We start from the raw sequence: 72,089 nt of genomic DNA on the forward strand, positions 1-72,089 counted from the left end.
ACTTTGATGCTGTTGTTCACATGTAGCAAACTTGAGTTTAAGCCCAGGACAGCTTAAGGGTTTCCAGGAAAGAAAGTGGCTTAACAACAGAGTAATAAAAAGGTAAGGAAGTCCACATCATGTGCTGAGTTCTGAATGTCTGCTCGAGGAGTGAGCTAATGTGCAATGTGACGAAGTAGAAAGCTGCTAATGACAGATGAGCTCCAAACTGGATTGTTCCTGGAGATTCCCAGGTGCCTATCAGATGAAAAAATAATTGCAGCAAGGAAAATACAAGAAAACGTAAAAAAAAAAAAAAAAAAAAAAAAAAGTATTCTTGTGGTCCCTTGGTTGTGTAACAGTCTCCATAGCCTCATCTTGAGTAATTTTTCCAAAGCTTTGTCAAGTCAATTGTAAATACATCTCCTAGAGAAACAGAATTGTATTGGCAGGGAGAAAGATGTGCTGATCCAAAGGGTCTTTTCTATCTCTAATTACAATGACCTCAGCTGGACATGCCCAAAAACTTTTAGAAAGGAATGTGTGTTAACACTTCCATGAGGACATGGGCCCCAGGGGAGGTGAATGTGTAACTGCTCTAGAAAAGAAACATCATCTAACTAGTCAGGAATGAAAAGTTATTGTACACTGAGCCAGTCGTAATGCAGTTGAGCAATTTCTTGTCTTTTTTTTTTTTTTTTTTTTTTCTTTATCATCAACAGTCTCCCAGTGTGATCCATTTCAACTAGGCTTTCTATCCCACTTAGCAAAGAATCTCTCAGATTTCAAATATTTTTAAACTTCAGATGAACAGTTTAATTCAATGGTATTTTATAATTAAAAAATTTAAAAATTGTATTATTATCAGGTAGGCAAAATTTTATTTTGGGAAGAAATTGCAGCATATTTCAGATAGTGTCTTCATTGAGTATGCTTCCCCTCTAAAAATCACTGACTGTAGTAATAACTAGAAATTATTGTACTGCTATTGTTAACACTACTTGAATAAAAAAAACTTTTCAGGAAACTTCATAAATATTTCTATGCTGGAAAATTTTTAGTTATAAAACCACTCAGGTTTTAGAAAAAAATATTTCTGTTTTTGTTTAGTTTATAAATAACTAAGGTTTTCTTTAAAATTGTCACAAAATTTTTCAGCAACATTATATGTAAGCTTTTTATTTACATCTTTCTGTTCAACAGGTACATTAAAGTGTCATAAGAGATTTAAAAAGAGAACAGCACTCTTCAGTCATATCTATCTATTTCCTAAGAGGGAAAATCAATTACTGATATTTTATTCTTGTTTTATTTTAATAAGAAGCACAGCTGGTCTGTTTTGATAGCAAGTCCTGAGAAATTGTCAGAACAAATATTACTAGTGACTAAAGTGGTGATAGTTGACTGTAATTAGATTCAGCATTCCCAGAAGAGCTCATTGCATAATCAGTGTGAACCTACGTGGTTAAACCAAATCAAAGGATTAACATAAAAATCAGCACAGGAGCTCATAACCATGACACACCTAGGTACACTTCATCCCTGGCTTTCAGGGTCTGAGGCGAAGACCTGGGAATAACATTGAGAGTGGAACTGTTGAGAAAGTTTGGGAGGCCTCAGCTTCATATGGAGCAGCAGTAGGGCGCCCTCTAAATCTGAAATCAGGGAAAGATCTTGTGGTTTTAGGGTCTTTCCCACCTCGAAACTTGCCTACCACAACCAATGGACTGTAGCACTAGCTTAAAACTTGCTGGGACTGAGAGGACTGGAAAAGCACATACCTGTGGAGATATGCCTCTGGCTTTTGATATCAGTTTTGTCAGTGCTGAAGATAAATATTCAAAGAAAAAAAATTACATTTTTTTATTTTTCATTGTTAAACAATAAGGGAAAAAAAACTCCTGCTTCTTGCTCCACAGTGATGTAACTTTGCTTGGTCACTAATAGCTTTCAAATTGCCGTAAGTGCTATGATGGGAAAAGGCTACATTTAAAAGAAAGGTTTGAAAAAGGCATGAACCGAATCTCTGAGGGAAGTGGAGATCTTTTTATCATCATCATCATCATCATTATTACTTTGTTATTGGCTTGAGATTAGCCTTAAAAACAAGAGCTATTTTTGAAAAATGCTTGGGTACTGAGCCAAGGTTTCCTAGGGCACTGTTCCTTAGCTGGGTTTTTAAACAATGTAGAAAACACTTCAAAAAGTTTATTGTTTTAAACTTTTTTTTTTTTTTTTCTTCCAGTAATATACACAGTACAATGCTCCTTGCTAAGTCTAAACCAGACATGGATATGCTAGATTGCAGCTGAAGGCAGGCAGGGCACCCCCTGCTCCAGCACTGGGAGCTGCTCACCTTTAGGACATTCAGGGAAGACACAGCCATGCTAGAGGCACCAGTTTCTGTGCTCAGAAATCCCTTTTGTCCTCCAGGTGGGTGAAAGAGCTCCAGTCCGAAACTTACCCAACCGTGCTCTTTTAGGGTCACTACTTAGCAGGGCCTCTAACCCAGATGTGGAGCCCAGCTAGGACTACAAAAGATGGAAAAAACCTGCTCTTTTCCTCCCTACAGGCTGGCTTTCCATGAGAGCAGTGTTCTTCTAAAATGTAGCTTGGCTGTGTTTGTTAAAAATGTCAAACTGAACGAGTGGCCATGACAGATACATATCAGCAAGGAACTTGAGCGTGTGCCCCACCTTTAACTCATTGCAAACAACCTGCGTCCAGCTGAATATGCATTTACCCATCTTACTAGACTGGAAAGGGTGAGGGACTGCTACAATATATATCAGGCACATATTGTTCCATTTTCTCAATTAGGAATGCACTGTTAAAATTTGGAATGACAGTTTAATGAATGTAAGATTAAAGAAATGTTTTTTGGTATTGTTATAAAAATTTTCATTGATTAAAAAGAAATATATTACAATTGACATTTTTTTCTGAGGTGGTTCAGGAAAGAAGAGCCTTTCCTGTGATTTTTAGAAGGTCATTACTTGGTGGAGAGGAGATAGTGAGCACCTGTTTCCAAAAATGTGACAGCTTCACTGTGTCCTCAACTAAGATAATTGATTAAGTGCCTATTGGATTAAAAATGGTGTTCTAGGGGAATCCTGCCAACTGTACAAACACCTTAATGTCTACAATATTACCATGTGAGAGCTGCAAGATGGTTTGGCAAGGAATTCCTAAAAAGGGATTATTGTTTTCCTCTCAAAACTGAGTTCTTAAAAAGAAAAAAAAGGCAGAATCAAAGAGGACCTGGCATCTTTCCAGCTGTATGTTGGTAATAACGTATGAATTAGCACATTGTAAAGCACAAACTCAGCCTCTGTTTTGGAAGGGTTTTCTGCGTTTCCCTTTGTTTGTCACTGGGCTGCTCGGCACCTGTTTCATACTGTACATATTTGGAATTTTTCTGCATTCTTCATCATTTCAAAGACAGGAACATAAACAGCTCAGCTTTTCCTGAGATGACTCTGTCTGTGTGTGTGTGTGTGTGTGTGTGTGTGTGTGTGTATATGCATCACTGAAACTTCCTAGACTCAGATGCTGTTTTCTCTTGCCAGACTCGCCTGTGGGTCTTCCTGAACAGCAGGCACTTTTTCAATAGCAACTTGGAGATACTGAGGGAGAATAGAAGGTCATTTTCTAAGACAGGATGCCAAGAGGACAGGAATTGAATGGTGCTGGCTGGCCACTAGACGCCATGCAAATCAAGAATGCAGCGTGGTCCCCAGGGAAATAGTTCATGAGCCTGGAGAATATGATAAACCTGCAACTAAAGCCTTCTTAGGCAAGTGCGATAACAATGTGTCACATTCCAGAGGAGTCAAAAACAAAGGTTGCAAAAGTCCTTGCAAAGCAGCACTCCCTCAAGACAACTGTGCTTTCAAGGAAAAGGAGGGATTTGGCATGTTCTGTCACTTCTGGCTATTTTCTGAAAACAACTCCTAATGCTTTAGGGTCAGTCTGTCTAGAAGCTTCTATGTAAGCGACAGCAGAAAAGAGCTGTGAGAATCTCTAACCTTTAACAGGTTAAAAAATTAATAGGCATATGCAGTTACAAACTGGAAATAAAGTAAATGCCACAATAAGGAGATGGTAAACAGATATTTCCATTGTACATTACAAATAATTACCTGTTTTAATGTAGTGTTAGCCACCAGCTAGACTAAGCTGTCTCTTTAATTGCTTTCTTACCTTTTTCATTTGCATATTGCACTACTTTCATAAATAAGTAGTCACTTCATTGCTGCTCATAAATTGAGAGTAAACAGTTCAAGATACCTACTCCTTCTGTTTGCCATTGTTCAGGGACCAGTCTGTGCAAACAGATCATGCAAGAACTGCACTGAGGAGATGTTATTTACTATTAATTACTGATGTTGGCTGACTGGCCAAGTCCCATGGTCTGCAGGAGAGGGGGAGAAGGAATGGGAGACCAAATAAATCACCCTTGCTAAGATGACAGACAAAATCCGGACATGTGTGTATGAAGCACAAAATTCCATGGCTAGAGCATAACTTCTGTTGTCCTGAGAATCAAGGAAGGAAAGATCAAGCGTTCCCAAGAATTTAGAAAGTAACTACACTGTTCTTTTTGTGAATCAGATCAAGCTTACTGCCTCACCCTGCTTTCAACTTTGAGGTTTTCTGCTTCTCTTTCAGATCTGAGGGATATTTGGCTCATATGCTCCTTTGTTCCAAATATTCCTGCCAATAGCAGTACAAACAACACAGATCTTTGTGGTGTTGCTTCGTAAAAATTCTTTGATATCATCAAAGATCCCTTCTGCCTAGCAGAGTATCACAGTGCACCTCACAGCACACCACTTCTGCAGTGGGATAAAGGCCTCTGTGCCAAGCTGTAGAGCCAGAGATGATTAGCTGAATTGCAAAGAAAAAAAAGGTAAAAAAGCTGGAAGAAAAAAAAAATAAAATAGCAAAACTGAAGGCTGGAAAGACTGCCAAGATCACAGCTGAGCTGTCTGAAGCAAGGCCTGTTTTTCACATGGATCCCCAAGAGCTGTTAAGTCAGGCTAAAGTAGGCACTGACTCCTTATTCTCAAAGGCACCCAGGATTTATGCATAGGTGAATATGAAACACACATCCACATCAGAAAACAGCTACAAAGAGAGCCCCTAGAATAGGATCTGCTGTACAAGAGTGTAACACCACACAACCAGGAAACTAACAGTGTTCAAAAACAGGTAGATGTCCTGTATAATAACTTCCATTTCTGGCATTGTTTCTTAAGGCATATTTCCACCTGCTGTGTTGTTTATGTAGTGCTCTATTTCTGACTACAATAACATGACAACCTCTCACAGCCCCCAGAAGGAACTAGGAACTCTTTGGACCACCACATTTTAAAAAATTAAGTGAAGCATAGCAAGTTACCAGTCATTCTCATCTTGCAAGAACCAAAAATTATTCTCAAGCACTCCAGCAACTTCTAACTAAGAATGGAAGAAGGGTCAATTGGATCACAGAAAGTGCTAATAAGCTCTTTAACAAGTGCAGTTTGCCTCCATAACTGTCTCCTGAAGAAAAATCCAAAGGTTGCCATTAATTTTCCTTTCCCTTCTCGGAAGTGCATTTAAGACAATCAGCCCTTTGCTTCACTGGTATACCACATAGTGAAAAAGCTTTCCCTTTCTCCTCTGCCCCCATCTGTGCTTCTGAGGTAACACAGAGCCTTAGCAATAAAGGGAAGTTACAATATCAGTCATTCACTTTCACAGCCTTTCCCTCTTCCTCCCAAATGATGTCTGCTGGCAGTAGTCTGCCCACTCTGGATAGACAGAAAAAGTTATCCATCAACTGGTCAGAGCATTACAGGGGCTTGGGAAGCCAGGATATTTTGTTGTTTCTTCAGTTAGAGAAAATGCAGTCTGTGTGAGTACCTGAGCTGTGCAGGAGTCACAGGTCTCCTTTCCTCCATCCAATCCCTATCCTGGGCAGTCATCCAATTTTCCAATAAAGTTCAAATCTCCAAGTGATTTTATCTCTCAGAGCCCCACACATACCAGAGATTAATATGAATCTTGGGTTGGGATTTGCAGCCTGAATTTTCCACATCACTTTAAATTGCTCATATTTAATCTTTCAGTTTAGACTTACCTGCAGGTATTAATACATTTGGGAAAAACAAGAATGGCAAATTAGAACAGTGATTCAAAGCCTGCCAACTTAAAATAGATCAGTTTTCTATGCAGATGTCACTTATAGCTGAGCATATGTATTCATCACATATCTATAGAAGTCCTAGCTCTTATTTTCTGTTTCCTCATACTTAAAAACCTCCTACACAATTATTTCCTATATGATTCTTTCCTTCCTACCCACCCGAGCCACTGCCCTTTCTGGTAGTGCGCCAGTTCTGTTATTGTTCAAAGGTGAAAAACAAGACCTATCCCAGGAACTCACCCTGGCAAAGCTTAAGCCAAAATGATTAATTTAAGAAGAGGGAAACAGCACAGGGCAGGGGCCTCTGGGCAGGGCTGGTAGCACTGGTACAGCACAGAGAACCACGGATCACTCTGCTTTCCACTCACTCCACAGAGACAGAGGAGACAGCCCTGCAAGGACTCAAAGCTGATCACACTCAAGGAGGCCAAAAGTTACATTTAGGATAAACTTCCCAGCAAAGTAATAATGAGGTTGCCATGAGGATGCTCTGGGGTTTGAGTGAAATGGGGGGTGAGCCATTAAGTTGTGAAGAGAAGCGGTGCTTCCCTCCCACATAGCCTCAACACACAGCTAACAATTTTATCCATTTATACCATTTGTGGAATAATTTGACTTGGCATCTGGGCTGCCCAGGGGCAACCTACAGCTTCTGCAAAATCACCTTCAAAATGAAGCTGAATAATGAAATTCTGAATATTCATACTAAATAGAGACCTGGTCCCTCAGAGGATTACTGGCATTCTGTAAAATTTCACTGTTGAAATTTCACACTTCTCTTTCCAGTTTACACGATCAACTCCCTGGTACTTGGTTTTATTATATTCTTTTTTTCCTGAGAAAATAAGCAGACATTATATAGAAGTGAATTTGCCTTCATCCAAAACATGTTTTGCAAAAGGTTTGATTTCATTTGGTGCCAACCAGAAGACAGACAGTGATCTTATTTATGAGGTCTGGATCTTTTGTCCAGGTGTAATTAGCTGATTATTACACTTCCCATTTCTGTTATTGTAGATCCTTAATTCTTTTTGTAACATGATGTTCTTTAAAAGATGTTTTTCAGAGCAAGCAGAAGACATTTCTATTTGTCCTAATTGTTCAGGAAATTAAAACTGCCAATATTTTTTCAGGTAATTAGCTTGAAATACTTTGTTTGCTACTGCCAGAACTGACCTGTAACATCTTTGTTGCTCTTTCTCTAAATCATGAACCACACATTTGCTTCCTTTCTCCATCCTACATCACTCAGCAACTTTTTCCGAAGGACATTTCCTCTCATCGGTGGTTCATTTGCCTATAACAAAACATATCCTAATGGGCACGTTGAGCTTTTTTTCTCTCTAGATATGACATAGCACAGTGCTGTTGACAGCAGAAGTCACTTCTGCAGGAACACAGGCTGCTGCTTCACGTAGCAGAGGAGGAGTAGGAGTGTGCAACAGGCCACTGCACTGCAGGCATGGGTGGGCAGGATGCTGAACTACTGCTTCACGTTCACTCTATTCTTTAAATATTGTGATTGTGGGGGAACAAGGAAAAGGGGGAAAGTTTCGGGGCATTGCCATTGCTGCTTTAGCCAGTAATTAGTGAGATCACTTTTTGTAAGTCATAAGGGTCTTTAGATATCTCTGTCAGCACCATATAGGACCCATCAATTAAGTATTTCACATGACACATGAGTTTTAGAGGTCTGTTTTAGCAGCATTTGTCTACACTTGATCTAGGCTAACCACTCCCATGTAACTTTCTGTAGATCTTCTTACTCCAGAATTACTCTTCCACCTTAACTTCATGTTATGGAAGTCATCCATAGGAAGCCAGGCCCTACAAATCTTACCTTGCAAGCCCCTGTGGTTTTTGAAGTGTTTGCGATTGTGCCTGTCCAGAGGCAATTTGTTTCTGTAGCCATTGCACCTAGTACACCTCATCCTTCTTGAGATCCCAAACTGCTGTCACAGGGCTAAGGATTTAAAACTAATTTGACCCCTTCTTTTGACATTGGATCGATGCCCCTGCAAAGTGTGCTGCAATGAGGAATCATGAGTGAAATGCATTTCCTAATGTGTGGTTTGCGTTTACTGCTGCTTCAGTGAAACATGGAGTGCTTACTTACAAAGGTCAGTGGCATGAAACATCTATCAAAAGTTTTTCTCTGAAAATAAATCAGAGCATGCTTAAAATAACAGTAATTCTCCTGAAGAGCTGACAAATACTACTTGGTAGTGAGACAAGGAACACTCTCTCTATCCATAAATCAAGATGCCACAGAAAAAAGCAACAGGGCTTCTTCATATTCTCCTTTCCTGCACCTTCACCCCTTTTCTTGTGATATCATTGCCCCAGGAAAATGATGAACATTTACAGGAAGAAAATTGTTCTACTGCCAAGCGTGTTCAATACACGTCATCCTTCAGATTGTACTAATAGCTTGTTCTGGTGGCATTTGCAATATGAACAGCCATCTGCAGAGCCTGAAGTCATCGATATACTCCTAAATATATCCTGAATAATTGAAAAGTTTTGAAATGGCCATGTCTGGGTTTGGGGGGCTTGTTTCTTTTTTTTTGTTTTTCTTTAGTTTGGTTTGGTTTAAGTGTCCTTTGGCTTAGGAAAAACATACCAGAGATTTTAAGATATGCCTATTGGCAAAAGTAAATTTAAAACTGTACATGAGCTAACTAAAGCTGTGGTAGTGCTCATCTCGCTAAGGAATACTGTTCAGTTAAGCTATTATCCTAGAATGGCTATTTTCTAAAATAACCCTGGGCCTCAGAATAAAAGATGGGACTACACCAGATCTTTCACACTTTCTCCACTCCAGTTGCAACACAGTCCTTATGGCAGCAAATGAACAACAATATCCTGTAAGATAGGCACATTTGCAAGAATATTGCACATCTTCAGCTTGAAATTCCTTACTGCTCCCTGGCAGATTGCCTTTCCTAGAGCACCATGGAACTAGGAGAGGAGATTTTACTGTTGTACACCCGTATGTTTCCCCTCACTCCTAAAATCCAAGAGGCACATTCTCTCTACTGGCATCCTTTTGTCTGGCATAAGTCAGTTATTTCTTTTCTCTTATATAAGAAAAATGAATCATAAATGCATAGAGTCAAACAGGTACTGCATGGCCTTAAAGCACTTGGAAAAAGATACCCAGGGGTAAGGAGAAAAGAGTGTTTTTTCTTGCCCATAATAGAATGGTGGGGGTTTTTCTTTTAATTAAATTTTTAATTGATTTAAAAAAGATTATAGGCTGCATAATTTCTGTCTCAGGCTGCATGAACATAACTCTTTTCCATAACTCATTTAAGAAATCCACCCAAAAGTAAACATAGGAGAAAAGGAACAGTACTTATGCATCGCATCATATTTGTAGTATCAATTATCCTAGGCAGTTCAAGACAAATAATTTTGGATATCTTGCGGCAAGCTTTATTGGAACTGAGGATGGAGGGGAGATTAATGCAGGGGCATGAAAAAGCAGCTGTAATTTCACATCAGAACATAGATAAAAACATTAAAAAATGCGTAATCTTAAATAAAAAGCAGGAAATCTGAGACAAATCTCTAGGAAGTATTAGAAGCACTTTGAAAGATAATTATTCTCACTGAATAAGAGGCATATAGTCAGCATGGGTGCCAGCAAACATACAACATGTATATGACCAAGCACACTACTGAAACTTAAAAATCCTTTAAGTGCTCTGTTAAGAGCAACCAAATATCATTTAGTGTGATGCAGGACTGATACACACTGAGAATTACTCCTTCACCCAGCTTGTGTTACTCTAATAAATATATGTACATATGAGACAGGGCATAGCTAGAAGATTATTGCTTTGTATCAAAGCATCTCAGTTGACTATGGAAATGAAAAAATGCATCCCATATTTTTACTTGATCTCATGCTCACTGTAAGAAAGAGCTACTGGAGGCCAGGGGGTTCAGTAGAGAGCAGGAACCAGGGCAGGCAGATGGCAGCCTTTTTAGAAGAGTCCTGCTTCAAAAACCACATCAAGAACCTGTGAAAGAGAAGGCAACAGAGTAGCAGTTATTACTGAGTAGGAACTATTGAGAAAGAAGCTAGCCTTAAAGATATCCACGCCTGGAACTTAGGTCAGTCTACTACTGACCAGTGCCTACACACCACTCCCTGTGCTATTTACACAAAAGCAGAGACTGTGCAGGCGGTGGGAAATTTCACAGAATATTCACTCCCACAGAAAGGGGCACCCAAAGTTTACACCATATTTGGTTTTTGTAGGGCTCTTTTTCACTACAGACTAACAATAAATGCTATGACGCTCCACCCTGTCCCACCAAACTTGTGCATGTTCTTGTGTTGAGCTCTCAGCCTGTATTTTTATATAACCATAGGAGCCAAGCAATTCAGCCATGCCCCTGTTAAATTACATGTTTGTGAAACTCAGCCTGGAAAGGGAAATTTCCTGGCAAGTACAGAAGAGAAGCTGAAAAGATCAATTGATATAACCTGTTTGCAACCCATCTGTTATTCATAGGAAGCAATTGGGCAGACAGTGTTGCAATCATTAATACTTTCACACAGGTGCAGCACCATCTGCTTCTGCTCTTTCTGGCATGGAGCTATTAGATGTTCAGTCTTAACTCCCTGATTTAGGTATGGGATGAAATTGGTAGGTTGAACCTTCACAAACCAAGGGAGACCGGCATCAAACACCTGAAGGAAGACAGAGCAGAGAACACTTTAAAAGTCTGAGACCAGGCTGTACCTTGCAGACCTGTGGTATAACATCTGTATAAGACATTTTATCAGAGAGCAGATACACTTCTAAAAGCCTCAGATACACTTTTTTACATGTGAGTAGGGTTAATTCTTTAGCTAACACTGAGGCTACATTAAAGGAGGTTTCTCTCATACGGTGAGGAAAGTCAGGGAAACAAGCTCTTGACCAGCTGTAGCTGCACATGTTCACACTGACTGCTCTGCTGAGGAGCACTGGGTGTTCAGAGAGTTAGCCTGGACTGTTAGCTCTCAGAACATGGATATCCATGCTCGTTCCTCCCACGCTTCCTGAACTAAGTCTGACCTTGAGTATGGACTTGTTTTGCACTGGGTCAGATTATTTAGCCTTTTGTTTGTTTTGTTTTTAAATTAAGATGTGATGTCTTCAAAACTCATAGCTCTACAAGTTTCAGGTTCAAAACTGGAACTGTGTGAACTTACTCAATGGCTCTTCTGCCAGTTATAAGTTTGTGTTTTGACATGGAACAATGATCCCTCATGCAATCTCTGGCATTAAATACCTGCTTGCTTTACTTTTTCTGTTTAATTACTGGAGTAATAAATCTCTCCTTTACAGTTTATTTAAAGTACCTTCCAAGCACATGATCCACACACTACATTGTTTATGCTTAGAGGCACCTCAGCAAAAGCAAGAGCATTCAACAATTGAATTGTAAACTTAACTAGAAAACTCACTCTTCAGACTTATGGTAAAAGGCAGAATATTGCTGTTATTGGCATTGTTGAAAGTTTACAACAGGGACTTAGCATTTATTTTTTCAACTGGAAGTTTCCATGGGATATCTAAAAGATGTTTATAGCCTGGATTTAACAGGTTTCACCATGTTGAAATAATCAGTTAGATGACTTCAGTTAGAAGAAGCACTCCAAAGACTGTTTAACCTTCTTGAAAAAGAAAAAGAGGGGAAATAACCCAAATAAACAATCGCCCACAGCTTTTAAAGTTAGAGATTTGAAGTCTTCTTTGTCTTATTAACCTACTTGAAATCTGTACTCAGAACCTGACAAAGTTAAATATGAAGGGCTGACTATCTTACTGATCCAAAAAGGAGTTTATTTGAAATTAAAAGGATTGTCATAGGCTGAAGTTCTTATTCTCCCCCTGGTTTGTTCCAGGATAATACACTAGTATAAAATAAATAAAAATTGTCATAAGTTTTCATTATGAAAATGGGGGGCTAAGCTTTGGGCATATGAAATCACTGTCATTGTAGGACTGTTTAGGCAGAAAAGTGGAAGTATGGGGGATTTAATACTTTTATGAGGAATTTCAGGCACTTTCCCTCTCTGCTGTAAAGCTATTGAAGTTCTCTACAGAGCTGTTTGGAATCTTTCCCATGGGACATGAAATTCTGTGAAATAGATGTGCTTCAGGTGGGAACTTGTAAGTTTCTCTTGCTGAGATTTTAATGTGACTTCGATGATCTGGCTGTTTCCAGGCTGATCTTCCTTAGACATACCAGTCAAGGCATTAGTTGACCAAGATCCTCTCTGTCTGCAAAGTAATTACTCTGACTGCCAGACCCTTGGGAAGTGCTTTGCAAAGATTGAAATGCAAGACCCTGTCTTGGCACTGAAGTGCTTCTTCCTGAAGTATCTCATATCCCAGTCTGACCAATTAGAAAGCCAAGGAGGACTTCACTTTCCAAAACACACAGTGAAATGAGAGCCCTTAATGCAGTGGCTGTGCCCTGAGAGAAGCAAGCCTAAAGCTGGCCTGTGGGATTCTGAGTCCCAGTGTGCATGAGTGAACACAGATGGCAAAAGTGTCACATTCAGTTCCTGAAAAGCTCCCAATTTTACAGGCCCACTTGGTCAGCCTGCAAAAGGCATGGAGTTAGAGCTGCACTGCATGGGAAGAAAGGAAGTGTTCCAAAGAAAGCACCTGCTGTGGCCAGTCAAATAGAAGTATAGCCTCAAGAAGAGAATACCTTCTCTCCCAGTTTGTTGCACACTCCCTCTCCTACTGTTTCCTTACTACTTCTCACTAGCAAAATCTTGTGCCCTGTATTCCCAACCCAACACACTACTGCTCTGTTCCTTTTTTTGAAAAACACACACTATCACCACCAAAACCACATTTCGTTTCTGAGTCAGGTAAAGAGTGATTTAATATTTAAGGTTTCAAGATCTAGATTTTCTCCTCTGCTCCTGTAGTTCTTAGTTTGAATTTTAGAAATATTGGTGTCATATAGCACGTTGAACATGTGGCCAGGAATAAATAATATCTTAAATACCAGACATCATAAACAAAGATAAAGTCAAGAGGAAAAACGTGAAAATGAATTGTTTCAGTCTATCCTAAGCTTTTAAGACTATTTACCTTTGTAGACATAATATTCAGAAGCAGCATTAAAACAGGATTGTTGCTTTGGTCATTATCTAGAAGTGCAGTGTAGGAGGAAAGAGGAAAGGAGGAGGAAGAGAAATCATGGACAGGCAAAGATTACCACCTAGTGACAGAACCTCTGCTTTGCAAGGCGTTTGCATAAATATCAGACAAACTCCTGGTGATGGAGAAACAAACCTTCAACCCTTAGACAACAACAGTCCTCTAAAAGAAGGATTGTATATTGCTTCAGGATTACGAGAAAAATCCATAGCATATGATCTGCCACAGTGAAGTACATAGTACTTCATTAGTTCTTTTTGTTTGCTTGTTTTAAAAACCATCAAGAAAAATATTTTCTTGTATTTGTGTACAACCAATGTGGCAAAGTGCTTGTTCTAATATTCCCCAAAGTAACAATTCAGATTAAAATAACTTACATATTATTTGAACCTGAACAGGTTTTTAATTAATTATTTTGTCATTAGTTAATAGAGGTGTGAGTTTTCTAAACTGATAGGATCCCAAAAAAACACAGAATAAGTACTGCATGAAAGAGGAAGTGTTCCTTCTGCATGAGGAAAACAGCCCTGACTGTGCACCTTTGTCCAGCACCTGATTCTGAAGTAAAGCTAGTTGAAGTATGAAGATTGTCTGGAACCTGTCTTTAATACTTTCAGCACAATACATTAATCTTTTCTTTCATATTTCACTGTTTGCTTTCCCTTTCTGTACTGCCATAATTAAATATGCTAAACTTGAGGCATGATCTTCGATGTGGATGTCTACCTTTTTATGTTCATAATAATAAAGTCTCCTAGCCTTCCAGATGAAGCTCATGCTGCATCCCTTCTTGTTATTTCAGCACTTTTTCCCCCATTCTAAGAAATACACCTCTCCTTGTTCCCTTTCACACTTTACAAAGGCCCTCACCATAATTCAGTGCGTCCTAGTCTTTCCCACCCCATCTCTTGCTCTGCTTCCCCATCCTAGCTAAGTTCCATGCTTTTCTTTCAAGGTGTTCCAAAGTATGTGCCACTCAAGCCATCTGATGCACTATCAGGGCATTTTCACCCATATCCAATGAGCCTGTCATGTCACTGTCTGGCACAGACAGGCTTCTCAAGCACTGTGTGCTTTATCCCTAACCACTCAAGTTACTAAGCTATGTGATAACAGCCTCAATTTTGACTTTTTAAGAAACAATTTTCTAAACCCTATCATTTTAGCACATTGAACAATGCTATTGCCTCGTACTTCTCATACTGCCTTTAGATGTCTGTTTTCTACAGTCTTACACGTAGTTACAGCCTCTTTAGGGTAGGTCCTGTGCATGCACACCAGCACAAGAGGGGAACAGTCAGGGATTAAGGCTCTAGGCTGTCCATTGCTAGCAGCAGGGCTGCACACCTCTCCCAGGGTAGTTAGGGAACAACAAATAACCTCTGATGATGGAAGTTACTTGGAATTGTCTTAAAAGCAGAAGCGGTGCCCTGCAAGGTTTGGGTATGGAAAGGCATCCATTAGCTGTAACTGCTCCAACACTAAAGAGAGAAGAAATAGTGCTAGCATTAGAAACATTCTTTTTTAAGTCACCATTTTTTAAATTATTCTTTTGGATAGCACCAGGGACAATTTAGGCAGCTCTAAAGTAAAATGCAACTACAGAACAAAGGTGCTGCTCAGCTGATAGTCAGGCGCTGTGCAAAGGGACAGCTTTGTCTGGTTCTGGAACAGTTTTGTTGGGACAAATTCCATGTTAAATAGGAAGCTATATGCTCAGACTACTGATTACTCTGGCTCCCTTTCCCCTGATAATATTTGAAGCTGTTATTCTACAATAATATTTTCAGTCAGCTTTTAACAATTTTAAAACCCCCTGATAGTGCCAGTATCTATCCTGCCTGGAATGTCAGTAATCACTGTTGTTCCATTATCCATCAACAGAGTTGGGCTGACACATACCATAATTTATTTGGACAAAAGGAACATACTTGAAATAAAAATCGTGTACATGTGGACCCTGAATAATTTAAACTTGTATCCTATTTTACAGTTGAACAAGCTTCACCTGCACTGTAGTTCTGTGCCCAAGCTTACTAGGAATACTTGAAAAATAACAAATACTTCTAAAAGAAAAGGTAAACCCCACCACTATTTACAAAGTATAGCCAGGAATAGAGGCTCAAGTAAGTACGGATGTATATATTTACATATCTGTATTTACATTCATGTTATATATAATATGTAGAACATTTTAACGCAGTTTTATTCTGGTAGCACTCAACCCACCAGACTAATTTCCTTTGGTATGCTAAAGTTGACATATTATTTCTCTTGTGGAAGAGTGAAACTGATTTAAAAACCTTTCTGTGAAGCAAGGTAAGATGCAATGCTTAACACCATTGCCTGAAACTAAGCTTCTCAGAAAAAAAAAAAAATCTGTTTTTTGAGAGAATATGTGTCTTAAGAATAAGCACATCTTATTTTTCAAGGAGAAAAAAAAATCAGTTTTGAAGGAGCCATTGTGGGGTACTGGAAATAACATTTGGACACTGCTCTTCCCAGAGTGAGGGCTCCAGTTTGGGCACAGAGATGACTTACCTTGGAGCAGCTCTCGTGCTCTCAGCTCCTGCTGGCCCCTGGCTCCCGCTGAGGACACAGCTCAGGTTTCACAGATGTTCCCGCAGAGGTCCAGGGCAGGCAGCCAGGGAGCAGAGTGGCAGTGGAACATCCCTGCTGCATTCAGAGGCAGATCCAGAGGGTACCCAGCTGCTCTGCAGAGGCAGATACCTCATTGAAAGCTGATACTTTTGCACAGCATTGCATTGTGCCTTACACAAGTTCCTCCAGAATTTATAATCAGAAGATTCAGGTATTTTGAATCCTTTCCTCTAGATTGATTTCCCTTTTTGTGCCTGCATCACTCAGATTAAAAGCTCATCTTGAAAGCAACTTTAACTTACAAATTAAAAAAAAATCCAAACTCAAAACTTCAAATGCACACACACACACACAAAGGACCAAAACAAACCAAAAAACCACACAACCCATCACTACATCAAGACAAAGCAATCTGGTTTTATACTCCCTGAAGCCCCTTAAGCACTTCATAAATCAGTTCCTATGATGCCATCTCTAAAAGCAGTACTTTCAGTCTCCACACAGATTTACTAGTGAATGTTCTCAGACAGATAATTCAAGAAAATATGAAGAAAATCAAACTCTTTTTTCCTTTAAAGCAAGCAATACAAAGGCTACCCTACAGTCTGTCAAAAAGGCATCTCCAAGAAATAATGACTAATCATTGTGAATTAGACTTCCTTAAAAATTAAGTACATGGGACAAAAGCAGGAATAACTAGCAGCTATATACCTCAGCAGGACTAAAAAAAAACCCTATAAAAACATTCACATCACATTGACTAAGCATATTTTTCCCGAAGAGCTTTCCATTTTGAGTTGGCTTAACCTGATGAACTATATCAATCTGGTTCTCATTTCTGCAACCAATTTGTTTTCTAAACTGCATACACCTGCTTGCATAAATAAATCCTTACTATAACCACAGAAGCAGCTGTCTCAGTTTCTGCTATAACTCGACATTTACAGATGTTTCATTTGCTCAGGCATTTTTTCCTCCACATGCTAAAGTTTAACTATAAGAAACAGAGGCCATAGGTTATAAGGCTGTGTGTGGAAACAATGGAGAAATGAAGGTATCACCCACAACCCACTTCAGTCCTGTCTTAACACAGGTACCAGTGTTAAGGAGGAATCTTTTCTATCTATAAATCACAATTAAGACAATTACAGGAACATTCCACTGTGGTCTAGAAGAAGGTACATAATTTAATTATTAATTTTAGCTTTATTTTATGTGTACATCTGTACATTTCAGCCAGATTCACAAAATGTAAAACTTGTGTTATCAGAATATTTCATACAGAGGTTGACACACAGCTTCATGATCACTTAGAAGAACATGCAGTAAATTACAGAAAGTTTATGAAAATATTTTAAAAGAAAATTTTAGTTAAATAAATGAGCATGAGAAATCATGTTTAACTTGCAAAATCTGTTTATAAGCTACTATGAGAAATTTCTTACCACCAAAAAGAAAAGAAAGGAAATATAAATAACTACTTAAAGATTCTTTAAACCTTACAATTGGACAACTATTTCCACTGTGTCTGCATTCTAAAGAATAGAAGTGGAAATTGTGAAGAAGCATGTTTAAGTAATTGTCCAACTGTTATTGCTGTTTTTCAAAGAACCTGAAAGCATGCAATGAAAACTTCAAACTAAACAGACAGCTGAATGCACATATTTAGGTTGTTAACACAGTTAAAATGCAAAAGATAACTACAAAAGTTTCTAAAAATGTTGTGGTTGGTTTGTTTTAGATTTTTTTTAATATGTACATAGAGAACTGTACACAAACAGGGAAATAAAAAAGTTGCTTAAAAAATGAAATATAGTAGTATACAGTATTTACAGTTTAAATGCCATCCTTTTTTTAACTAGAGCTAAACTATTACATGAGCATGCAGTACATCCACAACTCAGGTACCTTTTGCACACTATAATAAAGTCCTGTACAAATCATAAATCAACTAAATGTTAAATCACTCTTCTCCACCACAGTTGTTGCTATCTTTGAGCTTTGTAAAAATGCCTAGGTCACAACACTTTAGCTTAGGTAGCTCCATAAAGTGAAGACGTGAAAATCTATTTCTAATACAAGTTTGAAGAGTGCATTCTATCAACAAGTCAAATTTATGGTGAGATACCAACAATGTTCTATTGTTTAAGTCATGCTTGATGAAAAGCTGTACTAAGCCACACAAATCTGTCAGTGGACTAATGGATATTATCTTTGTAATTTTTAAATATTTTCAAATTCCCATTTTTGTTTCCTTCTACTTGTTCAGCCAAATCCAAATGGTTATAATACTTATATTTGTAAAGCTTATAGTACAATTGTTAAAGTTATCAGTGCAGATGCTAAATACTTTTTCTAACTGTAAAATAGGTATTTGTTCTTAGTGGTTTCTGTAAGCACTTCTGAAGAGTTGTGTGCTATTCTATATATAGTCACAGTCAAAAGTTTACTTCTATAGACACCTGATTATCCTCTAAAACAGTCAAAATATTAAGAACCTTCAGAACTTCGTTATCTGTATAAAATTTAGGCACATTTCAAACAAGTAAAACCTCTAGTTAAGCAATTTTAGAAAGCTTTAGCTCCCATATACCTTATATTGATGGATAATCCAGAATGGATTTTACAGTGTTGATACTGAATATCTCAAGTAAACCTAGAGAGTTAGGTCTCAAATCAAAAGGAATGTCATTTGTATCAATCAATTATTGTTTATTTTACTGAAAATGTCTCTTCAGTATTTACTTTGCCTTATAATTGGTGTTTTCCAGTCCACAGAAGAAGCATAAAAGGACATACTATCCATTCCCTTCAACAGCTGTCAAATCCTGCTAGGATTCATGCAGTAGCTTCCTAAATTCTTTAGTAACTACAAGATGAACAATTAGAAGTGACAAAATGTGTGTTCCTGAAATAAAATATTGTTTTTTAGAGTGTGATTGTTTTTATACCTGTTACACTGGGAGCATACCCCAAGCAGTACTACATCATCACAGGCTTTGAGATGCCCTTATGATTATATTTAGAATTAATGCACAACCTGAATTTCATGTGTAACTTCAGGCACAATTGTAGGAAACAGCTGAAACAGCATGCTTCAGGACATAATCTATCACATTTTTAGAATATCAAACATATGGACTCAGGTTGAATTCCACTTTTTATGGTAAGTTCATATTCCCAAAATTACGTGCAGTTACATACACAAATTAATGAACCCAGAAGAAGATTTCACTGCTGTAACAGAGTACAGAGCGCTTTTCCCACTGACCTTAAAGGCTGTGATGGTGGTGACCAACGTGCAACCAAGTATCTGACCTTTAGCCCAAAACAAATATTCAGCTCTGTTAAATTCATCTCTACTCAAAGAACATTAATTCCTTCTGAAGCAACAGCTGAGGATTTGAACAGTCTTTTCACCTTGGGCTGCTCTCAATCTAGAGACTAAAAGAAAGTTAAAATTTGAATGGTATCCCATCAATATGCTGATGCAATCGTATGTTAAATTTTGGTAACTCTGAAAAAAAGTTATGCTTTAGCATTTTTGTGTGTGTAATATTCCATCATAATTTATGAACAACATTTGGAATTCAATTTTGTCTCAAATTGCTTGGAATTAAGTTGGTTATTAGGATGACAACTGTGACCTATCTCCGTGCTTTTCCCCTTAACTGAAATACACATATGATGAAAAAATCTATTTCTAGAAACAGAAGAGCAACTGAAAAAATTCTCAGGTTCACAATTGCATTTCTCGGCCTTATTAGAGTCACACACTTTTTGGGGAGCAGGACTAAGTGATTATTCTACAATTCATTACACCAATACTCTTGTGTCTATTTATCAGGAATTATACACATGTGATGATGGATGGCTGTCTACAAAAACATGCTGTTTAATATGCTCATGATATAAATACTTAGATTTAATGCAGGCATGGCATTATATATGTGCCCCCTACAACAGAACTCAAATTCAAACTGTAAGCAAAATAAACATCAATGTACAATATGTTGAGAGGGAAAGACTATTTTCTTTATCAAAATCACAACAGTGTACTTCAAAAATAGGAAGCTACTTTAGACAAAATCAAATCTATGTTGAATGTTCAAAATGAAATTACATTACTGAATTTGATAATTAAATTATTAAATTACTGGTTTCTTAAAAAAAAAGGCAAGAGCAAGTCATGGCTAGCCACAGCACACAGTTTAATTTCATAAACTCAAATTTACTCAGAAAATTAAAGACAATAATTATTTGGAAGCTTTTTTTTTCCCGAAACATAGCTGCAGGTTTTGAATCAAAACAAAATTTTTTGATCTGGGGAGTAAGTCAGGCCAACCAGAGCAGTCCCAAACATTCCTTAGCTGCTTCCCAAGATGAGAACCAAAAGAGCAACCACCTCCAGTATATGCATACCAATGCACAGAGATTGTGGGAGCTCTACTGAATGCCTGAGTCAAGGTCAAAGAGGTCATGTCCAAGGGGAATCTCCAAATAGGCATCTGCTATTGACCTCCAAACCAAGGAAATAACATAAATTAAACAAGATTTGGGTCACTCAAGAAAGCTTTGGGTCAACAGAACCTGGTTCTGTGGGTGATTTTGGCTGCCTAGATACTTGTCAGAAGAACAATACAGCAGCCCACATGTTATCCATCAGGTTCCTGGAGCATGTAGAGGACATATTTGGAATACAGATTATTAGATGTGCTGATCAAGGGTGAGACACTGCTGAACTTGCTACTCACAAGCCAAGGAAACCTGCTTGGAAAATCCCAGCTGGTGATAGCCTTGGCTGCCATGATGGCAGTAGTGGGATCCTGCTGAGCATGTTGAAGGTCAGTGTTAAAACAAACATTTTAGATTTAGAAGAGCAAACATCACTGTGCTCAGAGCCCATGGGAAGGGATGCCTTGGAGGATAAAGAAGCTAGTGAGTGCTGGGAGTTTTTCACCACAATCTCCTGGAAACACTAAACCAGTTCACCACCTTTAAGGTCAGGAAAGAGGCAGAGCAAGAGACGTCCTTGGCTTAACTGTGAACCTCTGAATCTGCTCAAAGCCAGAATTGTACCAGAGATGGAAAAGCAGAAAAATACACATTGAGAACTAAAAGGACATTGATAGGAGGTACAGAGAGCCTTAAAAAGTTCAACAAGAACAAGTGAAAGATCTTGCACTTGGCAAAACATAATCCAGGAGTGCAGCACAGGCGGGGATGGACCTGTGTGAGGAGTAGCTCTGTGGAAAGGGATCTGGGGGTCCTGGTGAACAAGGAGCTCCCTGTGAGTGAGCAGCATGCTGTTATGGCAAAGAAAGCCAACAAGACCATTGACATAATGGACTGAATCAAAAAGGGCATCACCAGCAGAGATAAAATCACCATTATCTCAGCACTTATCAGGCCACACCTGCAATACTGGGTCCTCTGTGTTCAGCTTTGGCCCCTGATATGCAAAAAAACCAAAAAAAATCACAGGCAAGCTGGGAAGGGTCCAGCAAAAGGCCACAGGGATAATCAAAAGTCTGGGAAGCCTGACATACAAGGAAAAGCAGAGAACTGGCTTTATTCAGCCTTGAAGAAAGAAGGCTTAAGGGAGTTTTTATCACCATATTCCAATTTTCAAAGGGTGGCTACAAAGAAGAGACTCCCTTCTTACAAGCAGTCACATGGGAAAGATGAGGGATCATGCGTACAAATTACTTTGTGATATTCCAACTGGACACTGAAATAATGCCATTGCACCAAATTCCATAGGGAAGTGTTGGACTCCCTAACATCGGACATATTAAATTAAAGACTTGACTGGTTAATGTGCTGGGCTACCTTGCCTAGACCATGCTATTGACAGGAAAGACTATAGAAATACCTCAAACCTGGTATTCTATAATTCTATGCCCATACTGACAAATTGAAAGTGTGTAGAATGTATAAATCCTTGATAGCAGCAGCTTCTAAGAGAACAGTAGCTTTTCCAAATTAAATAATATATTCACTACTCCCCCTTCTTCTAAATACTAAACTGTGTCGATGCATTATTTGTTCTGTACAATGCAGAATGTGCCCAGTGATACAATGCAGAGACAGGCAGAGCTGATTGAAGATAGTGCTAAAATATCCTGTGTGGACAACACTTGCATTGTCCAAGGGGAGCCAGGGTACCATCAGTGCCATTCACACACAAGATATCTTTGTAGCTTCATTAAGAGGGGCAGGGGGAGGGGAACCTATCTAAAGTCATTTTATTTTTCGGAAAAGCTATTTCAGTTGTTAACATGTGTCAGCTATAAAACACACTCCACAAAGCCACGCTTCATTCATATGTATATATATATATATATATATATATGTACACACACACACACATTGACTAAAGCACTTTATGCTTAACAATGCTGTTTCTAGGGAAATGGAATGAAAGTTCCAAGTTTTGCAGACATAAGGCCACTTACGTTCATGCTGTGATCAAAGAATATTTCACAGAGAATTTTTTTTTCATTATAAACTCCTCACAAGAAACAGCTGAAAACAAACTTTTGTCAAATAAAGCCTTGTCCCTGTTAAGCCACTTAAGCATTATATTATCTGCCTGTCCCTTGTTGCCAGGCAATAATGTCATATAATGCAAAAACAACTAAGCACATGACAACATTTCAGAAGTGAATACAATGACCTATGCAATGAAAATTATTTGGAGAAAGGTAGCTTAAAACCTGCAAAGATGCCTCATCCAAGGGGGAAAGCTACAATGGCAATAATTTCCTTGGCAGAGTAATTAAAATGAAGTTCATCAATACAAGCATATATATCTCATCAGTTAGCAGCAGCCTGCTGTAGTAGAACTTAGTGAAAGACAGCAAGCCAGTGACAGCATAATAGCCTCCTACAAAAAACAAGAATTAAGATGTTCAGGGAAATCTGGAACCTGTGAATAAGTTTCAGTGTGAAATAAAGGCAATCTAAATTACCGAACACAGTCCTTCATTATATGGTTGGTTTTGATCCAGACAAGCATTTCTAAATAAAATGCTTTAAAGTTTGTTGAACAAGACACTGCATCAAGTAACCAAATTATTTAGAAATAATAGAACAAGAATGAAGAAGTGACAAATCCTCTTCCTTAAACATATATGAAACAAGGCACATTAGCAGAAATATCTTCAATTACTTTATTATTCAATTTGACTTAAATACCTGAAACCAGTTTTCTCACAATTTAAGACAATGGGGAGAAGTTTCAATTGCTTGTTACAGATGTCATAATTTCATTGTCTACTAAAGTGCAATGGTTGTGTGACAAAAAGTATAAGCAGAAAGTAAAAGACAAAAGACGAAAAAACAAATCACAAAAAAGTTTTTGAAGACATTCAAAAACAGTGAGAGCATATATACTCAGCCACATTTTTTAAACAGTTAAAAGTAAAAATAACACTGAAAATGTTTATAAACCTATATTTTAGCTTGTTCCCTGCAAAGCCCATAACTTTGGATGCTTTCCAAACAAGACTTTGATGCTTTTAAAGAAAACAAATAATACTAGCATTCCTAGAACTTCACAAAAGTGTATGTGGAGTAAGATAAAGGCAGACAAGTTAATTAATTTTATTTTGAAGTACTAAGCAATGACTGGATTGAAAGTTTTATTTTAGACATATTCTTTTAAGTGTGCAGTAGGTGCCAGTGTTTGTGACAGTCATTAAAGTCTTTTTGACATCGTAACAGCAGAACCTTTGAGTGATTTACTCCCCGTCATCAAGGGGCTACCGCTGAAAAGCATTTAGTGGAGAAAAGTTGTAAAAGATTCCTTATCCTTCACAGAACTTTATGCCCCTTAAATTCTGTATTTCATAAATAATTAGTCATTATACTTAAAATTTCTCTTTACTCCAAACATTCACATTTATGACATTTCACATGCACAACACCACTCAGTCCCTTTTAAACTAGAAAAGCACAAACTACTGAAAGCTAAATATTTGAAAGTTCCAGGTATCGTAATCTTTCCAAAGATACAAAGTGTTCAGAAACAAGGTAGTAAATACATTAGTGCTGCCCCACTTAACAAATTTTTGGAGTAAGGTAACTATTTTATTACACTTGATATTTTTGTTTCTTAGAAAACCAACATATCATATTGTTACGCCTCTCCATTTTAGTCATAGGTGCATCCTCTGGGAGTTTTTTATATTTGTGTGTTCCTTACAGAATCCATGTAGGGGTAAGGGTCCTACCAGTGCTTAATTAAATATAGGGAGTTTATTTGCAATGAATACCCTTTTTCTGAGGTTTGCAGAAGGGCTGCTAACCATCTGTATGTTTAAGACAAAGGAATTTTGAGGAAAACATCAGTTTAAGATTTGTTTGTGTATACACAACAGATTGTACTTAGTAACCTTCATACAGTCTCCTTAAACTCCTGATTTCTGACAGGCTAAAATCACAAAGAAATGTGCCAAAGAAGAAAACTGCCACGAGCCATTCTTCACATCGTGCTAATTATACCAGGGTTGTTAGAGCTGTGGTTCTTAAACCTCATCAAAATTAATCTACATTTTGAAAAAGATCCAACAATTGTTTGGAAAGCTGAACATGAATATTCAGCATTCAGAGAGATTCTTCTAATACACAGAGGTCAGTTATCTTGCTATTTCACCTGAATTCAAGGAGAATTGTGCACATTCACCGAATTCTACATTCCAGAGCTTACCCAGCCACCTGCTCAGTACTAAACCCCAAGTTTGGCACACGGAGCAGCTTCTCAGGACAGCCCCTCTCTGTTTCACTCCCAAGTGTCAAGGACAGCGATCCCATCACCAAGCATGGCCCTGCCTGGCAGCTGCTGGAGGTGCTCCGTGTCTGCTGGGCACACAGGGATCTATCTCCCTGGTCCGTGTCAGAGGCACGTTAAGGCGCAGTGCAGGAGTGCAGCAGTTCCAACGCTAGAGGACAGCCTGCTCATTTGACTGAGCCTCGAGATTTGTAGTGCACTTTCCACATAGCTTCCTTCCTTTTGCGCTAGAATTCGAGTTCATAAGCTGACGAATCCACTTTCAGGAAGCTTCTCTTCCAGGTTAAAGATGTTTCTCTCCCCTCATTCTATGGAAGTTTCAAAGTGTTGCAAGAATTCTTGAAAATGAGATGATTAATGTCAGAACTGTCTGTCCAACGCCAAAGACAAGAGCTTCCAGGGGAGCCATATTCTTTCCTGCTACTCTGTAAATTCCAGCTACTGCAGCACCTAAGAATCAAAAGGAAAACAATGATCAAACCACAAAAAAAGTCAAGGTTGAAATATGTGATAAATTATCTACTCTCTCTAAGCACTGGCTATTTATAGAACATTACCAAACACTGTATTACTTCATGGCATTACACAATTACCAGCCTTGCTTGCATTTTTATAGTTATATATAACCTTCAGGAATGATTTTTCCCATTGAAACAGATCAACTTTTCCATCATCAGCCTGACTTAAGAAAATTGAATCATGTTGTCTCCCTGAATGCACCTTCAATTTTTATTTTTTTTTAACATTTTTTGCCTTGTGCCAGTTTCAAAAGGTAGCAAGACAGTCCTCTAAAAATTGACCAAATCTGAAGAGTGGTTTAATACTGTTTGTATAGGCAGGGAGAAGACAAGAACAATAAAGCTAGTGTCAACAAAACAATTGCAAACAAACATTTGCCAGCTTCATTTAATATTTCAGCTGAATAAACTGGTCACACTACATGAGTTTATTTTTACTTAAACTACTGAATTGTTAACAATTGTTTAGCAAATCCAGCAAAACATGAAAGAGGTCAAAGTATTGCAGTGTTTTCCATAAATGCGTATGAGAGGAAATTTCTAACCAATACAATTAGGTTTTGGGCTATAGCACATTAAAAAAACCAAACAAACTCAACAGATCATTTTTCTTTTACATTGTGTGCCAATTCACATTTGAAATATAATATCAAGAGGCCAGGATCAACCAAAACCAAACCCAAAACTTAATTGTACATCTTCAGTATGCATTGTCTCAGATGCTATCTAGTCATAATTAAATGCCTTCAGAGATCACAGAGGCTTTTTCAGGCTCAAACAGAACTGAAAAGTCATCACAAATTTTTTAAATGATAGGCAAAAGTTTAAAAAAAATGGGATTTTTTTTTTTTTTTTTTAGTTTTGAACAGTAACTAACAGGAATAGTCTGCTGGAGTGATCAAAAGCCCGTTAGTGACACAGAAATACATTGAGTCCCAACAGATTTTCTGAAAGTACAATCAGCTTCTGAATCATCTGACACCTTCAAAAGGTAACACTCAGTTTTACAATAGCTTTAGGAAGAGTAGAATTTACTAATGATTGTGGACATAACAGTACTTATAAACACTATTAATCATGCTGTTAGGTAATTTTTGGGTTAATTTATTTTTATTGTTGTTTTGGTTGGGGGGTTTTTGGGGGTTTAATTTTTTTTTTTTAAGAAAACAACATATTCTGTAAGTGTATTTTGTCTGAAATATTCAAGGCAAAATAACTCACCAGAAGGCTAGCCTTATGGTATTTCATTCTGCTACCTTTCATAAGCTTTTCCATTTGTTCCTTGACTAGCTGCTGTCAAAACTGAAAGATCCTTTAGACTGAGCCCACTACCGACATTAAAATTACTTTTCAGATTGAACTCTCAAAGCTAATTCAAATTGGCCAAAAATGTGTACCGGAATTGTCACTACTAGATCAATAACAGAAATTCTGGGCTTTGAGGAAACACTGAGATACTCTGGGAAGTATCCAGAATAAAACAACAAAAATTCGGTAGTTTGCTAATTATGCATTATTACATGAATAGCAGTGTGCAGTACAACCTGTAATGCATAACCCAGAAGAGCTGGTATCGAGCCAAACGTATGTACAATAGGCTGCCAATGAGGGAAATGAGAATATGTCACCAAAAAGGATCGTGCTGTGGAAGGGGAGGAAGGACAGACCCTTCTGGATCAAATACAACTCAAGTCCTTGCCTTAAGATGCCTGGTATTTATATATTCTTGTTTGGCTTGGTGGTCATTTTTTTTCGGTTGTTGTTTTGTGAGTTTGTTTGTTTATTTTGTTGGGTTTTTGTTTTAGTTTTTTTGGTTGCTGAGTTTTTCTTTTTTACTGTATCCCCCGCTGTTAGTAATTTTTCAACACCTTTTCTAATAACCCTTAATCTCCATGATTTTTTCAAAGCTTAGAAAGGAAGGAGTCTCCTACTTTTTCCATATTCTGGTAAAAAGGTCCCAGATCATCAGAAAGTTTGAAAGACCTCCCTGAGCAAAATCAAACTTACATTGTGCAATAGTCTATACTACCTCCATTCTCCCATACAAACAGTACAGAAGACTGGAAATACAAAGTGGAGACTGAAGTCAGTTTGCTTTTTCAATTTCTTAAGCACTGGACCAGGCATATTCAAGTAGCTGATATTTCAACTTGCATCTCCCAGTTTGCAACACAATAGCTATGAAAAATCCTCTTTAATATTTGATCACCATAATTTGCCTTCAAAAGCTCCCCACAGAATTTCTTTCAGTATGAAACAACTGAGTTCTGGCCAGAAACAAAAAAAAACTTCAAGATAAAAGTACTTGCCTAAGCAAGTTGCAATGCTCTGTGCAAAACCTTTGGGAACAACATAACAAGTCTGCAGTCTAAGCTTAGAGAAGTTCTCAGATGAATATGCACACAAACAGGACTGCTTATGTGCTAAATGTTTTGACCTGAAAAACTGGATGCCAAAAATACAACTGTGGTGCTCCTCTTCTTATGCAAAGATAAAAGACACAAAGTAATTTCATTTGAGAGACACTGACCCTGAAACCTCCCCACCCACAGAAAGCTGTGAAAGTGCTCTGCTTGGATCTTTCAACACCATATTTCTTAACTTCAGTTCTTCAGAAATGCTCATGCATGGCTGACCTTGTAACAGGCCACTATCATTCTAATCCTAAGACAAAAATCAGCATAACATCTAACATAAGGCACTCAACTAGTTCCAACTTATCTTAGCAAAAAAAAAAAAAAAAAAAAAAAAAAAAGACCAACCTTCTCTTTCAAAAACCCAACAAAAATAGTTGCACTGATCTATATTGTGTTAAATGGTGGAAATTCTAAGCTGAGGAATCTGTAGCAATTAAAACAATGTTGTGAGGAAAGTCTTAGTGAAACTTCTCATGACATTTACATTTTTATTTAACTTTGAAAAACAATAGTCAGGAAGGTCTTTCAGCAGCAATAAGAAATAATCTGTCACAAATCCTCTAAGAATGTGTCCAAAGCTGAGAGTAATACCACTATTCTGATAACCTGGGCAGAACACAGGAAAACCAAAATGAAAGGTGGGAAGTTTTGCCTTCAGACTATATGATGGCTGTGAGATTTATAGTTCCTTACCCTCAGAGACCTTTCAAGTTGGGCAATCTTTTCTGCAACACTGAAGATTTGGGGACAGAAACTCCTGCTCAGTTAACATAGGCATCATTCCACACATGGATTTTAATGCTGAGAACTCCTTACCAGCACTGTTCCAGACAAGCAAAAAAAATAGCATCGGAAAAATTTCTCAAAAAACTAACATTCACTATTTTTCCCTCCACAAAAGAAAACTCAGCATGCTCTTACTCACTTGGGAAAGCTACTGTAGTCTATTTATAACTTTGATAAACAGAGCTGGGTATGATAAAACCAAAGAATGAATAAAGTGTCCTACAGGTTTTATGGCCCATTTTTCAGTGCTGACACAGATAATGGAATTTCTTGGGAAAGATGGATAAGCAGCATCCAATACCAGTAACTCTAGATGAAGAGAGATGAGCAACATTTCCTCAAAACATTCTTGGCAACACCACTTGGGTCATATTTGGTCAGGTGTAACCCTTCCACACTTTACTACATAACACACTCCTACTTTCTGCAATGTTTTAAACACGAGTGTGGTTTTTAAAGACAGCTCTGTGAACCTTTCAGCTTTAACAGAAAAAATGGTCGCATCTATCTGAGGATACCACGTCAAGAAATAAAAAATGTATCCTGAGTGGTAGCCATTCTGTTAATACCGTAAGAAACTCTGTAACAGATGCCCTTGCCAAACAGTATTTCACCTAGAACATCAGCAAACCCTAATTTTTTTTTTTTTGGAGGAGGGGGGGTCACTCCAAAAGTATTGCAAAATCCTTAATAAATAATTAACAATTAACTAAGAAAAGCAGTTGGTTTTTGGTTTATTTTTAAAGTTAGATGTAAAATAAGACATTAAAAAAATCCAAAATAACAAAAAAAACCCCACCCAAACAAGAACAAAAGGCAGACTTACTGGTTATCATTGCTCCAGTTATAGAACCCAGAAATCCAATGCTGACCACAATGACAGAGATCAGCCTCCCCTGCCTATGCCTCTGCAGCATCACAAACATTAACACTCCCACAGCACCATGGACAAACAGAGAGGAGAAGAGCGCCCAGAGGAAAACCCAGTACCACATCTCTGAAAGAAAACAGTCAAATAAAGGGTTAATATTTTTTAGACAAGAACTTCATGAGTAAGAAACTTTTAAGCATTGCAAACAATCAACAGTAAGAGAAAAGGAAAACTGATTTCCATCTTGGAAGTGATACATGTGACACCATCAGCACATGCTCAAGACTCTTGCCTCATTTCAGCAATCTCTCCTAATCCTAATAAAGGATTAACTGTATTATGTTAAAAATTATTATAAAGTTTCTGGCAAAAATCTTAATTCAGATGTACTTTTACAAGTAGCCATAATTCCTTTAATGGCTTCTTTAAATAGTGTTGATTTCAATTTCTTAGTAGGCATTGTAACTGCTTCAGCAGAATGAAATATTCTCTGACACAAACACTGAAGGAGGAAGAAGTGAAGAACTGGTTTGGGGTTTGTTTGGGTTGTAAGTTTTTATTTTGGGGTGGGTGAGGATCTTTTGTTGTTTCCCAACTCCTCACCCCCACAAATAAGAGACAGCATCAGGTAACATCAGACGGGAAAACTGAGATTAAAGACTTTAGCTTATCTACACTCAAGGGCTGTAACAGGGTGTTCCATCAAATTAGCTTCAAAGGTGCAAATAAAAACTATAATTTTAACACGTCTAACTCCTTGCTTCTAATAGCTTAGTACAGAACTTCAGAGAGAGGTAGTGACTATTATTTAAATTACTAAAAAGGGCATCAGATCATGAGACTGTTGGGAGCACAAACATTTCTTTGAAGAATGACAGACATGATGAGCACCTTCAAAGAAAAGAGCTGGAACCCATCAGTGGAGATGAGTTACACAATAACTCAAGAACCTTTCTTACTTTCTAAAAGCATTCTATAAATCAAATGGGTGAGTAAATAAAAGAAAAATAATGTTTAAAGTCAACTACAGTAGGTATGTATCATTACAGAATTTAGCAAATTCGGGTACATTTTCCATAATCCCATGACACTGTCATTAATTCAGTTTTTGCTGCAGTTCCCTCTCAAAAATAGAACAAAACAAAAAAGTCCAGCCTCCTTACAAAAGCAAGATACTTGCTGCTTATGAGGCAAGCCTGTATTAATGTAGCTTGATGCATATCAACTATCTGAGAAAAAAAATACAAGCCCAATCAGCTACCTTAAAAAATACTGAGCCGCACAAAACATACTGTGAAAAGATGCTGAGAAAAAGAAGTTGCTACACAATAACCACAGCCCTGGGAGTCCACTGTCAACAGGATATGTATAGAGATAGCACAGATACAGAGTTTAAGGTTTTGTTAATTTAGCAGTACTTTGGGAGTAGCTCAAGCCTTCCCCTTTCACACAGGCATAAATGACAACACTGTGTCTCCCCAAGGATGTCCAACTCCCCTAAATCCTGATAGCCAAAAGGTTTTTTTAAGAGAGCGGCAAGGAAAGTGGCCAGAAAAATCTACATCCAATTAATACTTCAACTGTAGTTCAAGGTGCAACTTTTCCTTCTGAGTGCCTGGATGAATGCGCCCACATCCTGAGGGTGGCTTGAACAGCTCTCCTGAGATCCTCCATCCCTTCACCCTGGCCCCTAAATGGGTCTCAAAAATCTTGGCAAACAGATAACGAGCGTGGTACTGTTCCACAAACTGAATGTCTCATCGTTTCCAGAAGCTACTGTGACAGAACAGTGGAAGGAGTGTCAAGTAGTCACTCCACACACCCCCTCACTGAAATTAAGAAAGAATGACTGACTGATCTGTGGGAGTGGAAGCTCTCCTGCTGTCCTAACAGGCCTTGTCCATTGCTAGCACAGCCTGGGTGCTTCCATTGTGTTATTCAAGTGGAAGCACATAAACAAGAGGATTAACCAAAGATCTACCAATATAGAACACGACAGCCCTGCCAGACCTACAGTTTGACAACAGGGAAACAAACCTTAGGATTTATTAACCAATCTGCACCAAGAAAGTCTGTGGGCATCTGACATTGTCATATCCCATAATTTCTACAGGATTTGTTAGGCACAGCATCACCTTTGAGGAAATTGGTGTTTGTAGGCATTGTCAACCTCTATCAGGTAGAAAAGATAAATAGCTTCCAGTCTTAGGGAAACTCACTAGGATGACTGTATTTTTAGAAGAAAATGAAAGCTTATGGGAAGGCTTACTACTCCCCTGTAACTAAGAAACCAAAAATATTTACAAACTCTAACACAACAAAATAGCTCCACAGTGAGCAACTATCTTCGGTCTTGTTTATGTTCCAAATAAGGCTCAAGGAAAATTAGCATCACCCCCCACTTTATATTTAGGGCAGGAGGCCTGAGAATAGAACCTGCACCAAAATGTTCTGTTGGCTAAAGAAATATAAACTTCAGTTATTTGCTATACACTTTCTCCTCCTACTCCTTAAAAGCAGCAGGCATATTGAAAAGAAGAGAACATCCAGAAATATTCCTTGCTTGACACAAAAGCAGCTGGAGCTTCGTTAAACTATGACCTCCCTTCATAAAAACATTACCTAGGTCTTAGGAACTGAAACAGGACAAATCACTTCCAAGCACCTTCCCTAGGAAAGGCTAGAAGTTATCCTTTCTCATGGTCCTTAATTTACTCTTTCTATACCTGCTAGTTCAACACAGCCATTCATTTTCTTCTGCTCGTTGGGTGAGTGATGAAGCCAAACAAATTACTTGTTTAGCAGGGAACAAGGTAAGAGAGAGAGACAACCTTTGAAGCAAAGCAAATTAAAGGAGACCTTAAGCTCCATTCACCTAGAGTACAATGTAGACACTCTTCTCCTGATATGGTGAGGGCAGAGAATTATTTATGTTCCATAAAATTCGGTATCATCTAATCCCTGTATCATGAAGAGAGACGGCTCTCAAAAACAGTATGTTTTTGGACATACTGAAACACACAAAGAATGGGTTGGAAATAACACTGAGAGGTGCCACTAAAAAGTAGAGAAAGAGAATATGGACCTCTGAACACAAGTAATCAAGACTTCAATTGTTCAAGAATGACTGAATAGTTTGATTGCTGAATTGACTTGCAATATCTCTTAAGGAAGAGGAAGCGAGACTGAAGTGTCTCAGCTATTTATGTCCTATACACTGACTGATCCTTGAAGCAGCATAAATTTATGTATTGCTACCCTGACAAAAAAAGCACAGTCCTTGTGCTTTTTGAAAAAAAAAAAAGAAAAAAAAAAAATCAGTCTTTGTGGAGCTATTCTAATTAGCTGGCTCTTTTGACAACATGAGCTGCACAGACAGAGTGCTTTGCTGTTGCAGAGGCAATGATCTGCCTATATCTGTCAGAGTTTCAAATACTCACCTAGCCTCAGATTATTTAGCCATGCCCACAAAGAACATCCTTAAAGAGACATGAATAGTATTTAAAAAAAAAAATAAAAAATATATATATATTAACCCCCTCCCCCCAAAAAAACCCCAAAAATCCAAACAAACAAAAACCTCACCCAAATGCTTGCAACTTGCTTTGCTTTTGCTTGCCCCTAAGAAAATTTCAGAGTTTACTTTTAGTGTATCTAAATTACTTAAAGTCACCAAAACACAACATACATGTATCAAAACTCCACAGTTCCCAGAGGAATACAGGGACTAGAGAAGGCTCAGTAGTTTACAAGCACAGTGACATTCAGTACATTGCAAAGATGTCACAGCTCTTCTAATAAGAACAACTGAGATACCTTTTTCATGTTTAAAATTATTAGTACTTCAACTGAAAAGAAGATTTAAGACAGTGTTTGTGTTCCTTTCCTCTGGTTTGCCTTAGCTGAGGAATTTTTTCCTATCAGAAAAGCTGCAATGCTCAAATACCTTGTAATTAATGCCCAATCACAGCAATTTTAGAGTACTTTTAACTTTGATATTTATACATATCAGGTAGATATCATGCATACACTATGCTCATGTACTACAGATACACATTATACATATATCAGTGTAGGCATACACAACATTAAAGATTAGGAAAATACTTTCTAAAGCATATTATTGTTCAGAATAATGTTCATATCACTTTCATCTTATCAAGACTTGAAGTTGCACTCCATCAACAGCTTCGTCTTACACAAGGAAAGTAGATAAATGACAACATTTTCAAATATTATCAATACATATAGCAATATGCTGTCCTACTGCCACTCATCTTCAGTAAACATGGAGTATCTCCTTAGTCCTTCATCTTCAGCACTTCTCCTCTACTTCTAAGCTTGTTTTGCCAGATGAATAATGATTGCCTACAACATGTCATAAATCAGGTGATTACTCCAAAACAAAGGGTCTCTCTCCATTCTAAGCCCAGAACCCAGCCTACTACTATAACCTGCAGAGGTAACTCAAGTAACAAGCACCTGTACTAAGAATACAAAAACACAAATTTAAGTCAACAAGGTAGCACATGTCAAATTTAGAATTAGAAAAAGCAGTAATGTTACAATCCTGTAGCTAATGAACTCAAAGTACTCAGATGAAGTGACAGCATATGATACCTGCAAATGTAACTCAGCTCTTTATATGCTACATTTTTTCCTTCAGCACCAGGTCCTGTCCTTAATTATTGTATTAAGTGGCACTTTCAAAGTTATCAACAATACAGTCAAATCGTTGTTAGGAGATGCTAACATTTTTGCTTCTTTAAGTGGGAAAAAAAAGCACTTTGCTGAGGGGCATTTAAATCTCAAATTACAGACTACTCCTCTCAAGTAACAGCACAGGAAGCAAAGAAAAACCCGACAATCTGGGACAAATGAACACAGGATGGAGCTTAGGAGCTTCTATTAGTAGAAATATTGCCAAGTCCTTGATTGTGGAAGCAGCCATTAAACAATTTTTATTTTACTGGATACCAATAATGGTGGGTGGGGGTTTTTTCCTCCTTTTTCAGTTCAAATTCAGCTGCTACCTGATTTATTCTGGTAAACCCTGATCTGGCACTAACTCTAAAACACAACCAGTTCACATAAAGGGCGTGTTCTTGGGATTTACTGGAGAATGTAACCATGAGTGAGGCAAAAGCCACCCCACCTCTCCCATGATCACTAAAGCCTTACTTCCACCTCCCAAGAGAGGTCAGGAAGATAGGAACAAAGCACACCATGGTGATGAGCCTATGTTCAGCTAAAAGGAACAAGTCTTGAAGCTTTAGCTGTTACAGGGCGTGATGTTTATGTGGCAGCAATGAACTTGTCCGTGGTCTCCTCGGTATTTGAGACCACGAACGAAAGACAGGATTTCCTTTTTTCATGCTGAACCTGATTCACATATACCATGTAAAAATAACCTTTCAGTTTCTCATGGACAGGGAAAAGAACCCACCAAAACCAAGCTATTAGGGTATGAAGCATTCCTGGCTTAGGCTGGAGTTCATATCAGGACCCTGTTGAAAATTTCAGAAAATTAATCTATTTTCAAGAAAGATGCTGACAAAATTTGGCAACATGTTTGTGAAAAGATAATCAATAGAGTTTATTTAAAGGAGATAAATCTTTACTTGAGCAACTTAGAAGTCCAATCCATACCACAACTGTAACTCCAAAAGTAGACACGAGGCAGTCTTGAATATTCATAGACCATGTATATTAATGGCTTTCTTTTCTCAATATTTTGGAGAAGTTTCTCCTTATACCTAACAGAAGTACAAAAGCGGATGGATTAAGTAGTCAAAGAAAAACTCATTCACAAACCTATTTTCTTAGCAGGGAAAAGAACAGAATTCTGGTTTTGAACAATGTTTACTTTGATAAGTAACAAGGAAGGGTTTATGTAACTAGTTCAGCTTTTTGTTAGTATCAGTGATTATATCAATATATAGTCTATCCCGTGAAAAGGATTTTTAAGTGCAGTGCAAGTTTTGGAATGTTGACAGTCCCTGAGAACGTTCAGCTCAACAGGTTATGGCTGTAAGAACAGCTTGCATTTAAACAGCAATTTAGAAACTGCAGCTACAACTGGCAGTGACACATTCTCCAGCAACACTACGATGGATAAAAAAATATTTTTCATATTTTTAAAGTTAAAAAGCCAAAAACATTCCACCTTAAAAATGTCTTATGCCAGCCCTCATCTTATTGCAAAAGCATTGAGAAATGAGCTGATTTTAACCCTCAGCACTGAATTTCATAGAAACGCCTATGTTGCATAATGATCTAATAAGAAAAACTTTATAGAGGATGTCTGACACAAAGCATGGTGAAATCCATTGTGAACTTTTTCCTTCAAGAATACAAGTTTTTAAAGTAGGATTGTTTAAGTAACTACTCAGGAAATGAGCTGTATTTAGTGTGTCACCACACTAATACCTGGAAATTTTAATTATCAGACACACGCTAAAAAGTTCATAGATCAGATAAATATGAAAAAGTTAATCTTTTTATTACACTGAGATGCATCCTGAAAGTTAAAAGAATAAGAAAGATGATCACTGTTTGCTTCAGCTACACCTCTATTTTCATCCCACTTCTATTTCCATCACACTTCTTCCACCTTTAAAAGATTAAAAAAGAAAACAGAATGTATCTATTAACCATTACTATAGAGTGCAAAAAGATGACATAATACTCTTTCATAAGTATTAGAATATTTCCATAACTGTTTAAAACCTACCCCTACTCAACATTTTCCACTAATCTGTCATCAGCTAATACACCCCTACAACCGAGCAGAAAGAATTTACTCAGTTACATCTCTGCTATTGACACTCAAACCCTGCTTATTCAGAGCTGGAAGTTTAGGGCTTTCTTTACACGTGGACAGAATAAGAGACGATACCCCTCTCCACTGTATGCCTTGGGTAGTCCACACCCATTTTTCAGCCTGAAACTGAGCAGAAAAAAAAAAAAAAGCCAGTCAAAGCACCCCTCTCTTAACAGAGGGTGAGGGAGGACCTGACTCTACTTTGACTTACAGAATTTTTTCCTAACAGCTCATTCTTTAAGAACCCCAGATGCTTAAGATTGCCTGTCAGAAACAACTGCCACCTCACTCAGTCCCACAGGTCTCACTGTCCACAGCTACACTCAGGGGTAGTGGGAGAAGTCTCCGATTCTCCACATTCAATTTTATGGTTTTCTAGTTGTTTTTTTTTTTATAGCTCTCTGTCAAATGCCAGTGAGCATATATCCACAAGGGGAAAAAATAAAACAAAAAGCCAACCACCTCCGCAAACATGCTCCAGCCTTCCATACATACTTCTGCACTCACACACACTTTCTACGATCCTCCACTCACGCACAGGTACCCATCACTTCACTCGCATACACACACACACTCTATTTTATTTTATATGACATTCACACCCCATTATTTTATTATTTGGGCATATTATTTTATTATATGGGCATAGAAAAGCGAGCGAGCACATCGCACACGCTCATGTCCTTTTCATGGGCAGGCATCCCAGACGCCGGGCACACACCCCAGCCCAGCCAACACCTCACACGGACCCCGCCCGATCCCTCGGAGCCCACAGCAGGCGCACACACACGATACACCTGCTCACAGAACACGCACGAAGGCACCCAGACACTCGGGGACACAAACACCAGCCCTCCCTAGGCGCAGCACACAGGGAGACCACCGCCACCCCCACGCCCTCCATTGTGCTCCGGCCCCGGAGCGCAGCCCGGCACCCGCAGGGCCCCGTTACCCGTGAGGCTGCGGAGGACGGTGCCGTGAGCCCAGAGGCTCAGCACTTGCTGCACCGACAGGTTGATCATGGAGTTGTCCCCCGCTTCCACCTTCATGGTGCCGCCGCCGGGCGGGGTGCGGCAGCCGCCGGACCGCGGGGCGGGAGGGAGACGGCGGCGGCGAGGAGCGAGAGGGCGGGGAGGCGGCGAAGGGAGCTCCGCGCCGCGGGGGAGACATCGAGGACGGAGTGGGGGAGGCGGCGGCCGGAGGGGGATCTCGGGCGAGGAGGGGAGCCGGCCGCTGGCGCTTCCCCTCCGCTCAGGGGCAGGGCCGGGCGGCGGAGTCCATCATCATCATCATCACCATCATCATCGCCGCCGTCTCCGCCTCCTCCATCAGCAGTGGTCGCCACCGCCTCGCCGGCGGCATCGTCACCCCGGTCACCGGCATCACCTGGAGCGAGGGCGGGGCGGCCGCGGGCGGTCCCTCAGGCGGGCGGCTCCATGCGGGAGCAGCGGGAGGCTCCCGGCGCCAGCGGCCGCCGGCGGGGCGGGGGAGGGAGCGGCGGGAAGGGAACGGGAGCGGGGCAGCGGGAGCGGCGGGAGCGGGATCGGGAGCGCAGGGAGCGGGGCCGGGCCCGCGCAGGCGCGGCGGGAGGAGCCGGGGGGCGCGGGCTCCTCCCACCGAACGGAGAAGCAGAATTCGGAATCACGGTTTGACTCGGAGAGAGCGGGACACACCGGGGATGCCGTGGACGCCCGAGGAAACTTGCCGTAGCAAGAAGTGCGTCAAGTAAAATCTACGTACATCTATGGGTAGATTGAAAGGGGAAAATAAAGTGGTAACACCCCACGGTATCAAAGCTGGTAGTGAAGTTGATGCTGCTGAGTGCGTTAAACATCGGAGAAGAACAAAATGCAGAATGTGAATTCTGATGAGAGCGGTGCTTTCACCTCGCTGCTCACAGCGTTGGCACACGGAGCTCCGCGGGTGCCTCGGCGGGATGTGGAGTCACAGTCCCGGGGGAACAGCACGGGACAGCCCCAAGGGATGCCGAGCACACGGCGGATGGCGCTCGGGGTGCCACGGGTCGCAGGGGAGGAGCTGTCATCCCGAGCTGTCATCCCGAGCTGCCATCCCGAGGCGACATCCAGGCAACGCCCCGTGACGTCCCTGCCTGTCCCTTTGAACCTCGCAGCTCCACCGCCACCGTGGCCGCAGATGAAAGCCACCGAAAGTTAGAAGACGTCAGAAATCGTGAGAGAATCTTTATTCCGTGCCTTCGGTTTCTTTATGTAAAAAAGGAACAAAGTCTTTAGGCTGGGTGCCGCATCTTTCGAAGCACTGGATGCTCGGTGCTTACCGATATAAAAGGCAGCAATCATCCCCCATCCGTTCCTAAATATGTACCCCTAGGCCACATTGAGTGCACACACTTCCTCGCTGGCATTGCTACAGTACTTCGTAAACGTCATTTTATGTCAGCATCCTTTGATGGAAGGGGTTGAAGAGGCAAAGCAGCTCATAATAAAATTTGCAATTTGTAGATGAAAAGCCACAACAGATAAATCAACTAATATCCTGCTTGATGACAATGAACCGGTTTTTTTTTCAGATAGATTTTTGCAGGATGTCTGATTCAGGGGAGTGCTTCCAAACCCTTTTGCAGCTGACAGTGCTTGGCATTTCTGCAAGTAGGTATCAAGCCAGGCAATGAGAAATTCCCAGGGAACAGCTCCCTAGCAGACTCTGGGTTTCACTGATTAGGCATGAGATCACTGATGGAGAAAGAACTCAGCTGCTGGGCCAGGACCCTGCTCCATGATCAAGGAAAGGTCCTCTCTCTTCCTCTTCTTGTAATCCCACCACTCTACAGCTGTATAATTCAGGTCTGACAGAAAACATTTCCCTTCATTTTACAGTGGCAATTCATTTTTAGGGCAGAATTATTCCATACTTGGAGTAGGGCTCCGTGAGAAAATAGCATATCATTTAAGTCTGAATGTGAAACATACAATGAATTGTTTAGGAACAGTTTTCCTGGTTTGTTATTTCTAACTTCTGCATGCCAAACTTTGAGAAAAAAATAAAAGTTTTTAGATGTCCTTAAAAAACAAACAAACAACAACAACAACAACAAAAAAAAAAAAAAAAAAAAAAAAAAAAAAAAAAAAAAAAAAAACCCACCCCTAAATTTATTTTTGTTGTCAACCAATGTCCCAAGGACAAGGTATACTCTGCAGGACACTGAGGTGTAATCAAACTTACAGTAAAAGGGAAGACTACTTTTGGTGACCATTTTATCTCATAGATCTCCTGTGATAGATAATCTACTGACAGATGTTGGCAAGGCTATCTTAGGCCAGAGGCATGCATGGAAACATGCATGTATCTGCAAAGGATGATGCATTGGTGCCTGGTGACCTTTCAACCTGCACATGGATGATTTTTTGTGTTCCATATAAAGAAGAATGCATGGGGAATACTGGCTTTGAGCCACTTGTGTCCAGAACTATTGAAGAATACCTTTCTCAGAGTTTTACAATAGATGTATGGGAAACACATTCACATAGAAGCTGAGTACCTCTGCAGTCTGCAGACTCTTGCAGTATTTGCTCAGGATCATTCCTCAAGATTTTGCACATGCTCTCTCCTTAGAGACAGAGATTTGGAAACCTGTCTAGCCTCCCCCAAGAAGGGCTGATCATTCTGCAGCAGTGCAGAGACAGTGGGAACACAGAGCTGCTCCTCTAAGTCCTAGGAGAGCAAACCAGCTTTCTTTCCAAGAGAGATCCACCAAAACCACAGTCCAGCTTCCACTGAAACTCCATCTAAGAGGCTAAAAATGGTTAGCAAACTTCAGGCATGCAACATTTAAATTAACATTTTCTATCAAAAACCTACAACACACTTGGACAGTGAACAAGTCATAAAGGGACAGACTCGTCATAAAAGGGGCCATAATTCATATCATTTATTCAACTTAATCCTCAGTCCATCATCCAGTGGGTGAGCTGGATAGAAATTGGAATATGTCATGGGAAAACAAGGCTAACTGGATCATTTAGGAAAATATAGTAAAGTACTGACTTTAAAGCAAAACCAAAAGGGATGGTACATAGCAGTGACATTTCCCAGTAGCAACTGGGAGGAGGTCATTCTGGAGGAACAGAGTGCCTTGAAGGAGGCAGCAGAAAAAAACAAAAATTCACTCTCCCAAACTTCCAAACTGTAGCTTCATAGGAGAAGGGAATTGCAGCCAACTCTGTCCTCAGCAAAGACCTCCCACATGGATGGTGTTGCCACAGAAGTCCTGAGTGTATCAGCTCCTTGCAGGGATTATTATGAGCTCTGTAGGCAGCAATGCACAGAGCCACAGAGATGATGGCAAGGCGTTCCCAGCAGGGCTTAGGTTGATGCTGAAACTGTGACTCAGGGGAAGAATAAAGCATAGCTGCTTGAGCAAGTCAAGCAAAAGTGGTGAGGGCTGAAAAGATCTCAAGGAGGAGAAATCACAATGGGCAGCACTGTCCTGATAATTAAAACAGGAAGGTAAGAAAGAAGAAAAAGAAAAAAAACTGAGAACATACTCTCAGAATTTCATCAGATAAGATAGTTCCTTATATTATTAATGGTTAAAAAAAGAGAAGTAATCCTTTTGCAAGGGCCTGGTAAGACCACTTCCGTTGCTGTGGTATCGTGAGGGTGGGGAGGAGAGGCACAGCAGAGAATGTGGGGATGGATCTGGGAGGGTGATGTGTCAGAAAGGGCTTGGAGGTTTTGCTGGTAGGGTGGCAGAGGGAGGGCTGGCAGGGTGTGACCAGCCCTGATGACCCTCTGCAGAGCAGGGATCAGGAGGAGGCTTGCAGGGAAAACAGTGAGGGAGGGGAGATAACCTGACAAAGAAACCTTCACAATTTGTGTACACAGGCTTCCACTCCTGTGTGGTATTCCAGAGGCTGGGGCACAACTCATATGATCTGCCTGACAGCCAGCCCTGAGCCACCACAAACGCCTGAGAGACTCCAGAGCTCCTTTACACATCCAAATCTGCCCATGAAAGAGTCCATGGGGAACACCTGAAAACTTATACAGGGGCTGATCTTCATCCCAGATGAGCTCATTTTCCTGCCCCCGTTCCTCTATTCCCTCATAGCAGCAGGGAGGTTTGGGAGCTTCCCCGTGCTGCATGCGTGCAAAGCACTGCAAGGAGACAGCTGCAAACTCTGACTTCAGCCAAAGGAAATTAGTTTTACAGGTGGAAAAGTAGGGTCAGCTTAGTTTTCTCTGCCCTGCAAAAGATCAGAATACGGCTACATCAGCTGCTATTAACTTCTGGTATTGTTTTCAGAAGCTGAAGAAATAATGATAAATCTCATTGGAGAGCCCTTGGCTGAATAATTTTCCACTTGGAAAGGTAATGCTGTTCAAAATGAAGTGATGTCTTAAGTCACATCTTTTTAGAGAAACAGACAAGACTGAATATGTTCTATTCCCCTGCTCTGAAACAAATATTTCATTTTCCATCGTGAATACAGCTTTTCATCACAGTAAAACATCAAAATCCAAATAGCAATCCCTTTTGGTCCCCGTGAAGAACAGAATTCTCACTTGAGATTTTCTAGCCAAGGCTGGCCATGTAAATTGATTGGCACTTCAGTTAAAGATCTGTTTTAACTGAATGGACAGCCCCAGCACTGCTCGTGTATGCAGACATTTCCCCCCCACCACCACTTCAAAGGGGTTTTTTGGCCTTTGACCCAAGTCACTGGCGTTATAAGTGCAGATAATAAATGAATACCTCTGACATTAGCAATAGAGTCCTTCCTACTTTGCGCCTTTCTAGACCACCAATTTATGCACAGCAGTTACTACTCAATCAGAAGAATTGACACTCACAGCTAGTTGTGGCTTCAGAAGCGGGTCTTTCAGCGATCCTTGGCCTCCTAATCTCATCTCTTAAGAGGCTGAAACACGATCTCAGCCGCTCACCTCGATGACGGATGAGGATGGCGGGACAGCCGTGTCGGAGAGGAAGGAAGTAAGGTGATACCACGGGGCTAAATATCGCAACTCTCCCCGGCATGAAAGCAGCGTCGCAGGTTGATCCAAGCCGTCAGAAATCATTGGGAGCCGGCTGCCAGGGCGGCGGAGGGAGGCAGAGGGGCCGGGGAGAGTCTCCCCACGCACCGGCAGATGGAGCGCTGCGGCACCGAGAGCGCTCCAGGGCTGTGCTGGCAGCCCCATTGCAAGAAAATACCTGCGGGAAAATACCTGCGGATACTCAGAAACTGGCAGGTAGAATTTTATATTTTTTTTAATTAAAGCTTTGGGAAAAAAAAAAAAAAAACACACAACACACACACAAAAAAACAAACAAACAAAAAAAACCCAGTCTGCTTATTTTGTTTAGGGAATATCCCTCTGTAAAATACCTTGGTTTTTTTTTCCGCCAATAGTTCACATGTATTAAAATGCCTGAAGGATTGGAACCACCACGAAATAGAAAAGTCGCACTGACTACTCTAAAAAGATTTGTCAAGTACTGTTGTAAATAAAATTACCTAAATCTAAATAGGATCTATTTTTTTTAACATTTAAACCTGCGCTCCTTAAAAGATCAACTCACCTATTTGTTTTAAACAATACCGTCATTCAGAAAAATAAAGTTTTCTCCTACTCTCTCTGCACACACTCACAGACACGTGCACACACACACGTGTGCATTCACACGCATGCAGCAGTTTAAAGTAAGGACTGCTGTTAATGTCTACCATGCTGTTACTTATAAAAAAATAATAAATTACTGCTCTTTGAACTCCTTCACAGGAATTCTTTCTAGTGACTAAGAATGTTATCAGGGTTCTTGTGAAATCTAAATTATCGTTTGTGTTTTCCTTTATAAGTTGACTCTAAGCAGGCAATTATCTGTTAAAATTGCCATTAGGAGACATTTGGAACAGTCTAGCAGGGACAACCATCTTTCAAGACATGGATGAAACCAGTTTCACCGTTCCCTCTGAGGAAAAAGTATAAAATAGAAGTGAGGAACAACTTTTCCTCCTTGTTATCTTTGTTGTCATGTTAAAAAAGGTTGTTTGGCTAAAGTGCAAAAGACTTGTTTCCAGTAAGACTTATTTCTTTCAGAGTAGTCCTCTCTCCCCCAATTATTTTTCAGATAACATTCCAGACTCTCAGAGTCCATGTCAACAATGTGATGCACGGTAGCCACATCAGGTTTCTCACATGCTTAGGTCATTAGCTAGCAAGAACATTATCAAGCTATTATTTTTGAAATATCCTGGTTTTAGATTGTTTTGGGGTTGCTGGAAGTTTGATAGACAAACCTGTTTCTTCATTAAACTAGTTTTTGTTTCTACACACAGCCCTAAGCTCTGGCTCATCTGATCAGAATACAAAATATACAAAATACAAAAAATATACAAAATACAAAAATACATTTGCATTTTTTCTCTGATTCAGAATTGAAGAAAACTCAGCTTCAAAATACCTGAGTTTTGTTGAAATACCTGTAACTTCCCAATTAAAGCCCTATCTGCTGGTGTTTATCCATGATCTGCCGCCCCCTCACACTGAGCTCCTCCCCTCCCCTTGTCTGCCTCTCAATCGATCCATTCTTGACCAGGCAGGAGGGGACACATCAGCATCACAAAGCAGGATATTTCCTCAAAACTTCTAGTTTTCCCCCTGTGAAGAAGTGCTTTTTAATACAAGTCTGCAAAACCACAAATATTTCAGTTCCTAAGCAGGTCCTTCTCCTGCTGACCCAGCATGCTCTAAAGTAACCTGGAAATACCTAATTGATTTCAGGGGACTCCAGTTCTGAATGGTGGAATTATCTGATCTTATCGTGTCCTCTTTTCATCTGACAACCATAATTACAGTTTAGCAGAACTGTTACAGGTGTTTCTACAGATTCAGCTGCCTTAGGGCAGGAACAATTCTGTGCTGCCAGTAAGGGCCACGTATTTTTGTTCCTCTTCAGTATAAGCCAGTTCTAACAAGTCTTACCCAATTATTTGATTATCCCAGTGTGTTTGCAGCACTGATTTACTGTCCATTTTGTCAATACAGTCTACTTCAGAGAATGTCTTTGAGGGCATCTCCTTCAGTTTTAAAAAAACCACCTGTGTTGTGAACATTTTTTTAAGTCTGCTGATTCCTTCAGCCCTACCACAATCCCATGAAATTCAAAATCTGACTCTTGGTTTTAATTTATGGGTTAATTTGAAATTTTTGCCACCACCACAAGTGTACATAGGTTCCAACCATTGTGAGATTTCCATGTGAATTCCTGGAATTTCTGAACTACTTTAACAAGTCTTTGAATTCCTGTCATCCCCTTTCGATTTTCCTCTCCTAGTTCATAGTTCAAGCTGATCATATAAATATGTCACAGAACTATGCTTTCAAAAATACCTCCCTCTGCAGTGCTGAGCAAAACTCAAGGTAGCCATAAAGAGGAAAAAAAATCAGCTCACTCCTACAGCAAGAGAATCCCATTACTGGAAAAGAAAACCAAAACCACGTGGGTCTACAGGTAATTGTAACAGTTTAGGATCAGGTCTTGATACTTCATAAAATTCTGCATGTATGATCCAACATATATGCAAAACATGACACCAGAGATTTTCTTCTTGTTTGTACTGCCTTGAATGCTGCCTGACTCTTCAGTAACATTATTTCTAAAGAAAGGAAAGAGTCAGTAGCATCACTGAGGTGCACAGCCAAGAATCAGGAGACACAGCATTTCTTTCTAGAGCAACCTGGTGCTGACAGGGGAGTCACACAGCCAGATTCACTTCAGGCAGTATCACACTCTGTGAACAGCCCTCTTGTCGCCAGCGCCCTTGGGTAGGGCTCAAAACACAAAGAAGTCTCCTAATTCTATTTGTAACCCCTTTGGTTTTTGGTTTCTACAACTGGAAAAATGAGATAACCTTACTTGTGGGGTTTAATTCGTGGACAGTTTGAAACACACTGAAAAATTCAGACAGACAGAAATGAGAAGTATAAGGTATTGCCAGAGATAAATACTTCCAAAGTGGCTTTGTTATTGTTCTGGCTACCTGCCCACAGAGCTTTGCATGCAATTTAATATCACCAGGAGGAGAAATATTTGATTTTACAGAGTGGTAAGCTCTAGCTGATTAAAAAACTCAAGTGGGGAGGGAGAAACAAAAAATTAAACACTTGATTGAGCCAGTATTTAACACCCTGTCCAGACGCACTCTTCCAGTACCCTCTCAAATCATGCCTGTCATGATACTCAGTAGTCTTAAGAACAGGGTAAAAGAGTCAGGTGAGGATGGGAAGTGTGCTCTCTCACTCAAAGGATGAACTTAGTCACTATGTCTGGGCAACAATGCCCTCATTGATCTAATCTAAGAACTCTCCCTCTCACAGGATGGGAAAATTTTGCCATTTGAATTGTGCAGAGCACAGATAGCTGATAGAGACCTGAATTGAGAGGGACACACAGTGCAACATCCTCTTGCCACCGCGGGTCTGGAAGCAGCCTGGCCACATTTGCACAGGGCTGTGCCCAACAGGAGGAGCTCTGCCCTCTGCATTTCGTTCTCCTGCACTGACAGTTCAGGGATTAATTCAGGCTGAGCTGCATGAAAGTAACGTGCACCTGCCTGCGTGGAAGTGCCTTAGGTCAGCGGGTTTTGCAAATAAATGTACACAATCCAAGCCAGGCTCCCTGTCCAGAGCCCGAATTAGAGGCGTAGATCACAATTGGTGTAAGGATGTCCAAGGCTGCACTGACCCTGAAAATGAACATCCTCCCACTCTTCCCTCAAAACAGCACTCATCTCCCAAACAGCACAGATAATGCCACGCAGAGGTTATTCTGAGACTAGAATAACAAACTGAGAGTGGTCTGAAAAAAAAAAAAATACACCTGTAAGAAAGGAAACAAATGAGCAGTTAAAGTGGCAGCACTCTGAAAACGTTTGTAGATGGAACTGTATATGACCTTGCTTCCAGTGGCAATAGTGGAAAAGAAAGAAGTAAAACAAACTTACTACTGCTAGGAAAGGTGGGATCTGACCCAAAGTGGCAACAAATGCAATGGTAATATTTCCAGCTTATACGAAGTTAGCTTTTGACTGCAACAGCTGCTATGATCCTGCTCTAAAAATAATTCAAGTTCTGGTAAGATGGTAAAGATCATCTCTCAAACATTTTCCTCACCTTATGCTTGCTTGGTAAATATCAGAATCAGTACAGCAGAATTTGTGTATTCAGGTAGAAGTTATCACAAAAATGATAATACAAGATAAATGCATAATGTGAACGAACTTCCCAAAGACATCAGAATTTAAATAGGATTTCTTGTCATATGCACTGAATAATGAGCCCACTTTTAAACGATCTACAACTCAAGGAAAACAACATTAAAAAAACCAGAAAGAGTCTTACAAAAGGGACAAGGGCCACAGCTAATTTAAGAAGGTGCTTTCTACTGCTATTTTATCTGTCCTTATTCTGACATCAGGAAAAAAAAAAAAAGTTGACTGGTTTCAGACAGCTATTATCTGCCTTGTCCTTAGATAATCTTTGAGAGCTGAGAGGGCAGGAATTAATGTACACAAATACAGCACACTTGAAAAATATTAACTAAAGCTGGGAATAAACTATTCTCTAATGGAGGTCTCAGACCTGATTAACAAGGAGAAAAACTGAAGCAGATACTTTCCAAGGGAAGTGTATACAACAGAACTATTCCAGGCTTTTAGGACTTAATTTTTAAAACTGGCCAAGAAGAGATTTAATTTTGTTTACTTAAACAACTTAGAAAAGAAAAATATCCCAGTGCTCTACCACTTTGTCAGACAGATTCCAGAACAGAGGATTAGCTCACTGTTTGGTCTCACAGTGTGTACACACACGTACTACCTCACATCTGAAAGGGGAACTCGGTCAGTTTGCAAAACGAGGACAAATGCATGTCGGCCCAAGTTCTCTGTTTCTGCCAGCCTCCATGGCACAGCGGTGAGGACATCAGGGAAAAGGTTTTAAGCGTTGGTTTCCACTTTTCACTACAAAAGAAAATTTAGCCTTTCTGTTTCTACTCGTTCACATAGGAGCAAACAAACGCTGCTTCTGTAAAAGCCATGTCAGTACTGTAAGTACTAACAGCACCAGTATTACAAATGTGTTAGTAACTAAATCCTCCTAACGAGGGGCTGAACCCCTGGGACAGCACGAACCCTGGCACGCAGCCTCCCAGACAGACTGTCTGTCTGGGGAGGAAGTTGGAGAGAGTGGCTGTAACCTTCTTGCAGCCAGAGCTACCAGAGGAGACCAGAGCTGCTGAGGACGAGGGTGGTGCTGGCAGAGGGGAGCTGTGCCACCAGGCTGCAATGGCACTCCTCCTTCTGCCAGAGCCCCCCTGGAGGGCTGCCCAAGACTCGCAGCTGCCTTCCCTTCACCCACCCTCCTTTTCAGTCTGCAGGGCACTGTACTGGAAACTTGATAACTGCAAGGCTTGCTCCGGGAAAAGTGCTCACTGAAGGTGTACCTTAAGGTCACCGTTTGCTTTCCTTTTGGGTGGAAACCTCCCTGCAACTGAAGGTGAGAAGAGCTCACCTTCAGCTCTTCTGCTTCTACATGTTCAGAAGCAACCCACTCTGTCCTGCAGCATCTATAAGCATGCAGAGGATCTTAGAGCCTAGAGAAACAATCCTTGCTTTAAAGCAAAGTTAAAGCATCTTGTAGTCGAAAAAATCCTGGCCTATTCCTAGAGCTTTATAATGGAAGGTGCTGTGAACACTTACTCTTACTTTGACCAATGCAAGTGCAACCTGGTTTTTATGCCAGGGGCTTGCTGATTATATTAAATTTTGATAGTGCAGTTTTGGAAGGATTTCTAAGAAAAAAAAATCACTGCTAAATGAAGACATAAATGCAAAATCAGAACATCACTCACATTGCCAGACTGAGGTGAGATCTCATTGGCAAATGGTGAACAGCCAAGGCCAGGTGCCTCCCAGTGATGAATGGCAGCTTATGGCCCTTGGTAGTATGCCACAATGTGGCAAAAGCTACTCACATTCAGACTTATTTTGTAAAAACAAAATGTTAGGTATATCTTAAAAGGCCCAGAAAATAGGGGCAGACAAAGGTGAATGGATTGATGTATGTTATATCTTTCACCACAGACCTCACAGCTGCTACAAGATGCTGGGAGAAGTTTTGTAGCCTCTGATGCATGAGATTAACTTAGTTTGGTCAGGTGGTTGCAGGGATGGGATTTAGCGGAGCAGATAATCCTTTTGATTCTACCCTCCACTGGAATAGTTTTTGCTAAGCAGGAAGTTATACTGATGCATCCAGTGGTTTGCAATGTCCGCATTACCTCTGCTCACTCTGATCTTCATGGAGTGAACCATAAACACAACGAAATTACAAAAGGTTCCAAAAGAATGCGTGGTGGAAGGCCAGGTTCTGACATCCCATTTACTTTACTCTGTTACAGGCTTCAGTATTGATAGTGATGCCATTTGTGAAAAACAAAATTGTCCAACAGAGCTAAATAAGAGATAATGACCCTCAGTGCTTTAACATTTGTTTCAATAGAAATTTTCCATTCTATGATCCTAACTGGAGAAGTTCAACAGGAAAACCTAACATAACATCAGGGGGTGTTGTACAACCACCTGGGCAAGTAAGTTACTGTAGCTTTTCTTATTTACTGCAGAACATGGCTGGATTTGGTCTTCTATTTCAGGTGGATGATACTAAATTTTACATAAAAGTGTCAGCAGCTTTAAATGTAGCCAGGTAAGGAATGCAAAGAGGTTAGTTTCAGGGAGGCGTATTTGGAGGGTGTAGTCATATTCAGGCTAAGTTTTTACCAGGTTTTTGCACTGAGGCATGATAATATAAACCTAAAGACTGAAATTCCACACGAGAGTGAGTAGTCCAAAACCACACTGCTCTGATAGTGTTGCAAATAAGCCAAAGATTAGATGGTCCATAAGTATTGCCAGGGCTTTAGTCAGGCTATCCACTTCAGACTGAGATGTCACCCTTACTGAAAACAGAAACAACCACCAAAAAAGCACATTTCTCAAATCACTCAATTTATCACACTGCTTTCTGTTGCAGCACCTACTGGGTTTCAGAACCAATCAGGCTTCTTTCCATAGGCTCAGGATCATGGAGGTCTCAGTGGCAAATTAAAATGTTGCCTTTGAGATAACACCAGATGTGCATCAAATGTGGAGGGTGAGCTCTTGGAGTAATTAACACCACAATTATTATCACCAATACATTGGCTGTAGTCCAAAATATGTCTTTATGTGACTCACATAATAATACCAGAAGACTAGCAAAAGCCTGTAAGTGACTATAACCTGCTGCTTTCAGTGTTTTAGTGCCAATCCCCTGAATTTACTCTGATTTCTTTCTGGTTCTTTTACTATATCACTGGGCACAGCCATTTGCTCCCTTTACTTCTAACCTCCATAATATTCATCTGCAACTCATTTTGACTCCTCTGCTGACTCAGCCATAGACTGAACTGGAAGCAAAGTTCAAATTTCAAGGCATAATATATATATATATATATATATATATCTCACATACTTGTCTTTGTGCATGCTTTATTACCAGTCATAAGGAAGAGATCCTCCATATGCCACTGTAGGCTTTGGCTGAAAGACAATTTTATTTTACTTTTTGATTTAGTTAGTGAAGACAACGAGGGGATTGAGCTTGAGAGAATCTCTTTGGGTACAGTAACCAAACATTGACAGACATGTGAGTAATTCAGCATTGACTTTGTGGCCAGCATAGCAAATGACATTGGAGAATTAATGTTTCATTGCCCAAGAGCCCACTTACAAATGCAGCTGGAATTAACAACTGCCTGCTGTGATGCCCAGCAGTAGTGATGAAGGAGATGTAATATGCATTTAGTGCTGTTTGGTTTTCAAAGCAGTATTTTAGCTGGGAATGCTACGCTGTAAGTTCCTTGGGAGCCAGCAGTTGAATCTGATTTCACAGACAAGAAACACGAGAGCCTGGAAACATTTGATCTACCGGATATTGCTGGCACTGCTTACTGCTGCCTTCTAAGAACACAGACCTCTGTCACGTATCTTTCCTTAGGGCACAAATCCCTTTCTGCCTCACTCAGGAGGAGGAGGTGACTCTAATGAAAATGCAGATATACCTTACATTATTCAGGAGGCCATCAAAGGCTTTGCATATCCTTTGGCAGTGATGAAAGATATGATCTGCAATCCTCCCCCAGTCCCAATTTATACCTGAGAACAATTAGAATATTTATTAGCAAACAGGTGTTGGTTAATCAACGCAGTATCTGTGACAAGGCATTGAAGTTGTAAAAGACTAGTCTGTGCACAGAAAATAGGAACTGAGGACAGTCAGGCAGGTTTTCTTCCTGCAGGGCAATGAAATTTTGCGGAATATTTACATGTCTAAGCTTTCATTCACATCTGCAGCTTCAGTCTGCTGAAAAAAGGAAAACAGTAGGGACAAACCTGGTTCACAGAGATCTTATCAGCAAGGCAGGAAGCAGAGGTTTTAGATATCCCAATGTGATGTTTTTCACTTCTGAAAATGTGGCAAAAAGGATAAGAATAGTGTTCTGGAAAGTAAAGTGACCTTTCAAAAATTAATAATGCATCTGTAAGCAGAAATCAAAGGTCCATGCTCTCCTAAAGGCTTCTACTCCAAGTTCCTGAAGCTACTTTCTGTTTATTTGAATGGCCTATTACTGTACTATCAGCTACTGGTTTTGTGTGTCTGTATCCAGAAAAAAAAGTCAGGATCTTCAATACAGCATCTGCTGCTGCACACAGAGGTGGTCAGGGGCCTTCCCTGTGCTCTGGCAAGGGAAACTATCCAGCATGCAGCACCACAGATGGTGGTGGCACTGACAGAGCAAGAGGCTGGCATGTGTCAGCATAGACACAGGAGCAAGGGATCAGTAGTCTCCTTAAATGAGATTTGCTGATACAGAAAATGCTTCAGGTAACTGCATCCTGAAACTTTCACATTTCTAGGAAAAAAAATGAAATAAAAAAATCTTTCTCTAGGTTCAAGGGGAAACTCTATGCTCAGATATCTAGACTCTTTTCTCTAGATTTTCACTTCCTTCATCCCTGTTCCTGTAAAAGCCCCTCTATTCCACTGAAAGTTAGGAACCTCTCATATGCTGCTCAGCAGAAAAGAAGAAAAAAATGTTTCAGAATTTCTTTATTAACTGTTTTATTAACCAGCACTTCAGTTATGCTCTATGATGTACCAGCATAATTGCTGGGTGTTGAGGAGGTTATTGGGCATTTCAGCTTGTTTCTTTTACATTGTCCCTGTGGATCATCATACTCCTGGTAAACAATTATGAATTGTTGTTCATGCTTTAATCCAGCTTAATTCAAAGAAGGTTGAAGCAGTGAAAAGGACTCTATCACATGTCCATGAGAAGAAGGTTCTTAAGGTGACTGGCTTGTCTCCACCACACTCCCCACTTTTGACTAAGTCACTGTTAAAATAGGAACAAGGTGCACGTTGACACATTTGCACCAGAAACAGAAGGCCTTGCTTCTGTCACATATGTGTTTGTTTCAAGCACTGCCATGCTGTGTGCCTGTGTGACTGGAGCTGCTTCGGGAACAGGATTTAACCTGAGCACAGCTCATGGTGTCTGGTCCAGAGGAGGAAGCTAAGGAAGTATCCAGAGGAGGAAGCTAAGGAAGTATCTCTAAAATATCCACTCAAAAATAAGCTGTATGGAGGATAAAGCAAAAGATCATGAAATGACTGTTTTCAGTTTTCCCAGTCTTTGCTTCTGATGGATGGCTGTAGTTTCCAACTATGTTTTAGGCCGATGTAAGAAGGAATGACCTTTGCTAGCCTAAAGAATAGCTAGAAGACATAAATCTAATTAAAACTACATCACACTTGCTCAGTCTAGGCCACCAACACCTGCCACTTTTTATATTAAAAGAGGCAAAAGAACCCAACTAAGCTGACCATAAACCACGGGTGGAGGTGAGAGAGAGGGACTGTAAATGGAGGTGGGAGGGAGGTGGTGTTAAGCCCACCTACATCTGTGATTTTCATCATGGACTTTGTCACTCAACACTTACATGGAAAAGAAACCAGGAATGTAACCAGGCCACCATGAAGTTTGAAGAACTCCAGAATGCAGCAGCCTGGCCAGGAAAAGTCTTCTCTGTCCTCACACCCTGTTCTTACTCTTGCCATCAAAGTATAAATGTGCATCCAAATAGAAGAGATGAAAGAGAGGGGGCTAACAGAAAACAATGCAAATAAATAGAAAGCATACGTGGTGGTGAAGGTGGCATGTCACACATCTTCTTCCCAGGAGAGGGAGAAATGAAGAGCCTAACCCTCCCCCAGGCTTTACTTTCAGTGTCCTTTGCACTCACCTTTGTTCTTAAAAATCCTGTGCGGGTCGTTTCTCTGGCAAATGCTAGCTTGGAAAAGCATTGCCTCTCACCTTTCTTATGGCAGCCTAAAGTCCCTTCTGCAGCCCTATCCTTAATAAAACACCAGGAGAATTTTGAGTCATCATTCTTAGCATCCTGAGACTGTTACTGATGTCAAATGCCCCCTACTTCATGGTTAAAAATTCACTCTTCTATTACCTTTTTTCTTTTGCTGGTTTGTTGTCTGGACTCCATTGTGACATTGTGTTCTTTCAAAAGAGCCCGCCCAGGAGGATTTTAATGAGAGAAGCAAGCATATTCTTCATTGCATTTCCAGACTGCCAAGAGCAAGGAAGAGGACGTTGTATGGCACAACTGACTGCTGTAGAAGGTTAAAGCAAGGTGCCAAATAAAGGCTACAGAGAAGTGAAAGACTCAGTTTGGCTAACCCAACTCTACTTCTTGCGCCATTCTGCTGCAGTGTGTGTCACACTTGACTGTGGTCGCTCCCTGCTCTTTCTACTGGCAGCTGATGCCTCTCACCAACTGATAAAGGAGATTATTTATGGAAAGTGTATTGCAAAGATTATTTAACTCTGATTTGCAGATGTCAGTGCATTACCTGAGATCTTCTCCTCCATTATTTAAGCAATAAGGTCGGTGGGGGTATATGCTGGCTTTGAAAAACTGGATTTTCTTAAAATTACCTGCTAATCTAAACCTGCTAATGAGATGTTTCGATCCAGCCAGAAGGCTTTGTTCAAACATTACCTGTTGCATGTGAGGCTGTGCATGTAGGTGTGACAGTTTGGACCAACAGAACCCAGCTCCACCAGGAGAGATTTCAGAAGATTGCAGCTTTGAATGCAAAGCCTCAACCGAGGCCACTTCTGCAAATGCTGTAACCCTTGATTTCAGAACGGGCAGAAAATGTACTTCCCCCTTCATAGGTGGCAACTGCTATTAGACATTGTACCATTTAACATCTTCTAAAAAAACCTCAAACAAACTGTCTTGGAATTTTGTAACTCTACTGCCTTAGAATTACATAATGCATGCTGATACTGGGTAACACTGTAATCCAACTCTCTCAAAATTTTTAAGTCATCAGAAATATATAGGGAGGCTTATAAAGCTTTTCAGATATATGCCAACATAGCGAAGAAATGATCTAGCTTTTTAGGAAGTCTGCTTTGTATGGCAGTCTTTCAGACTCGTTTTGCCACTCTTAGTAACATACTCCTTTCTCAGCACTTCTATTTTTTTGTTTGTTTCCTCCACCCCCAATTCCAGTTGCTGAAATCAAAAAATTATGTCATAACCACCGTAGGCATCTCCCTTTCCTAACTCCCCTTCGAGGCAGAGTATAAGAACCTTGCACACCAAAACATGCTGAAAACTCTCAGATTTAACAGGTGAAACTTCTCCTAGAGGCCCAACATTTTCATGGTGAAGGGTCTCCATTTTAACCTAGTGGGACTGCTGCAAAGAAACCTTTTATGGCAGGATTTTCCTGGCACTTCTTTTCCTCAAGCGAGGAAAAAACCAATTCAGTAAAAAAAAAAATAAAAAAATATATAAAAATCCAAATACTTTCCCAGAGCAACTCACAGAGCATGGATACCCAAAGCCCTGTTACTTCATGATTGGTTTATCCCACACTGGATCAGAGATGAAATACACAAGAATTTCTCCATAAGCTGAGCTGTCTTCTGCGGCATCAAATGCTGAATACACAGGAGCATTATCAGAAGAACAGCAATTAAGAAATCAGTTTCTTGGGAAACACAGTATCAAGAATGACTCCCCAGCCGACAATCTTGAATATGTACAATATAAGCATTCTCCAACCACTGGGAGCCATCCAAAACGGCTTTGCTAAAATAAAGTTTTATCAACCCTTACAAACTTTCCCCCTGTATTTAAAAAACTTCTGTCAGTTGTAGTAGCTCATGAATTTTGTTGGAAGTAAAGTCAGAGGCTTTCCCTTGTAAGGCACTTTACCTAAGGCATGGTAGCCCTAGGGCATCATCAGATACTATATCTCTTGGAGGAAAGATTCCAGGGCTTGGATAGCTCTAACCCAACACCAACAGCACAAAAAGGGTCAAACCCAAGCATTACTGTACCCTTTGGGAGAAAAGCATGGCCCTATTTTCCAGGCAAGGCAATTGTTTGCACCCTCAAGGACACCCTCTCAGTGCCTGTAACACGGCACAGTCTGACAGGACAACACACCCCCTCCTCAGAGAAGGCAGCACCACAGTGCAGGAATTGTAACCAGCTCCCTCTGCAGAGTCCTCCTCTGTTCTGCCAAGGTGACTGAGGCAAGCAGTTGGCTCTGGAATGTGTCCTACTTACTTTGAAGCCAAGGGAGAGGATTTTTCTAAATCATTATGTTTTTCTTTCTTCAGTCCAGTCTTGACTTACAAGTCATCAAAAATTACCTTGAGTTGAAGCAGGAGCTTTTCCAATGTCTTTGATTTCCTCCCTCAAAAGCCTGCTCTGTTCCTTCAGGCTTGCACCCAGCCTCAGAGGGCTCTCTGTTTCCAGCAGAGTTCACATTGGCTGAGCACATGAAAAGCAGCCTTGATGGTGGGTGGCTTTCTGCTGTGAAGTGTGACACTGACCTCCACCTTCCCCTGGCACTCACACCTGCTCCATATAATTCACATCACGCTCCTAAAAATGAGTTCAGAAAACCCTTTGATACAAGTTCATCAAGGTCTCGCTCAGACAGGGGAGTACATGTAATTTGCTCACAAGAGGCCAGTGTGCTTAGCACAATGGGCTGCAGCTTTGCACCAGTGGGTTCCAGCTGACAAACAAACAGGTGTAACAAACGGGGCACAATGCGCCCACCACATCAAACACAGACAGCTCCCGGAAGACAAAAAGGCCATGGGAACTTTATAAATCTCTCTTTTTGTGCCGTACTGAAAGTAAGAGAGATATTCAGAGCATGTTGGCGCATTCTGGCCCAAAAGAAACACAATATGAAATAAAGCATCGAAAAACAAATACAAAACAAAACCAAAACACACACGCATGCACAAAAACCCCCAAAACAACAACAAACACAAAAAGAAGTGACAGATTCTGGATTGATTCTTCTTCCAAAAAAGGCAGCAGGAGTTTTGTTGTGTGTATCAAAGCTGTCACAGACAGGCTTCCTTCCCCCCATGTCAGCTGATCAAAATATCATTAAGAGAGCAGGTTGGTTTGTGTAGGAAGGTGAAAGAAGACATAGCAAAATTAAAGAGAAAAAGAAGGTTCCAAATCATCCCATATGTTGTTTCACCAACCTAATATCAATTTCCAATGAATACTGAAGAGGATGACCAGAGTCTGGTCTATATGTTCTGTGAACACAAAATAAGCCAATTCCGTAGATATTTAAAGACTTCAATTTCTTTAAATTTCTTTAAATTTTTTATTTAAAGCTGAAGTGTCAGCTGAAACTGATGCCAGTAGTAATTTGAAAAAGGATACAATTTTTTGAGAATCTGGTGTAAGACAGCAGATTTCTGCAGGTTTTCCAGAGAAGATGATTCAGTGCCCTCTGAACAATAAATTAGGAATCATGACCATGACTGACCCCTTAGATTTGCAATATAGGTTGCCTCTGGACTTGTAACTCAATTCCTTTCCTAAAAGATGTTCTCCTTGTTCAATTAGAAGATGTTGGTCACTGCATGGTCTCATCTATTATGGCATTAAAATTATTTCTATCTGTTTATGTCTAAAAAGACTCAAATTAAAAAAAGCAAATCTTAACCTTGGAGCTCTTAGCATTCAAGATTCCAATGTTCCTTTAATAAATTAACTATGATTTCTCAGAAGCTGGGGAAAAGGGATGAGGGACCCCCATCGCTCCATTCTTTTAATGATTGTTGAATATTTTTACCCCTTTCTTACCTTTGCTTTTCATTACTCTACCTTTGTGTAGTGCTTTTGCTCACTTAAACACCTTTCCAACACTTGAGTCCAATTTCTCATCTTTCCCAGCAGCTTCCAAATTCAGATTACAAGGGCCTCACAGAATTTTCTCCTCATATTCTGTTCTGACTCTTCTTTCTCCCCTGTACCAGCAGTGCCTCAGTCCTTCAGTCTAGACTTTTTTTAAATAAATGAACCTATTCCTAAAACCGAGCCCAAGGTATCTCCTCATCAGGGAATGTGGCCTCTCCTGCCACAGAGAACAGTTGGCCAAAAAGCAGATCTGGTGAAATTTACCATTGTTTCAGCCTTTGCAGTAACTGGTGCCATTTATTAGCCCTGCCTGTAACCACATGGGTCAATAAGAAATGAGCTGGTTGTACCCAGGCAGTTTTCCACTGACGTAAGGGAACACACACAGCTGGCTCAAGGGAGCCCGTTCTCTTTGATGGACATTCAGTAATGGATTTGCTGCACCTAAAGCGAAGTTATATTTCAACACTTGTTTTTAAAAAGCAGCAACCAGTTGTCCACACCCCAGTGATCTGTGTAATTGAGTTCATGACATATCACAATGTTTACTAAGAAAGTGGCAGATGGCAATTATTGGGTTTTCTTTTTTTTTTTTTTTTAATTTAAGGAAAGAGAACATATATATGTTGTGATTATGCTCAGGGTACTCCTGTTGAAAACAACTTTTATTTAGCAAAGGATATTAAAACTTGTTTAAAAAACACATCTTCCATGAGAAGAGTGGCAGACGGAGTTAACAAGCTCATGTGCTATTTTACTTGAAAATACTGTGTAGTAAGAGGTTATGTGTTTTAAAAAATGCATTCCCAACGTAATTTGCAATCCTTTCCTGGGTAGAGGACATAAACACTCTGGGGTTGGTGGCATGGCTCTGAGGAGAGGGCATTTCTCCAGCACAGAAGGGCTAGGCTTGGAAAAGGGAAAGGTTGGTTCTTTACAAAAAACTGCTGCTGAATCTCAAAGGGAGAGAGAACTAAGGGCAGCCACACCCTGCAGGTTTCTGCTCATTTCCATCAAACTAGCAGATACAGAGGAGGCAGGTCACAGTTGCAAGTGCCCACGAAGGATGAGATTTTGAGGCTGCACTTGGGCATTCGAAATGACAAACTCCAAAGAGGGAAGAACTGTCTTAGTAAATCCAGAGTGGAATTGCACAGTTTGCCCTAAGCTTGCCCTGGCTCTGCAGGTTAGTTACAGTGCCCTGCTTGAGGGATTCTATTTTCTTGGCAGGTTGAACTAAAAATACTAAAGCCACCTTTCTAGGGGCCAAGATGTGGTCAAGATCTCTTAAACAGTGTTTTGCCACATACATGTGAGAGATCATGTAAAACACACAGACTTTGGGCCTGCAGACCTCTCTTGTTCCCTCATGATGCAGATGGGTCTGCCCTTCACCAGTCCCTGGTTCATCTCTTCTCTTCCTCCAGCCTCACTGGACAGAAGTGCTTAAACTCTTTCAGGTTGTTTCCACTTCTCCCAGACCAGATTCCCCTTCCCTGTCTCGCAGCAGCTGGGGAATGTAGGCAGACATTCCCATTCCCATTCACTGGGGACAGTGATGTCTGAAGCAAGTACAGCAGGCTCATCTTGGTGACCACCAAAGGTTTCAGCAGCTGTTGTCAGTGACTTCTTTTCCACAGATATGCTAGAATGGTGCAGGTTTGGAGAAATTATTTGTACTCCAGAGGCAGATGGTTTAATAATAGTGGTCAGAAAAAAGTATATTAAAAAAAAGTTGAAAAGCATATATTAATTACTAACTACTTGAGTAAGACCTGAAGAAGAAACTGCTAGAAGTAGATTGGCATGATCCTTTAGATGGCAAGAAATTTATGGAATGTTTTCTACCTTGAGGATTGAAAATTAAATTACTATTCCAGGCTGGGCTACATCTTGCAACACAGGATCAGCATTTCCTGCTGTGAAATCAGTGAAAATAATTCACAAAGCTGGAAGCAGAGAAGATTAGCCTTTCATTCTCCTTTAAATGATGCAGATGTAACGAAGTATGATGCTGTTTATGAAAACACCCCAGTCTGACCCCACACCTGAGTATGGGCAGGCAACAAGGGTATTCCCTTTCTATTATGAGGCTGGTGCTTACTGCCAGTGCTGGTCTGCAGCAGAACACAGCTGTCTCAAAACGTATTGCTCAGCTAAATGTCAAGGACCCTGGCCTTTAGAGTCTGTGTAGTAAGGACCCAAACACTGCACCTGAATTATTACAAGCTTTTATGAAGATTTAGTAAGTTTTGCTCCTTTCTAAACAGAACAATTCACTGAATACTAGAGTTAGACAAATAAACCTCACAATCGCTGGAGGAAGACCTGTGGGCTGCAGTGAGTGTTTAGCCACCACCCAGGCAGAGTCAGTCTCTACCCTCATAATTACACATGTAATTGCTCTGAACCAGGAAGAGCTGTAACAAAGAGCGCTCCACTTCAGGATACACTCTTAGTTAGCTGCTTAGGATGTTCTCAGGAGAAGTGAAAGCCATGAATTCAAATGTCTTTGAGCGGTAAAGAAATCTGAAGGTTTTTATCACCCCTTTCAGAAATGGATGGCTAAAATGCTGCCACCACCATTTCATGCAGCGCCCATGCAGAGCTCTGTAAAAATTGCTGGAGGCTTGGAGTTAGGTTTTCAGGTCCCCTAGGGCAGCATGGAGGTTTTGGGGATGTTTTTAGACAGAAGCAGCTCAAAGTGACATTAGGCACCTGAATCCTTTTGGAGAAAAGCCCTTTGCCTACCACTTCAGTCACAAGTTTCCCACAAGTAAGACAGATGCTGCTAAAGCAGGGACTGAATAAAACCCAAAACATGTTAATTTCCTTGATTTGATTTCTAAGAAACAAAAAAAATGGAGAGAACCTGCCCTGCTTTAATTTCTTTTTTTGAAACAGCTCTGCATTCACCAGCATTCTGTGCTCCATATAGCAAAACTCTATCTTCCAGTTTTGCAGACTAGCAATTGCTTGAATTGCCAAAAAAAAGCTTTTTACTCCAATGGATGACTCTGAGACAAAGGCTGTGCTGTGCCCACCTGGGTTGCTAGTGAGCAGCAAGTGGGTGCCAAGTACATGACAGAAGCAGTGATTTGCTGGCAGGAGAGATGGATACCCTTGATATTAAAAAAAAACCAACAAAAAACCCCCAAAAACCCAAGCACTTGATGTTACGCTTAAGGAAAAAAGTGACAGTGGGAGTTGACAGGGAACAGACTGTCTGCCCAAACACTTCAGCAGCATTGAAAGAGAGGAAAACCAGAAGCTGGAAAAGCACCCAGCCTGTATCTGACACGGCTAATGACAAGTATTTATCGTGTTTCAAAGTTGGACATCTGGGTTCTTGCTCATTGCCACCATCTCAGGAACTTCTTCTATGAAGCTTTGGTGGCTTATCACAGCTGCCAGGACAGCATGAGGATGTGAGGCTGGCAGGACCACAGGATCTTTCTGCAGGAACTGTGAATGAAGGTGCCAGCTCTGCTGCAGCACTCCCTGTTCATAGCTGGGACAGTTACTCACCTACTCTTATTTGGAGACCAAAGGCCACTGTCTTGATCCACCCCTGGCGTGTGTTATCTTGGTGTTTGCTGTTGGAGGAGACTCAGGGAGAAGACAGAGGTGGAATTGGTGCTTAAGAAGTTGAAAATATTTTAAAAAACCAAAACCACCAAACCGCCCCCCCCAAAACAAACAACAAAAAAACCAACCCAACCTACTTGCTCCATGTAAGTTCAGCTATTTGTCAATTTACATAAATGGAAAAAATAACATTGAAATTATTTACCAAAAAGTGTAGTGTGCTCTTTCATTATTACAAAAATAAAATATTTTAGATGTCACTGTATAAAAATAACCCATGACATCAGCTCTGTTTTGCCTCAGCTCCAGAAAAAGTCATGGACTACAAGAGATGCGTGCAGGGTTGGATGTATTTTTAGGTTGCCTATTGGGGACTGTTGGGAATAAAATTGGTACCAAATCTGTCCCATTCATTGAAGGAACAAAATTCACCACAGGGGAAGGGGGGAAAGGAGAAGCAGTTTCTCTCACAACACCATGCTTTAGATACTTCTCCTGCATCACCAAACAGCAAGAAAGGAGCAGCAGCTCTCTCTGGAAGAGCTAATTCATGTTTTCCTTCAGCTGACCTTTAAAAGAGCCCAGAAAGACTAAACAAGGCTGTAAGAATCCAGATTCTGAGGCTAAACAGCAAAAACTTTCCAAGGAGCCCCAAGAGCCACATGTTGCCAGCATCCCCACTGAGACAGCAGTGTTAGCTGCTGATATCTTGTGCCAGCATTTTTATCTCCTTCTCCTCTTCCTCACCTTCTCCTCTCTCACAAAACCAAACTGTGTGTGACCTTTTGGGGGCTTAAGAGATTCAGATTTTCAAGGTTTTTATCTATAGCTGTGGTAATGAGGAGCTTGGGCAACAAATTCTGAGGCCATGAAATAACCAGACTGAATAAAACTCGCAGCTACATTTTCTTTTTTTAAAAAAAAGTTCTGAGTCATTACATTACATGATTTGCGATGTACTTGATTGCACACAGCACAAGGCTGTTTCATTAGAGAGCAATAAACAACAGTAATCAAAAGACATCTTGTTAAAGCACTAATCTCCCATTAAGGGACAGCTGTGGAGTTTCACGGAAGATGTCACTCTGGGCACCACTAGAAATCACAGTGTGTTCACACGCAAGATTTGAAATCAATTTATGAGAAAGCATGAGCAGGTTGCAACTGTATTTCTGTTCCCTGCAGGAGGCTTCAAAATAATGAGGCATATTCCGAAAATTCTGTGGGGTTTTTTTTCAGATTGTAGATTAGAAATATTATTAAAATAGGAGCTATAGGAGAAAGGCAAATTACTACGGAAAAGGCTGTCACAGATTATTTTATTAAGGGAGAAACCATAAACAAAATGCTCTCAGTATATTTTTATCACAGTTACCTTTTGCATGTAGTGCTTAGCTCATGAGTTTACGTGCCAAGTACCCAGTCTGCACTGAGAGCACTTGTGCGTGCACACCAGATAACAGCTCCTCTTTGTCCTGCTCTGCTATCAAGCCACCAGCCCCACACTGCTGCCTGCTCAGCCAGCCCTGACTCACACACCAGCAGAGCCCAGGCACGGGGAGGAGGAGCTGTGCCCCCATCACCCCAAGCAGTGGGTTGTGCTCAGGGCTGGGTTTTTTGTTTCCGTTTACCATATCTTAATTGTGTAAGGTTTTGTGGTGCATGACTCAGTCCCGCTGGTGGGGTAAGTGGTGTCAAGTGCAGCAAACAGCCTCAGAACAGCCTGTTTAGAAAACCAGTCAGCAAATACCGACAAATAAGGGAAGAGCTTAAAGAAGTCTGGAATTCCCTGGGAATGAATCACAAACGCTAAAACCTGCCCAAATTTAGCACGTAGTGTTTTGCGAGCTGAAGGAGGGTACCAACGTGAAACACTCAAAGTTTACAGAGTCTGCTCAGCCCTGGCTCTCTCGCAGATAAATCCCAAAACACTTTGCCAAGTAGGTCGGTATCATTACACTCCCTTTTTGAGCAGGGTGACAAAGGCTGGCCTGAAGAAGGGCAGCCTGCAAGCAAGAAGTGTGGCCAAGGACAGAACAAAAGTCTCCTTTGTCACTCACCAGTGACCTTCCAGTCTAAAAATCCAGATATTCTCTTTTGTTGGGGTGGGGAGGAAAGGAGGTTGTTTCAACTTCAGATTTGTGTTTTGAATTACTTAAGCTTTGAACTTTTATTTAATCTAATTACTCAAATTCTGATTTTTTCCCCTTATCAAATATATACTAAAACCCCCCAACAACTTTGTAAGAGCATCTGTTTAAAACAAAACCAGCCCTCCTGTAATCAGTTCTTAGGTCCATGAGTCAGGGAGCCAACACCTGATATTTAAATGGCCCCATCCTCCCTGTTACCAAAATTCTGAATAAAATTCCTATGATCCTACTGCTGACACAATAGCACTGAACACAGAGGCTTTGCAGAAGCCGGAGCAGACACTGGAAGAATCCATCTTTTCACATTCCCCAGTGAAGCTTTCAGGTTAATGAAGGCATAACAACATGCAGCAGAGCTACAAGGGAAAAGTTGTAATGTAAAGTTGTAGTGTTGTAAAGTTGCAATGAAAGCATAACAACATACAGCAGAGCTACAAGGGAGAAGGCAGGAGCTGTGATGGGACAAATGATCACAGGCTTGGCTTCAGAGAATATCCTATACCCTGCCCCACAGTTAACCCCTCTTGTCCCACACAGACCTCTTATCTGGGGCAGACTCTTCCAAGACCACTGTCACTGAGGAAAACAGAAAAATACTATTGAGCAAGATGCTTAAAAGGTAAAGGATGGGTCTACTGTATTTGTCCTCCTCAGCTGCTGAAAGCAGGAACACAGAATAATTAAACTCCATGTGATCTGCCAGCAAAATGTTTAAATGTGACTGCTTTTGTTTCTCTAAGTCCTTATTACAGAATCCATTGGTGGTGATGGTGGGAGATTGCCATGCACAAGCAAGGTGCTCCATTATCTCCATGTTCCTGTGAAATAACTCTTTCTCAGGAGCTTCACTGCTGCTCCAGCTGATGTTACCTCATGTGATGCCCAAAGTTTTCTAATTTAGTTTAGTGTTTCCATCTCTTCCAGTCCAGATTCTTAAATTAGACAAATTTCCCATCAAGGACTGATAACGCAAGAGAAAAATCTCACTGTGCTGCCTCCAGGAGAGCCTTTGACTTGATATCAGCCACATGAATAGTATTACTCTCAGTTTCCTGGGAAGCAGTAACAACTGCTTCTCTCCCAGCAATAGCTACGTTATGTGATTCCTTCCTTAACAAAGATTAAGAGGAATATTTCTTTTCAATTGAAAATTGAAGTCCATTTAGAGGGAGTAGCCTCTGAAAGATGCTTGCCTCTGAAAAAAAGCCATCTGAAAGATACTTGCTTCTCTAAACCGTGCTCATGTGCACAGCACCACAGCTTGCTTACAGGGTGAAAACACATTTTTCTGCAACATCAAGCCCATATTGCTCACAAGCAAGGGAGAGGAGGAAGGGTCTTGTGTACTCTGCATGTTTTGTGCACCCACTAGCCAAGAACTGCCTGAAAAGTAACTAGTGAAGTCCTTCCTTCAACCAGTTTCAGTGAGGTTAAGCATATTTGTACAGTATAGAAATGAGTGGTCTTTTACACAGATTAATACACAAAGCAGGGGAGAGACACATTTTGTAAAGTGAAAGTCACATTTATGCTCTTAGGAAAGCTGGCTGTTCTTCCAGAGAAAATTGCTAACCTTAGAAAAAATACAACACTTCCTCCTTTAAATTACAATGAACAACTGTGGGTTTTATACCTCTGGCCATTATCAGCTGTCCCAGCTGTATTTATCTAAACTCTGTTTATGATCAGAGATATATAACATACACTGTAACACAGCAATAAAACTAGATGTAAGAGTCACACCTTAGACAATGCAGCGTTCAAGGACTTCACACTCATCCATTGCTTTTAATGATAATTGTTATGAACTAGGCCAATCAGAAGTTCAACCCTCCACCAGGAATGGAAAAGCACCAGCAAGGCAACCCACATGCTAGTAATCATCAGCTTTTGGGGTGAGACCATATGAAAAGGGGGCAAAACCATCCAGGGAAGGGCCACTGTTACTTTTCTCTAATGCTTTCACTCTGCATTCCAAATGTTGTACAAAAGAATCTCTAAGCTTACAGACTCCCTTGCCCTGTGCCTGGCTCCCTTCCAGCTGGGGAAGCACATGAATGCAGCGGCTGGAGACATGAGAAGGCTCAAAGAAAAGAGGTTAACTAGGGAATGTTTAAACTCCTTTTTTACAGCTTGATACAAGCCCTTGCTAAGGGCCTGAGACCAGGAACTGCAGAACTTTTAAGGGCTTCTTTTGTATCATTCTCAGCCCAGAGTATTTATTCTCTGCCTTTGTCACAGAACACAGGAAGGAGAGGATCTTGCTGCTAGAGTGACAAGGAAGCTTACCACTCCACTAATTTCCAAAGGTTCTCTTGTAATTCTTCCTTTAGGCCATCCCAGGGCAATGGGGTTCTCAACACCACCTGCAGACAGGACACAAAGCTGCCTCCCTGCTGGGCTGCTTGGCATTGTTGTCCCCTGCATTAGTTCCCTGAAACTTCATGGGCAGCTGTGTGGTGCTAGCCAGCCTCTGGAAACCATCTCCTTTTCTTGTTTTCTCTGAAAATCATGGTCATCATCATTATCTGGCAGTTTAAGAAAAGGTGCACTAAATATTTCCCTGGAAAGTTAGAAAGTTCCTTATTGCTCTCCGATAAATATCTGACAATCATTAAGAACTGTGTTCTGCAACAACCCAGGGCAGGGAAGTAGCATTTCCCTGTCCTCCAGGGCTTAGAAGTACAGGCATGCCCAACCCAGTGACACACTAAGCAAACATGGAATATCTGGCCTTTGTTGGAGGGTTCAAAAAGAGACGTGTTTCTCGCAGGGCTCCCCTCTCCTCTGCACAAACTGGGGAGGTAAAGACACAACACAGCTCCGAGGTGGTTCTGAAATCCCCCCCCTCCCCGAGTCACTCAGAAAAGTGCTTTGAAAACCTCGATTCAGGCTACAGGAGGTCAGTGTTTGGTGCAGCACACAGGACATACCTAGAAGCTTGGCCTGCTGTACTTCTTTGTCCTCCTGCAAAGAAAATGGGATCCCTCTGTTTTTCCAAGCCTCACACCTCCTCCAGCCTCAGCTGCCCTCCATGACTCCTCACCCAGGAGAGCAGCAGGGCAGGTTCAGCTGCTCTCCCCCAGGCTGTGGGGATGGGGAGCAATGCAGGTATTTAGACCTATGTCAGAGCTCTTGATCACAGAATTCCTCCAAATCCCCGAGCAAAGCATAACCAGCTAGCAGTAACAACAACAAAATAATCCCTGAGCACACATATGCCAATTTAAGAGGATAATTTCTAAGTTAATGTCAGGCTGTTAGGAAATCCAAAATGGGGAGCAGCATTTCCCTCTGAGCAAAGCAATGGATTAGCTCTTAGGGGTCTGTCCCATGTGCAGTCAGAACTGATATCCTATTCTATTATGTTATGAACATGTTAGATCTAAAAAAGGAATAACTCTAAATGTTATCAGAAATATCTTTTCTTCATCTCCTTGTGCAAGGGCTGATAAGAAACACTGTGGTGACATTTGCTATTACAGCTTTTGTACATATCTTTTAGCAAGGACAATGACAAATTGGATTTTGACTTCCTCCTCCTATTTTGTTTAGATTCAACATAATAGTTGCTACAGTTTCATGTAATGAAGTCCACAAACATATTCCCTCAGTGAATTTGTAGATTGAACAAAGAAAAGAAAACAATAGACTGAAAAGAACAATAAATCTAAGAGTGTTCCTTATTCCCTAATTATTTCCCTAAAATTTTTTAACAGGAGTTCTCAAGCTGTACATAGTTTGTAATCACATTGATGTGAAGAGTTGGTATTCAAAGTACAAGGCAGACTGGCTAATCCTGAATGACCTGATGGATTTCATGGAATAATTTCTGAAAAAAAAATATATATACATCTCAGCTGCATGTTGCAAAGGAAAACCTCATCAAGAATAGAAGGTCATAACAGCTACATAAAAATTACAAGGGAGAAAAAGAATAAAATAGTCAGAGAACAGAGTAACACAGGTCTATAAAATACATTTGAATCTGCAGTTCCTCTTACTCTTTCCATCTCAGGGAGGAAAAAATGCACTCATTCTGTCAATCAATCTGCACATTTGGAGGCATTTTACTGCATGCCTAAATGCAAGACTATGCTAATACAACATCATTTGGCTTACAAAACTGAGGATTTAAAAGTTAAGAAACGGCAATAGGAGGATTGCCTTTGCAATTTGAGATATCTCCTCTCACATATGCAGGTGTGCACACACCTCAGTGTGGGATTGCTTGTAGCTATAGCTCTCCAAGGCCTATCAGGGATGCAGAATCTCTCACATGTTGTCTCTGTCCTTCAAAGCACAAGGCCAGCAGCAGGAACCACTCTTGGCTATCTGCTGGGGGTGGGATAAAGTACATCCTAACCAAGAAAAAAGCTTATGGGTAGAAGCAATATTTTTCATTAGCCCAATTAGGATAGTTAGGAAAAGGAGAAAACCTTCTAGGCAGACAAGTGCTTTTACAGGTCAGAAACAGAATCAGCAAATTCCCAATAAAGATGCAGCCATTTGCTCTGGAAAATAAAACAACCGAAAATCCTCCTCTCCCACCCCAGGATCTGAGCTCCATGAAGACAATGGCTTCCTCAGCAGATAATACAAATCCCTGTAGATGGGTGCTTGTCTGTCACAGGGGTTGAGACTTGCTTTCCCCCAGGCTAGGTGTCATATCCTGGAGGGGCCCTTCCTCCCTGGCAATCACAGGCTGTGGCTACAGAGGTAGGGCAAAACCAGGCTTCTCTACTGCTTTGGGTGGGAGAAGAGTTATGGCACAAGCCACAGGAGGATGAGGGCAGCACAGGGCAGGAGCCAATCCCTCTGCACCCATGACAAGTCAGGGCAGCTCCACCACCCAGCCCCAAAACTGGAAACCACACAAGGTAGATGATATTCACCCAGGTCTCCCCGCCTACATCACCTGTAGCCAGCCTGAGGCATCACTGTGCTCCAGCTGCCCATCAGCATTTTGGCCCTTGCCCTCACAGATGTGTCTTCCAAGGACAGTTCTTTTTCTTGTATCCTTCCTCATGGTGCTGGCTGAAAGGCCTATGGATTGAGGGAGCTGCATTGTGGAAAAAAACAACAGATAAATGGAAGGGATAAATGAGAACATTACAAAAGCAGTAGGCCAGATACGCTAAGATTCCAAAGTAGGTCTGTTAATAATTTGGAATGCATTTCTCATTTAGGAAAGCCCAGAGCTGCAGATTGCAGGTGAATCATCAGGTATTTACTGGACAGTAAGGAGGGGGCAGTGGCTGTCCTGGCAGCCTTGCTGATGTTTTTCTGAAATTGGAATATGAACATAGCAATTCTTTTCTCCTTATCTAGTCCTCAAGACTTCTTGTAAGTATACACACTTGCAAGTCACCCCAGGTTAGCTTTGTCAGAATAACAACCAATCACTCCACATACACAGGTCTGGTTTTTCTGAATTCCCTTGAAGGTTGAAAGCTATTGATATGTTTTTTCTCCATGTGATTCCCCTGGTATGGCTTTGTGGTGGTCTGATGTCATACCTAACCACTAAAGACCATGATCTAATATACCATAACTGTTAAAAAATATAGTGTCTAACACATTGGTTTCCAAACCTCACAGGGAAAATATTTATGCCATAAAACTTCTCAGCTTTTCAAAGAGAAGGCCCCTGAAAGATGACATTTAAAATACCATATGGTATACTTGGTGAGGTGGAACATTAAATGGGCAAATTTGCTTTCTAAATTATTATTATTATTTTACAAAAACATTTGGTACTTCTATAGAACATAGAAAACATTCTAGAGACATGGAAGAATGTTCCTTTCAATGTCCATGTCTCATTTATACCACACTGGCAGTTCAGCAGTTTGACATTGCTGGAGCAATGTAAAGCAGGATTTGGGCAGTGGGGAATTGCAGATAACAAGTCAATTATTTTCAGGCTGGAATTGAAGAAAATAGGAAAGAATATGCAATTCATCTGCAGCAAAATTATGTTGGTGAGGGTAAGGCAGCAGAAGATATTTTCAGGACATGGTGAATAGGCAGGACACTGTGAAGGAACAAAAATAGATTAAAAAACAAAAAAAGACAAACCCTTCAAGACACACTTCATCATTGCCGCTTATTGCCATTTCATTTCTGGCAGCTGAGATTCTGTGCCATTTTACAAACACGTTGTTTGTGTTTAGAGCTAAATGGGTTTATCTTGAAATGCAGCCCTTTTCCTGAGGGCTTGTGGCCTGTACAGCTTTCTTTCTGCCTTTTTTAATTTTTTTTTTCCTTTGCCCAGCCATGGTTTCATTCCCACTTTTGACTAAGGTGGAAGCTGGCAGCCCCTTAGGGGCAGAAGGGCTGGAATTTCCCAGGCCACATGCAGGACTCCAGCCTTCTCCCAGGCATGGGGCACAGCCTCTGAGCAGGAAAGGTGCTTACAGCTACTTTCTGTTCTCCAAGTCTAATAATGTCACTGTTTAAATTAATTGATTCTCTGCAGAGCAAGAAATACAATTGCTGCTACCATAGACGATCTTCAGTTCATGCATTTCCATTTCCCACTCCTTGCAATGAGTAAAGGAAAGGGTGTTAATTTCTCTCCTCGCTGACTTCTCACAGGCTTTGCCAACATGATGGTCCTGCAGCTGATTGTGGCACCTCAATGATCCCAAATCCAGAGGTGAAGACATGGCAGCATCAGGGGCTCCCGGCTGCAGCTCAGGCTTGGCCAGATCCTTCTGGGGTGCAGGCATTCCAAGTGATCCCTTACTCTGGTCTGACCCCAGGCTCCACATCTGGGCTGATGCAGACATAGATTTGGACCAGAGCTGCATGTTTTGGAACAGTTCCAGTGCACTGGGCTCTGCCTCAGATCTGGCAGGCAGAAGCTTGGGCTGCAAAAGCTGGGAAATCAGTCTAAAAATACGTATTTCAGTAAAAGTTTGTTTTTCAGCTCTGTTTTTCTGCCTTACACGCTAGCAATGTTGGGCAAGTGGTTTTTGGTACCAAGAGCTGCCTTTTCATTAGAAAAGAATGTCCCCACCAACCACATCCCCATGTAAGGAAAAAGCAGCAGCTTACTGGTAAAGCTGTTAAGTGGGAAGGCAGAATTACCCTCTCTGTTAAACCGTGCTGTCGTTCCAGAGAGGCTTCGATGGTCCCGGGAGTGCCGTGCCCACCGAGGGCAGCACAAAACCCACTCAGGGCTCAGCTGGGCACTGCTGAAGGCAGGAGCCTTGCCAGGCTGCCAGGCAGAGCCTCTGCTCCCTGCTGCATCCAGGCTCTTGAGGTCTGTGTGTTTACATAAGGCAGGGAAAGCATGGGATGAAATGCTTCTTCATTGAGGCTGCAGCTGGAGTCGTGCCTTCCGATTTATTGAAAAGCCCAGAAAAACTATTGTGTGGCATTTATTATTTTTAGATGGAAGGAGCAATGTCTCCCTGACAAAATGAATGCATGGAGAGTGTTATGTGGAAAAAGGAAGTTTCTCTTACCTTGCACAGAAAGCGTGCCACATGTGGCTTGATCGGCCAGCTGAAGGAACCCGTAGGCTGTAACCAAACCTTAAAGGCTCACAGGACCACAAGGCAGTCACTGCTGAGATTTGTATAAAAAAAAAAAATATTATCCATATACATATATATATCTGTCCTGAAAATAAGAAAAGGGTGGAATAGTTTTTATTCTGATTCCGTACACAAATTCTGGTTTTATAATGGAACAATCTCTAATTCCAATACCTGGGGAAACAATAAGCAAAAGGAAAAGCTTGGGAGATACAAGGTCTGGACACAGGATGGCATTTAGGAGCATGGATTCATCTCCTGTTGAAAACAAAACCAAATGTTGAACTCTTTAACCCAACCACAGCATCCTGCTGATTCAAGAAGCCCTTCCATTCAAAGAATGTAAACTCTGCTATGACAGGAGCTGAGAGCTCTCTTTTATGGAGAGAAAGAAACTTTTCTAAAAGGCCAGTTTATGACCTGGTTGGAGAGCTGGAAATAATTAAGCATTCTTGTCAAAGGTCAAAGTCATAGGGTTAAATTCCTAGGAAATCAAAACAACCCTTGGTGACTGTGCCAAGACTGATCATTTGGCCCTTTTCTGCCCACAATGGGCAGGCAGTGAGCAGCCTGGGACGGGAGTGAGCCATGCCTCAGTTATCTGCTCTTTCCAACTCCAAGTCTGACATTTTTAGACTCATCATACACTCGTGGTCTAAAAAAGCAAAGCTGAGGTTAAAAAAATAAAAATAAAGTCTGGAAATAAGAATTGCAGCCAAATGACCTATTTATAGCCACACCAAATACAAGCTAAATGACAAATGAAGATCCTGATTCATATTCTACTTCTGATGTAACCCTGCTTGATTTAATGGGCCACCAGACTCTGCAGGAAGAATCTGGCCCTTGGGGAGCTGTCACGCTCTGTTGTGTACATAAAACTGCAGAATTGTCTATACCTACAGGGATCTTGCTGCTTAAATTCGAAGCTGTGCATGGTGTTATTACTGAGCAGGCCTCAGAAACGTAGTGGGGGGAAAGGGGAATTTACTCATTTGGGGTTTTTTTTACCAAGGGATGACATCAGAGGAGCAACAGGCTCAGTCCTCCTAGCTGGAACAATGGAACAGTGTCACAATGAGTTGCCAACACCCCTAAACCCCACGCCGGTGAGACTCTGTCCGATGCACTGAGCAGCCTGAAAGCAGAGGCAAGAGGAGAGCAGAAGTGGAGAGGACCAAAACTTCCACCACAAACTGTGTGATAGGGGAGAAATCCACTGCCTTGTCCCATTGCTTCTCATTCAAAGACTTTTGCCCTGATGCCCCCAAAAACTATTTGACTCTTTGCTTTGAGCATCTTTATAAGGGGAAAAAAAAAAGCCCCAGAAACCCTCAGAGAGTGTTTCTCAACTCTAATTACAGTCAAATCATCTGTTAAAACCAAGCAGATTTTCCTTCTACACCAGGAGAGCAGAATTACAGTTTCGCCCCAGCGCTTTAAGCTTAAAATCATCTCCACTCAGCGTTGTGCAAGGAATTGGTTTGTTCAAATCCCTTGCTTCAGTCAAGGCAACCCATCTGGTATCAAATTTCTCCTTTAAAGTTCAAGGTCTCAGATTGGATCTGAAATGTTCACAAAACTTGGTAGACATTTTGCTTCACAATGCGATGAATTGAGGTCAAATTATAAATATTTCTGCAATTTTGGGACAGATCAGGTCCTGGCACAGTAGGATGAGTCAGTCTCTATTGAAGATGCCCCTTCTGCTTGTGTTTTTTCTCAAGCTGTGTTTCTGCCAGCCCTTGAGCCATCCTGATACATCAATTTGTCTTTATTCATCCCCCTCCTTCCTCCCTATTCAAATTCCTAAACCTGAAGAGCAACTGAGACCATCCGGTGACCTCCTGCACTGACTGTTCTGTCTTTTGCGAATCTAAATTGATTTTCCTTGCAAGGGAACAACCAGGATCTACCCTTTGACCTTCAGTCTGAGGTTGTGTATTAGGAGTAAGAGAGAATGCAAAAGTGGCATTTGACTGTCAGCATTGGCAAGAAACATGAGCCATCCTCTACTAGGAAACAGCCTGTTTGTGTCCAATGCCTGGAAATATGGGAATTGCCAGAATTGCTTAGAAACTAAGGTCAATATCCTGTTCCTGATGCTAGCCAGCACCAGATGCTTGAGAGAAAGGTCTGAGAAGCCTGCAGCTGGGCAGATATGGGATAATTCCATTCTTATCTCCCTGCTTTGGGGAAGAGTATAGCAACCACGGACACGAACAGAGACACAAACACAGACACAGACATGCACACTGCAAACCACATGCCTTAG

At 40.7% G+C, this 72,089-nt stretch overlaps 1 protein-coding gene across 1 annotated transcript; it reads right to left on the reverse strand.

The window, feature by feature from the left end:
• Positions 1 to 23,118: 23,118 nt before the first annotated feature.
• TMEM170B (transmembrane protein 170B) lies at positions 23,119 to 37,609 on the reverse strand. The gene is made up of 3 exons (XM_066324666.1): positions 37,119 to 37,609; positions 29,299 to 29,469; positions 23,119 to 25,201 (listed from the first exon to the last, which is right to left on the reverse strand). Exons 1-3 carry the CDS (start codon positions 37,213 to 37,215, stop codon positions 25,071 to 25,073), a joined length of 399 nt encoding a protein of 132 aa, XP_066180763.1. The 5' UTR covers positions 37,216 to 37,609; the 3' UTR covers positions 23,119 to 25,070.
• Positions 37,610 to 72,089: the final 34,480 nt, after the last annotated feature.

This window comes from Sylvia atricapilla, chromosome 1 (genome assembly GCF_009819655.1).
Source record: "Sylvia atricapilla isolate bSylAtr1 chromosome 1, bSylAtr1.pri, whole genome shotgun sequence".
Taxonomy (NCBI): Eukaryota; Metazoa; Chordata; class Aves; order Passeriformes; family Sylviidae; genus Sylvia; species Sylvia atricapilla.

Bases quoted from the DNA above. Each gene is read 5' to 3' on its own strand.
- TMEM170B (XM_066324666.1), bottom strand. From the start codon at position 37,215: ATGAAGGTGGAAGCGGGGGACAACTCCATGATCAACCTGTCGGTGCAG. The intron at 29,470-37,118 runs GTAACGGGGCCC...GTTTTCTTTCAG, and splicing joins CGTCCTCCGCAGCCTCACGG to AGATGTGGTACTGGGTTTTC. The intron at 25,202-29,298 runs GTAAGTCTGCCT...TTTGATTCTTAG, and splicing joins AACTGGAGCAATGATAACCA to GTGCTGCAGTAGCTGGAATT.